This window comes from Sardina pilchardus, chromosome 21 (genome assembly GCF_963854185.1).
Source record: "Sardina pilchardus chromosome 21, fSarPil1.1, whole genome shotgun sequence".
NCBI lineage: Eukaryota > Metazoa > Chordata > Actinopteri > Clupeiformes > Clupeidae > Sardina > Sardina pilchardus.
The window spans coordinates 24,365,413-24,434,427 of record NC_085014.1 but is presented as its reverse complement, the minus strand read 5'-3'; the positions used below and the strand labels follow the sequence as shown (position 1 = coordinate 24,434,427).

Sequence of the window (69,015 nt, the reverse complement as noted above, 5' to 3'; positions counted from 1 at the left end):
GCCGTACAAGTGAACAATTAACTCATATCCCTACTTGCAGAAAACCGTGAAGACCGCACATATTGGTACTGGTTCTGAGATGGAGGTATCCAAAGAGGCACTGTGTTGCTGATTTCCTCAACAGGACAGGGTGCTATTCTCTGAGAAAGAGGCTGATGTTCAGCTCCAATCCAGAATCCTTGCTGGTTGGATGTTCTTGGGTAGTAGAGAGCCATTGAAAGAGTTTGAAATCGCTTTGAAATCGCAGAGGTTAATCACAAGTGACTTGCCTTCAGCTTGTTCATACAAGAAGTGGTTACATTTGCTAACATTCTACTTTGACCAACATTCTACCTACCAACATTCTATCGCTGAACATTCTAATGCAAATTTTGGTTGCTTAGCGACCTAGAATCCAGAAAACAGCTCATGTTTAATGGTAGTTCTATTTAAAAGTTCTAGACATTTTTTGTCCAGCACCAGCAATGACATTAATAAAAATTACAGTAACATTAAAATGTATAGCTAATTGTCAGATCAAATAGCTTAAAAATACCAATATTATTAAAAGACCAAATTGAATTGAATAGAAAAATAACAATCATTACAAAAATGTAGGCTATAAACCCATGGGCTATAAGTAGCCTAAAATATATTAGTTAATAATTAGTAAGTAATAAATAAACAAACGCATCTGATGCTGTTACATTCTCCAAACACATTCAGTTACTTTAATTGCAAAACAAATAACTTACAAAACATGTGGAAAAATTAAGTGTGAGGCCACAATGGCACTTTTCCATTCACTTTCACTTTTTTGAACTGAAGTTGAAATTGACATTGCAACAACTTTGGTAACAATGGTGGATATCTGGGTAATAGAGTACAGACAAAGGAGTTTTGACAGTGTGTTTGAAATTCACTCACTTTGTGAAAAGGCTATAATCACCAGTTATTCACTATATAGTGGACTATAGTGAGTGTTTCAAGCACCGGGGGAAATTGTGTAAGTGCAATGAGGAAGTTATACTTCTCTTTTCAAGTGCACTTGTGCTGGTGTGACCAATAAATCAACGGTCTCTCACTGCAACCACAGGCTTTGCGCTGCCACTGCAGGACTAGTGACATGCAGAACGTGGCAACAAGAGCAGTTCCCAACTTCTGAACCTTGTAACAAGACAGTAATAGTGAGCAAAAGGCTTACAAGACTAAGAGATAGGATAAACCCAAATTTACTTTAAGATTATGTATATCAAAACAACCACTTGCTAAACCTTAAGCATATTTCTGATATGATTGGTTGCCCCTTTATCATAATATCTAAAACATAAACATTACAAATAGTCAGGGGGCCTATGTGTCTAATTTGGGGGCGTGTGGGAATCACATGTTAATTTTTGGAGAGTATTATATCTTTGTTCTATGGGTTCTTAAGAGTAAAGCAACTAAAGGTTACAAGGAAGGCAAAACAGAGTATCAAACACTAGCCAATAAGAAATTAGAGGCCAATTTCCCATGTGTGGATTAAGCCTCGTCCAAAACCAACAGCAAACTTGGAAGCTCAGTTGAAAAAAGCTTTCAATCTAGGACAGGCTCAACCCATGTACAGGAAACTGCGTGTAGGAGCGGCAGACAGATGAGGTCAACCACCAAACTCTTCACCGTCGCAACATCAAAGGAATAATAACAGAGCTACACAGCAGTACAATGAGTTCAACAAACAAAATAAAATTCAGAGAGATTCAGATATCTCAAACTGCAGTGTAAAGTGTACATAGGTATTATTAATCAATAATATTGCTCATCAAAAGCCAATCCAGACCAGATCAGTCTTTCAGACAAGCACCAAATCGTGTTATGGCATGGGTCGTGAGACTATAGCCTACAACATAAAGAGGAAGGCCGACACAAGTTTAAATTTGAAATAGATAAAGGGATCTATCTATTATAGGCTACTCAAGAAAAACAAGGAAAACAAAGAAATAATATCTGGGAGTTTCTGTATCGGAAATGACGAGACAAGCCAAAATGGGTGTGTAAAGATGCGCGAATGTGTGAGGAAACGATTACAGTTTTTTCCAATCGTTTACACACAATTTTGAAAACGGGGCTCTTTTTGTGTAAACACATCACACAATTAACCAAACACAACACCCAATCAGCAGAACATAACAGATGGTTAGCAAAATGAGATATTTCTGTCAAAACAATAAACACATTGATAAAACCTTATACTGTTCTCATATCACTAACACATTCATTGAATGATTCCACACTGTCGCTATCTTATACACACCAACACAATAAATTCAAAACACATCTGTAAAAACCCTCTTCCAATATATGGATCTTATTCAGACATATTGTTTGAGAGCATTAGGATAATTTAGATGACAAAAATATTTGATGAACCCTCATCAAGCAATGCACAAAACTGATGCTGCAGGCAATATTTCTTTCTTTCACTGTACCATAGTCAGTTATAGTGACAAGTCAATCAACAGAAAATGGCAAAATTATAGTTCTTACTACTGTAAAGTGTAGAAAAATTAAAAAAAAATGTACACAAATAAAAAGTACTGTACACTTACAGTCACTGAAGAAAAACTAAAGCAACAATACAAACAAGTAACAACAATACGTAATGCTCTAATCATCTCTCCGTCTAGCTGGATCAAGCCATAAGAGTTCATCCACATCACAGGCTATGGGTGCCTCTCATTTGGGCTTTTATACATCCTCCCTCGCTCCTCAGGCCTCGATCCTCACTGATCGACATAAAGAATAATGGGGCGAAAACAATGGGATAGTCTATCCAGTGTTAGTTATAGATCAGTGGGAACACCCCTCGAGGATCGAGCATAACACACCTGAGTGCTGCGTTTTCAATTTTGCACATATGTGCTTACACACCTGGTGGATGTGATTATTCAATTTGTTCATTAGTGTGGTCATTGGCAAGCCAGGGCTTTGTAATGAGAAGGAAGTATCTAACAATCTTTATCTGTGTCTAAGGTGTTAAAACGTGTTTTACGTTTTGACATTCACTGTGTGTAATGTTTTGCAAAAAGTGTGAAGCTGAATTTGTGCTTAATGTTGTAGCCTACTGCTCTGCGCAGGTGTTTTGCTTCTTAAGTGTTAAGTATTGTTAACTGTCTGATAACCTTAATTTTAGTGTGTATACGATTGGAAAAAACTGTAAACATGTGAGAGTGAAGGAGGACAGCATGAGAGAGTGTGTTACTAACTGCAGACCAGGAGGAGGCGCAGGGGGTCAAAACACAGAGTAAGCCTGATATACGTCTCAGTGCCGCCGCTACCACCACGCGCATTACGCACTGTGCGTATAGGGCACCAAGAGGCGTCGGGGCACCGACATTTACTTCAAACTGCTTTTCATTCTTCCGAATTCCAAACGTTTATAATGTCAAAATACAGGAACATATTCCATGCAATGATGATATCTTCTCAATCTCCACTATGCAAATATCATTTCTACATTACGCTATTTAATTGGAACGCATCTTGAGTGCGCACGAGAGGCCTTTGGTATCATTTGCCCTCAATGGTGCCTTCCAGGCAGCGCTGCCTTCAAGGCACTACTCCCCTCAGTTTAGGGGTATGATGAGGGTTGAGGGTAGCCTGGGTGTTCCCACCCTGCCTTGCGCGGTGATTTCGGTAGGCGCTAGCCAGGCTATTGAGGGGGTTAGGGTTAGAAATAGGGTAAAGGTATAGTGCCTTTTAGGCTGTGCTGCTGTGCCGTTGGGGGCAAAAAAACACCATTGAGCCGCACGAGATAGAGGGGTAGAGAGAGACAGAGCTGCGGTCACTGTTGATAATTTCTCCTTTTGGATATAAGAAACTTTTCTAGGAGAGGAGATTTTGGAGTTATCCGGTGCAATATTGACCATTAACTGTGAGCGTGGTATCTACCATAGAGCGGCCATGTCCAGGTATCTCTTTCTTCAAGTTCCGTTCAATTTAGCCAACCAAGTAGCCTAGCCTAAAACTACCTGAGGAGACTATTACAATGCCTCCCTCAACAGCAACGCACCGTCAGGTCAGGTGTCACGTAGCCTAGATGCAGTCACGTAGCCGTATCTACCACAGAGGCCTCCAACGGTTTTTTCTTTCAGTTTCGTTTCATTAAGTGAAATATGCCGACGAGACTATCTTGCCAGAGCGCATCAGGTTACACGTGCTACCTTTGACATGTCAAAACGAATGAGACAGCTAATGGTTAAAGATGCAATAGGGCCAATACGGGCCAATACTGGTGCTTATCTGTACTGGAAATGTTGCTGAAATTAATTTCCATTAAACTAAGCACTAGAAGTAGGCATACAGGATGCCTACCCCTTTCCCAAGCACAAATTGGTGATAGTTTTCTATTTTTTTGTAAGACTTTTTGTGGCTTTGTGAGACATGTATATCTTTGTTGGGATTTTGACATTTGACCTTTGATATTTTGTACATCACTGACTTGATGAATAGCTTCAAGACTTTCACTGAAATGTCATACCTGTCCAGGTCTGTGACACCATACTTGTCCAGACATCCTAGACTTGAGCAAGCACCCTGAAATGCTAAAAACATTGTACATTTTTAAGTACATGACTACCAGCACATCAGCATTAGTCAGCAGAGCACAAATACATGTTTGATGCAATCATACAAAATAAACAAACACACATTATGAGAAAGGATTGGAAAATAAATAAACACAAAAGAAAAACTTATTTAGAAAGCAACTCTTTAATCATACCAATACCATGTAGCCAAGTAGTGGAAGCCTTTGCATGGTTAATTCTTGCTGAGGAAAGTTCTAAGTATAGGCCTACATCATGTCTAAGCATCAGTGTTTTGCAGAAAGATATGGTGAGCCATCTCCCACGGTCATACCTGCTAACCAAAGTTTCCATGTTTTCTGAGAATTTTTGAATCATCAAGGTGTAATTCAGAATCCATTGGAAGGGTGGTGTTTGTTGTTGGTGTACACTATTTCAGAAGGAAAAAAACTCCGGGCAGCTCCATGAAGAACACATGAAATTCCCTACATTACTATAGCCTCGCGAGCCATCCACGTACTTCCGGCCAAGGATTGCCTCCACTACGAGTCTGGCCGTGCTCCTCTGTGGAGCATTCTGCTCGGTAGAATTAGCCGTGTTCAAGTTCAACTCCAAATGACCTTTTGCAGCAACGAGAGCTGCCGGTGGCAGCAGGGGCGGGGATGCAAACGCTGCTATGAAGTTGTACACTCTCTACTTCCCGTGGTCTAGACTTGACCATGTGACGAATCACGAGGCACGGACCCGCACGGACTCTTGTGGATATGGGGAGGCATCTAAACACCTGCACACACATCAGGGATGTAAAAGCCAATTAGGGCAAAGACCTGACGTCATGAAGGCAGGGTCTAGGCTCCGCTGCTCTCCGCAGTACCTCCAGACCGGCTGCTCTTTTGCGGAGCAGCCGCCTGGCCACGCCTTGCTCCCGCGATAAGTTGAGGCCATGTGATACCGACTGCCGAGTCGAAAACACGCCCATCTAGACCATCGTGGACAGATTTTTAACCACGTGCATCTTGTGCTGCGCAGTTTTTGTGCTGCGCAGCCAACTTGAACGCGCCTAATGTAACAGAACGCCCCCCCTCCAGAAAGCAGCCAATAAACGAAGAGACGGGTTGGTGGGGGCGAAAGGGGGAGGGCGCTCGTGACGATGACGGTAAACGCCTGCGCTATGTTGTTATGAGTAACTATCGCCGATTGGGTGAGAGCTGTCCAATCAATTCAAACCAGAACTGGGCGTTACTTCCCGCTTCCTGCAAGCGCTTCAGAGCAAAGAAATTCCAGACCATAATACGAAATGAAATGGTAGTATTATGGGATGGTTAGGACCAGGCTAATGTAACGGGTGCTAGCTAGTTAGCTATGCTGTAGAACGTTAGTAAAACCTCACTCCCCGACGCTTCAAGAGCGCTGCTGGCATGAAAGCTAGTAGCCTGGGCTTTTAGCTGGATTGTTAGCGCGCTCGACTCCCGATCCGAGGTGCTGCTGTCTCGCGGGTTCGAGTCCGGGCGTGTGCAGGGCTGGACCGCGGTGGTTCCACACAACGCAGGTTACATTGGTGCCGTGACCCGGATCGGGAGTGAGGTTTAGGGGGGTGAGTGTAACGGGTGCTAGCTAGTTAGCTATGCTGTAGAACGTTAGTAAAACCTCACTCCCCGACGCTTCAAGAGCGCTGCTGGCATGAAAGCTAGTAGCCTGGGCTTTTAGCTGGATTGTTAGCGCGCTCGACTCCCGATCCGAGGTGCTGCTGTCTCGCGGGTTCTAGTCCGGGCGTGTGCAGGGCTGGACCGCGGTGGTTCCACACAACGCAGGTTACACTAACATTACTAGGCCTATGTGGGTAAAAGGTGTAATAGAAATGAGGAGTGAAGACCTGGTTTGACTGTTCTACACCATGTGTTGCTTATGGCTACGCCAAGAAAGTCACCATCATCCATAGACTTGAATTGACTTGTCTGTTATGCTTGTCTCTTGATGCCCGTGCCTTGATGTTGTGCAAGCACACCGCTCTGTCTTGCACCTGGCTATTTTGTGTTTGTAATTGTTTGTAATTTTAGTTTAATTTTAATGAAGCGACCTTGGGTGTCTTGAAAAGTGCTTTATGAATAAAATGTATGATTATTATTATTATTATTATCATTATTATTATCATATATTAAAATGAATAAATTGATTGTTCTTTTTTTTTTTGACGAACTGGTGACATTGTCCCATACAGTTTCCCAATCGATGTCTCCCTGTAGATCTTTTTTCCAGTCTTAAATAATGAAATAATACATTGTTATTGTATAGTTTAAAACTAATTGCACCGGCTGGTGAGACAGAGACCGCCTGCAGCCTCTACAATAGCTTGTCAACCACAATGTCTGGGTCTAACTTACAATGTGCATTTCTAAATTGCACTGTGTCTACACCAGAGGGCACTGTTCCCACCTAATTTGACCATGAAATGTTTGACCTCTTTCTTTGGAAATCTGAGAAACTGTAGATTCTTGGAAAGCATAATTGTGCAAAGTACTGGTACAGAGTCACAGAGAATAGAATGTTGTGTGAATAAAAGTACTTTAGACCATCATTTGCCAAGGTATGCTCATGCTTTTTGTAAAATGCCCTATGGAAACTCCCCAAAGGACTTTTGGTTACCTAAAATGCATACGGACAATAATAAGGCTCTCTTTGTGTAGAAGCATAATCTTGGTAGACTATGGATTATGTGGATTATAGGAATTTTGATGACTAAACAGAATATGGAATAATAACAGAAATGTTTACATTTCTTTGTTGGTTCAATGGGTGTGTATAAGATGGGCTATAGTACTATATTATTGCTAAGGACTGCAGCTAGAATGCAGGGAAACACCAAAGGCAGAGGAGAGGGAAGAAGGCATTTTTATTTAATTTAATTGAGACAGTAAGATTAATCTGACAATGAAAAAGGTCGTCATGTATGGATTCCCAAGAGACCAATCTCTCATAGTGTATACAATTGATCTAGAATGTTGGGTGGAGGTGGGGAGGTGGGTAGATGTGTTGTGGAGGGCTCACTGTTTCGTATCAGGCTAAGTGAAAATAAACTTTCACAGCACTCGTAGCATTCCCAAGATACTATTATATTCTCTCTTAGTATTTTGCTTGGGCCTGTGAACCACAATGTCTTTGTCCAAAAGAAAATAAGCGTTCACACTAATCTTAGCGATCCCAGGCTGCTATTGTATTCTCTGTTAGCATTTTTCTTGGATGGTGAGATGGCCAGAGCAAACAGCTGTTTTATTCCAGTCCCCTGCCTGTCTGGATCAAATATGAGGCATGTTGGTGTCTAGATATTTGCACACCATGAGGAGAACATCGGATGCGTTTAGTTCCTCCTTGGGTCAACAGTACCATATGGCCGAGAATACTCAGCTGGCACCACGGAGAGGCCTCAATTAGGTCTGGTAACAGAGAACAGATGTCACATTCTTGACGCTTCTGGACTTTTTTTCAGCCCTTATTTGACACCACAAGACATCACTGAGTGTCTCACCACTAGTAAAAGTGAAATGGCTGGTGTACCGTAGTTAAACAATGTATCTGACACAGCTACAAGACGGAGTGGGCTCTCCTTCTCTGAGCCAGAGGCCAGATGAGGTGTCCGCACACAGATACCTCTGTCCTCCTGTGACATATTTGTGTATATCAGAAGCCTTTACCTTTTCAGAGGGATGAGTGTCATTATTTCAGAAACCATAAAAAAACACGTTCCATTCACCACAATCAGGCAGTTAGACAGATAGAAATGATCCCCAAAAAGACATTTCAGTCTTGCTGCAACAATTCCATTTTTTCTTATTCAAATGATCAGCAGGCCTAGGGAAAGATATCAGATGGCTCACTCACTTTATTATCTCCTTCAGCTCTGCCTTCCATCTGTAAAACAGACAACTGCTTCTCTATCTGCTTTTTCACTGCTGCTATTGTTTCTTGTGAGCCACATGAAGCACACAATGGAGAACAATGGTCCTAAACTGCTTGGGTGCCATTGACTTCATATGTAAATGTGAAATGTTCATTGAGCGCAACTACAGTGGAATGTCTGAGCATGGTTCATGCCCAAGGTGGCAATAGAAGTTAGGCCTACACTGGATCTGGAACTGAATATTAATTGAATAGTTCCATGTTTGTGTTTGCTATGGATAACTTTATGATTTCAGTTTCCTAGTCTGAGCAAAATCACCCACTGAGTCTATAGTCCTTGATGGTCCATATGCTTACCTCTGCCAAGGAGGTTATTTCATCGGGTTTGATTGTTTGTTTGTTTGTTTGTTTGTTGTTTGTAATCAAAATAATTCAAAAGGTTATGGATGGATTTTGATTAATTTTCAGGAAAGGTGTGAAATGACCCAAGGAAGAAACCATTAAATTGGGACTGATCCAATCCAGGAGGTGGTTGTTTTCACTTGGCGGAGGTCTGCGCTGAGAGCTTTTCTAGTTTATCTTATTTTATTTCATCTAATAATTTGGCTGATGCTATCCAAAGCCAATGCCGTGTCAGTTACCACAGGGTCTACCAAGAGGCATTGCATGAACGGATGGCCGAAAGCTGATCAGCTCCCTTCTTCCCAGTAGAGGGCAGTTGAAGACACAAGTGCGGGCAATATCTTTGAGATAGGGTTATCCTGTTATCTGTTCAGATTAGATTTCCAGTGGTACTGTGGTGATAGCCTTTTAAACAGTGGAATGAAGTAGCTGAATTATGGCCGATTAGGTCCTAATTTAGCCCAATGGAAATAGGCCTGAAATTCATGGTGATTCCAGTTCAAAATGAGCTTAACACTTGCTTTGGCAGTAGGCCTACTCTTTTTTAGTAGCTAGCTGAAGGATGGAGTAGAATGCACATTTTAACAAGTTACCTAAACTAGATTAGTAGGCCAAACTATAGAATAGTAGCCTAACCAGTATAAGACAACTGGCCAGTGTAGGATAGGCTACACTTTCACACTAGGCTATTTCAGACAAAGGGCAATAGGTCTAGATTGAAAGACAAATTTCCAAATTCCTTTTTGCTGATCTATGGTGTTAGCAAACTTTAATAGTACACCACCAAACTTTGTCATGGCTAAGTGTGTGTGTGTGTGTGTGTGTGTGTGTGTGTGTGTGTGTGTGTGTGTGTGTGTGTGTGTGTGTGTGTGTGTGTGTGTGTGTCTGTGTGTGTGTGTGTGTGTGTGTGTGTGTGTGTGTGTGTGTGTGTGTGTGTGTCTTGATTGGAATACATGGGAGGGCCATATAGAACAGAGGGGTAACTGAACTACAAAAAGTCAACACAGAGCTCACTTTCATTCCAACAGCAGCACCCGGTCAGGTCCACACCAGTTAGGCTGAGCAGTGACGAGCTCTTCTCACCTAACGTGAAAGAGGTGTTTCTTTCATTCATTCAATTATTTAAAAGGAAGAAAATGAATAATTAATCGCGGAATTCGATCGGTAAAGTAGCCTATTGGTTTGTGAGATTCTATCACACATTTAGAGCGCGCGATTGTGGGAAACTCAGGAAGTGAAGCTGAACACGTGTAGTAGTAAAGACGTCTAAGAGAACAGAAGAATGAAGTAAGTATGATATCTAAATATATATTTTTAGAGGTGTGTTCATTACATTGCTTCGGTTAAAAGTTTGCCTAAGCCTACGCAATGGTTTAGTAGGCTATACTTTACACGTGGCACAGGATTTCATCATAAACCAGAGGCTAATTAATTTCCAGTTCTTTGTGTAACTTAGCCTGTATGCAAATATACACGTAGTCTGTTTCCGGAATCACGGTGTATTATTGATGGGCCCTTATTGATTCTTGTTTATTACTGTGTTTACAAAAGCGAGTGAGTTTCTACGATGATTTTTCTAGCGCACTTTGTTACAGTGGTGGGGGCCGGGTAATCAGTCTACAATCTACTTCTTGGCGCTTGTAACCCTATAACTTAAGAATGACGTTGGGATGCTAGCCTACTTGAGCTCCGCTCATGATGAAATGGATAAAATATGTGATGTGTGAATGAATCGACACGCGCCACTCCGTTAGAAAAGCAATACATGGTAGTATTAGGGGGAAATGATGATGAAATCTTGTGGTTTGACTAGGGGATTGCTCTTCGAAGAGACCCATGTAGGGAGGTGCCTATTTAAGGTCACTGGAGTTTCGGCCGCTGAAAGCCGGTAGTAGATACTACACCAGTTGTTCTGCGAAGGTGACATATTCTATGTTGACAGTATGGTTGTAAAGTGCGTTTAATACATGCGCTAGTTATTGTGTCGCCCTAACTTATCGCAAGCGATAAATGATGCAATACTGTCATGGCTGATGGAGGTGTTGGTGGAACTTACTGGTAACTTGATAGTGTTACCATGTTACTTCTCCACAACACAGCTCCACCTTGTCAGCACTGCACTGTATGGAAAGTGTCGGACGTTGCAGTTCAAACGCTGTCAAAATATGAAGCCTATCTTAAATGGGTTATGCCGCTATAGCCTAATTGAGGTAAGCCTGTAGACATGTCGCAAACCATATATGCCCATGGCACTGAAAGATGGCTCAGAATGTAGTATTGTCAGTTGGCCTAATAATGTGGAAATGTTTTTGAGTCTGTATTGCAGCTCAAGAACATTTAAAGAGTGAATTTGTAATCGGTAGTGTCAGTTACTGAAAAAATCCCCTTGTAATCTGCCCTATTGAACACGAAGGGACCCCCTGACCCATGTCTAATCACATTATACACACAAAGACAAACACAGGAATATTCTCTGTACTTATTTAGAATGAGAGGGCGGGCGAAAAGGGAAGGATCATTGCCACAGAATAGGCACATCCTCAAGAATCTGAACACAAAATCCTTGGAAAGCCTCAGTTGTTGACATCAACATCGACATGAGTGTGATCTCCCCACATAAATACATACACATGCGGCCCTTGTCCCCAACAGTAGTCACTGTGATCACTGTTTCACCCTCCTCTCTCCAGAATGTCCCTTTATTAGCTAATTGAGTTTGCCTGTTTCTGAGGCTTTAGTGTAACTCAATGTTCCAAGTGAAACTGCAAGCAAGTGCCTGACATATCTAAATTTGTTTATGTAGGGGTGTAACTTCACGCGCTTTGTCCGTGTTGACCATGCTGACTATGTCAATAGCGGGTCACCTCAATCTTTTAAGGCTATTGTGACCTGCTGTCGGTCTTTCTGGAGTACCGGTATGCAATCACAAGCAAACATACGGCAACAACCCTGTCACCACACACACACTCAGACACACACACACACACACACACACACACACACACACACACACACAGACATGTACAATGTCCCCCTGATACGGCAGACAACATTACCATTGAGCCCCAGAGGCTTGTGGGACATGTATTTGTCATCAGAGGCTCACAGGGCCAGACAGGAATTTGGCCAGTGTGGCCTGTCACTCCCTTTTATGGTAGATTTTGAATAAACAAAACTGTACTTTTCATCTGGGAATTTTATTCATGTTGTTCATCTGTAACCTTTGAGTGCACTGATATTCAGTGTCGTTATTGTTGTATATAAACATGATGCCTCAAGATTTGTGTAAATGTTTAATCACAGTAAGCCTACCTCACAGAAATAGAAGTGACTCACAGAGCCAGAAAAGTGATCCCGACATGTTCTGTTGCTTGGTGTCCAGAGATGTCCTTGTGCTCAGTGTCGACTTGTGGAATACAAAGCTTACCCCTCCACCTCCTCTGTGTCTGTCCTCTCTCTCTCTTTCTCTCTCTCTCTCTCTCTCTATGTATCTATCTCTCTCTCTCTCTCTCAGGTCAATGGCTCCATCTCTGGAGCAGGCGTACAAGCGCCGCTGGTGGATGGCGGTCACGGCGGTGCTGGAGAACCTGCTGTGCTCGGCTGTGCTGCTGGGCTGGGGCTCCCTGCTCATCATGCTCAAGAACGAGGGCTTCTACTCCCACCTCTGCGCAGGTAGGTCACAGCGGTGACGGTCAAATCAGCACAACTTACCCCCCACTTACACCCTTGCCCTACACTAATCATGCTATGCTCTGGGTGCACTTCAGCTGCACTGAGATGACCAAATCATGAGCCCCTTTCACACTGACTGAATTTAACGCTAAATCAGCCGAATTTAACGTTAAGGCTGTTCCTTTCACACTGACCGACACGGGGAGGGGAATCAACCCGCCTCGGCAATTGAACCCGTCTCAGGGGGTAGTGTTATTGCCGAGACGGGCTCAGTGTGAAAGGAACAGGTCAACCCCACTATTAGGGGTGTGTGACTGATGACGTATTTGGCTAGGCAGGAGGTTAAAATACAGGAAACACACAAGAGACGAGGACAACTTTAGCTGCTGTATCCATAGATATATATATATCTATGGCTGTGTCCACCAATCGCGGTTTTTACGCTGAGAGCGCCTTGAACCTCCTTTTCTCAGCGCTTCGGTCAAGTGTTTATTGTTGCTATGTTACCAAAATCGTGTGCTGCCAGCACGTCTTTTTGGAACATTTGCCTAATGCTAGAATCTAGCTTCAGGCAACCCGGGACCGAAACACGTCTACCTTTCACACAGCGAACTCCCCCTGAACACGCTATTTCTTAAACGCTAATGTATCGTTTCTCAGTCTGAAAAGGGCTATGGACATCATTCTCACCCCCCACCACCTTTCTCTCCAAAGGTGTTAACGAGACAGTAGTGGCGATCAACAGCACCACAGGGATGTGGCTGAGTTGCGTGGACCAGGAGGAGATGCTTAACCTGGGCTTCACCATTGGCTCCTTCCTGCTCAGTGCGACCACCCTGCCCCTCGGCATCCTCATGGACAAATTCGGGCCTAGACCCATTCGTCTCATGGGCAGGTAAGCCAGATACCTGTGGCTGCACGTGGTGTAGCGCGCCACACCCTCACTTTGAATACTATGAAATGTTAAGACAGCAGGATGAGTTTCATTCCAGGAGCTTAATGGGTGGGTGGGGTCCTATTGTGCAGTTCCTTCTCAAGTTCACACGTAAGACCAGTAGCACAAGAGGTGTGCATTCATGGGCTAGATTCAGGACTTTCTTTTTCAGAAGGAGATGTATTAATAATCCTACAAGCCAACAAGATCACAATATTTGTTGTCATTGCAAGTCACTCTTTTCTTCTTCTCTTCCAGTGCTTGTTTTGCCATTTCCTGCGCACTGATGTCTGTGTCAGCATACAACCCAGCAGGTACATAGTATCTCTGTATAAATATACATACATACATGTGTCATTATGCGCTGTCTATTTCCCAAAGTTATATCTTACCATAAGGATTTGTATATATTTTCAAATTCTGAGTTTAAAAAGAGCGTAGGTTGCTCAGGTTTGGCACCTAAGTCACAGTAAAAGAACCGGTGTTTGGTTTATAACATTCTTGGCTCTCAGGTATGGCATTCTGATTATTTGACTGCTTCTTACATAAATAAGAAGTATAGCTCAACCAAAACTTCAGCCATTTTAAGCCCTCAACACTTTGTTTCAACAACTCCAACCTTGCTTATTACCCCGTTTCACCCTTTTCTCCTGTGTTTTGTAAGCCTGGGCTAGCGTGCTTTTTGGGGTCACTAATACCCACGCAATTAGAATGTCTCCTGCTGTTAGCTGGCTAATTGCCATCAGCACATTCATTCCTTAACTCACAGAACATCAAAGAACATCTTGTCAGTTGTGTAACTCCACTTCATCTGCCCTTCCAAGTGAATAAATCATCTCAAGCATGTCATGGGATAATAGCAGCAAGGAAAACCAATATGCAAATGAGAGGCTGTTGCTCTGAGGTAACGGTGTCCTTCCGTCCCTTTTCTCTCTCCAGTCCTCTCGGCACTCATTTTCCTGGCTCTGTCCCTCAATGGCTTTGGAGGAATCTGCCTGACATTCACCTCTCTGACGGTAAGCAGCATGAGAGCCACAAGGCCAGTGGCGTGAGAGGGGGCCTGAGGGGGCAATGTGTGGCTATTTTTCCCTGACAGGTGTGATCGGGGGGTTGCACGCGCCCAGGGTGTGTGTGTGTGTGTGTGTGTGTGTGTGACTGCAGGCAGGAGAAGTGGTGGGCTTAGTGTTGGTGCGTGAGAATGGATCTGCACATGGCTTGTGTTGGAAATTCTGTCCCCCTCTCTGCCAGCCAATCAGAAATGCAGGATGCCCTCACGCCTTCCCCAGTACACACCCACCCTTCTTGATATTTCCCATACACAAGAGCGTGACTGCAATACACACCTACACACACACACCTACACATACACACACAAACACACACCACATTTTACTCTTGTGGTTTGGCTGTGAGGGGAGAAAATTGATAAGCAAACTTAGGTGAGATTGCATAGTATGTGTGTTATACACGTGTTTGTCTGAGCATGTTTGTGACTACATGTGGTGAGAAAGATCCAGAAAGGTGCAGGTGAGGGTGACCGGCCAGTACTGCTGTTTTCACTCGGTGTCTTAAGAAGAAAATACCGGGCTATATTTACCTACAGCGTACCCATTCTCCCTCTCGCGCGCACACACACAGCCCGCATTATCAGAATCACATGTCCACAGCCAGTGACCCAATGTTTCCCCCTGTCACATTGCCCACCGTGACAAACACTAGAATAAACATGACAACCCCCTATGCACACGCGCGCGCGCACACACACCCACACACACACACTTTGTCTGTTTCTGTCCTCTGTCCATCTCTCTCTCTCTCTCCTTCTCTTTCTCTCTCTCTTTCTCTTTGAGGCCCTGCCAAAGTCGACCCATAAATCAAGCTGGTACAAGTGTGAGCACCATGTCACAATGCTGTTGTTGTGAACTTTGAGGTCATTGTCTATAGGTGAAAATGTGTGACCATTCCATGGTAATAAACAAACACATTTCCCCCTCGGCACGCACATATTGCCACATATGTTGAATATCACAACACACATGCTCGGCCCTCTCCACTGCTACACACATCTGTGTGAGGCCATGAGGCAATATGATCTGTTCCAAACTTTACTAGAAGTTTGTACACACACAAATACACCCTAGTCATTCTGGGTTTGCAGACGGGCCTTTAATTATACTGTCACTTGGGCTACAGCCTAAAACTGGTCCAGTCCTAACGAGGTTGAGAGGGAAAGACAGTGCTGGTTCAGACATCCATGGGGCCCTACGCAAAATCCTGCTAAGGGGCCCTCCTACCTGATCTCTGACTGAAAACTTTTTTTTTTTAATGTAGCCAGTCGCCCGCATTCAAAAACAGAACATGCGATTATATTTCACAACTTTGCCGTGACTGGGAAAGGCGGGCAATCAAGCCGCAGACAGATCAGGGGATTCACTTCCATGTGTGGTCGGCCTAGGCTAGGGCAACAACACACGCTGGAGAGATGCGTGCAGACATCAAACCATGGAACGAACGCAAGTTTACCCGACTGCTGTTCCCACTTTTCGTTCTCGTTAAGTTTCTTCTGTTTTCGGATTCACGTTCATCTTCTTGATGTAGCATATGAAACACTGTCGCTGTGTCTGCATATGCCTACCGTCTGTCACTAACTTTGCTCAAGGGGAGACAGAGGAGGGGGCCTTCATTTACTTGCGGGGCCCTATGCAACTTGCGTAGTGTGCGTATAGGGAGAACCCTGGGGAAAGAAAATAACCTCCTGGGCTTGAACATGTGTTACTCACTGTCAGAGCCATCTTCTCAAAATTCTACAAAGGAAATCCCACAAACCTATTGCAGTTGCACTTCATTTCAAGTCTCTCAGTTGGAGTGGATCCGATTTCTGTTAGAACTTGACTTGAATGAAAGAACATGTGGAGGTCCAGCAGGAGGCCTAGCTGAGGTGAAAGGCTCCACACATGTGTGGATTTGTGGGTCATGTTAAGCCGTAGTTCCCTCCTACACTGTGTACATGTGTGGCGGGTCCATATCTGTGTGCAAAGGCGCATTCCTGGACTCGCCTGAAGCCATGGCGGTGAATCGCCATGTGTGTGTTTGTCCAGCGAGTGGGAGACAGGAAGACGTGAAAAACGTCCTGTTCTCAGAATCACTGAATGTGTCTCCTTTGTTTTTGTAACCCTTGCTGTCAAAAGCAGGATATTTCTCCTTCTGTCTCACACCCATCCACACCGCACAAGAGAGGAAAAACATGTTCGGAAAGAAGGATCTCGCACTGAGACGCTAGTTTGTTTGACCTACATGCTGCTGTCTTGTTAATGTCACTGCGACGTGACCCTGTACGACCTTAGCAAGCTGTTGACATTTCTGTGGAAAATGATCAATAGCCTCACACTGTACAAAAAAAAAAGTTGTGTGGTGGCTTAGTGCTTCCCACATCACTCAAAGAAGTCCCCCGCCACCCCCCAAGATCTGTTAGTTAGTGGAATCCTATCAGTGCCTAAGGGAGATGCACTGTGAGCGGCATCTGGTTTATGGGAGTATGTGGGAACTGTATTGTTTTGGTAGTAGTACTACTAGCACTACTAGCACTACTAAGCTTAACACAATCAGTTCCATTGGCTACACCTGTATAAGGCAGGAGCGTGCTTTACCAGTAGCCGTGATGTATGTTGAAGTCATTTTAATCACATTTGTTATTTGGTTTCTTATTACTCATCACCTGTTTTGTTGTTTTCATCTTTCAGTTGCCCAACATGTTTGACAGTGTCAGCTCCACCATCATGTCCCTGATGATTGGCTCCTATGCCTCCTCTGCTGTGACCTTCCCTGCAGTCATGGTACGTACCTGGACACACGTCTGTATCTCAGTCAGAGGCCACCTGTCTCTCAGTCAGAAGCTCTGTGATGACGATAGTAATGACTGGAGGATCTCTGTCTCTCTCTCTTGTGCAGCTGATCTATAAAGCAGAAGTAACATTCACCACGATCATGTGGGTCTGGTCAGGTGTGGCTGGCCTGGTCTTCGTGAACTGCTTCCTGAACTGGCCTGCCGAGGGTTTCCCTACCCCAGAAGAGCGGGCGTACAAGTGAGTAGGACCGCCATGTCCTGAGCTGCTCCGATGGCTGCGGACACGCCACCTTGGATTGAATGGGATTGAAGGCAGATGGTTTCATTCTCTTTTGTCTTTTGTTTCCCAGGAAAGCAATGGAGGAGAATGAGCGCTCACTGGACCACAAGCCAGATCAGATCACAGAGAAACCCACCGATCCAAGTGAGTCATGGACCCTAACCCAGAAAAAACTAGAGACTGAAGGATGCTGAGTGCATTTTCTGAGCCCAGCACAAAGGCACTTAAGGGACGTTTGATGGGTTGTAATACGTGAGAGCCAATCGTAGTATTGCAGTCAAATCAGTGAAAAGTGCAAAATGTTTTTGCTCCCTTGCACTGATGATAGTCAGAAGCCAAAAACATTTCTCGCTTTTCACCATTCACCATTATTAAACAAGTCTATTTAATCAAATGGTCAGTGTTTGGTGTGCCAAATTCATCCTGGTTTAATTAACTGATGTGCTGTAATAAGTATCCACCTGCTCCTCCAGTAAAGTGTTGTTTCCTTTCAGATTCTGTGCCGTTCCGTCGCTCCGTCTTCACCCCCATCTTTGCCTGGAGTCTGCTCACCATGGGGATGTCCCAGCTCCGCATCATCTTCTTCATGGGCGCCATGAACAAGATGCTGGAGTGGCTGGTGAAGCACGGAGAGGAACATCGTGAGTGCATACGCTTAGAACCCTCATCACGCACATCTCCAACACTCTTCACTCATCACCCACCCATTCGTCTGTCTAACATGGTCTGCTTTTTTTTGCTTTTCTTCCCTCCAGCTTCTGATCAGTTGGTGATAGAAACGGAGGAGAATGGTAAGAGATTGATCTTCTGTTCACTGTGTTGTGTGTTATAGTGTCATGTGTATATTGTTCGTAGTGAATTAGGTGCATCTTTTCATGTACATGTTTGATTGCTCTCCACAGTGGACTTCTATGCCACCATCTTCGGCACTCTGCAGCTGTTGTGTCTGTTGACTTGCCCCCTGATTGGCTACATCATGGACTGGAAGATGAAGGAGTGTGTGGATGCTGGAGATAACTGGTGAGTGAGTGAGTGAGGTGAGTGAGGTGAGTGAGGTGAGTGAGGTGAGTGAGGTGAGTGAGGTGAGTGACTGACTGACTGACTGACTGACTGACTGACTGACTGACTGACTGAGATATGAATATGGACAACAAAAACGCTGAAATATTCTGCAGTGTAATAATGCCAATTGCATTATATGGATGTGAGGTATGGAGTCCACTCAGCAAGCTAGACTACACTAGATGGGACAAACATTCCACTGAATGCCTACATGCATTATTAGAGTCCAAAGGAAAACACCCACAAATGCATGCAGGGCAGAATTAGGCATACTCCCATTAGCATTAAATATATGAAAGAATATTACACATTTTGGATCCACCTAAATTGAATTCTGCTGATGAGAATTTCAAGCATACAAAACCTAAGAAGTCAGCCCTAAAACCAGTCCCCTTTGCCAGTTGGTTCTGAAGTCTACTAATACTGTACATTAACCCACAATTCGCAGACCAACACTGCTTTCCAAAATCAAATCCAAATTTCTAAAATCATGAAACAACACAAGAAAACATATCTGGAACATTGGAGCAACCACAGCAAATCACAACCTAAATTAGAATGCCACCTCAACCTTAACAGAGATAACAAACTGGCAGAATATCTTTACACCGTCAAAGGTACGAAGCAAATGCAAATCCTAACCAAATACAGGCTCGGTGACCACAGCCTGTTCATTGAAACAGGCATATATAAGAAGTGATGGCTGCCAAGAGACCAAGGCATCTATGGTCACTGCATGACGGGTGAGGTTCAGACAGAGATGCACTTTCTCCTTTATTGTGATAAATTCACAAAAGAAAGAGCTGAATTCCCCGGAGAACTCTCAAAAAAAGTCTTATTTTGCCTCATTGGGCAGCACAGACGAAATTACTATAATACTGGGAGAGGGGCAAACAGCACCTCTGGAAGCCCAGTTTGTCGAAGCCTGCCATGACGCGAGGGGCAGAGTATAGTTCCATCTACTGAATCTCCACCCTATTTGTATACCAACACCATTGCCTATTATGGTCTTCTGGTTGTTATTGTTATTGTTTTTACTGTCATTATTATTACTACTATTAATGGAAAGGGAGAGAACTGGCTTGACATGGAGAGATCTATATGACTGTGAGAAGTGACTAACTTTTCTTGCTCTTGTGTTGATTGATAAACAGCGGGTCATCAGTCCCCAAACGAGACAGAAAGATCCAGAAAGTGACCAACGCCATGAGGGCTTTCACTCTCACCAACCTGCTGCTGCTGCTGTTTGGAATTCTGTGCCTCGTCGATAGCCTCCCCTTGCAGGTAGTAGACGCGCGTATGTTTGCGCTTGTCTGAAGTTCATGTACAGACTGACATGTCTGTGTTTGACGTCCTCTGACCCTGTTGCTCTGGTTCTCTGTAGATTCTGACGTTCATTCTTCACACGATGGTGAGGGGATTCATCCATTCCTGCTGTGGGGGCCTGTATGCGGCAGTGTAAGTGCTCCACAAATGCTCCCAGTCCTGCCCCTCCCTAGAGACAAGAACAATGGCACTAAAGATAGACTGGAAACATTCAAGAAGTGGCCTCTCAGTCATTCTTCAGTTGTTTTAAATGTGATGTGAAACAGCCCAAACAGGTCACTTTGAAAAACGTAATATGCCACATAATGCATCACAAGTGTACACAAACTATACCGACAAATGCAGTTGTCAATCTGGGGCCTGTACTACGAAGCGGGGTTATTGGCTTAGCTGGGTAACTTCGAGAGTAAGTTGATCACGTGTGGCGTAACTTCCCGGTTAACCCGTACTACGAAAGGTGGATAGGTTTTAACCGAGGTATGTTGCCATGGCAATTTACGCTGCATCTCAAACCTGCTCCTAGCAGATTATGATCTTGGTTAACCCGAGGTTTGCGGTTAACCACACCCCACAATGTCGACGTAGGCTACTTGGAAGATACATTATTGGAGCGCAAATTGTAAGCGCCTCTCTTCGCAAGGCGAGGGTTTTTAAAGACCGCCAGAATCTTTCTCCATATAATATTCTCTATGAAAGATAGCCATACATTCTCAGCCGAGGGAATTCGTTGCATTTGTCAGCTGATCGAGGCAAAGTGGAGGCTATAAGCATTGGCAATATAACATATTTTCATAATTAAGAAATATTAATGCAAGCTATAGGCCTATAAACCTTCTGAATGTTTTTGAGTTTCATTTTCACCTGCTGCCAGCGGCACTGCCGTTGCATCTAAAATGTTCACAGGATAGGCATACACTAAATCAGTCAATGGGGCTAAACATTCAATTATCCTTTATTAATATTTATTAATATACATGGCATGAATTGTGTTGCATCTGTAGGACTCTTATGAACTCAAAATGTATTTATTTCAACACATTTCAGACATTCCGCAAGCTATTAATCCTCCGTAACACATAGGCTATGAACATGAAATAAAACTTTACTTTCATATCCGATCTGCAATAGCCTACGTTGCCAACAGCCTTGTCTTGCTTTGTTTGCTGCCGACGTATTTGATGTCTCGTAAAGTGGGTTTTAATTCCTCGCAACTTCTTATAATCATCGCGCATTGCTTATCCGTAAAATAACGTGATCGCGTCATCATTAAAAGTGATGATTTGCGCTGCAACCCTCCCATTTTATGTGAACGCGCACCAACTCCGATGAGGTTAACCCCAGTTCAACAAATCAACTTCTTACTCAGCGTCGTAGTACCGATTAACACCAATGAAGATAACCAGGTTTTGTCAACCCCGGTTTAGCAAAGTAACCCTGGGTTACATCTGGGTAGGTTGAGCTCCCTTCGTAGTACAGACCCCTGTACTTTGCTTCTCTGAAAGACTATCTCACTGTAATACTTGCTTTTATGTACAGGTATCCATCTAATCACTTTGGCACTCTGACTGGCCTTCAGTCCATGATCAGTGCGGTGTTCGCCCTCCTGCAGCAGCCCCTGTTCATAGCCATGCTGGGGCCCCTGAAGGGAGATCCCTATTGGGTAAGTTTGTGTTTACTAGCATCAACATGCTCAACTTGACACACAACAAAGGTGCCTCGGCCAAGCTCAAGCCACCTTAGGCAGAATCTTTGTAAAGCAATGCGGTCACATCAGGACTCTTCTCACTTGTGGTATTTAATATTACGTTAGACAGAATCTTTGTAAAGCAAAGCGGTCACATCTGAGGTGCATTCAAATGCGCAAACATAGGCGAACGTTTGTAAACAGTATTCCGTTCCATCTTACACAAGTGGATAATTAGTTATGAATGGAGATGTTTCAATTGTATAGCTGAATACGTATTTTTACCGGGGTGTGGGGGAGGGCTGATGTGATGTAACTTTATAAAAATAATACAAAAAAAAGTGTTCCGTTAAGTTCCGCCTTGGGTTTTCGGCGAACGTCTGAGGAGGTAGTTCTCTGTGAACATACAGTGAAACTGGACGAAGGCAACAATGCAATTACCATTAGAATGGAATGTTGGCACCATGTTCACCACGAACATTTGCCACTCTTTGCCCAATTTTAATGCACCTCAAGACTTTAATCTAACATTAGACAAAATCTTTGTAAAGCATAGTGGGCACATCAGGACTCGTCTCACTAGTCTAATTTAATCTGTGACTTCGTAGAGCGTAAGTGATCAGACTTGCTGCTGTAAGCAGTTCTTCTGCCAGACTTAACCACCGCAGGAGTCCATCCCCTTCCCTCAGAGTGCTGTGTACAGTACATGAGGGAGTAATTACCAAGACAATCTCTTTGGACATTTTGTGGCTTGTTAACACATTGATTTTATATAGTTTTTTTTTTTTTACTTGCGTATTGTAAATACCCCAAATCATTTGTCTGTTGTAAGAAGTCTTTGATAGAATGTTGAGTGCATACTGTAGAATGTATCAGTACAGTGTGCATGGATTAAAGTGAAAAAAAATCATCTGACTGAAATTTTTTTGTACAAAAAAAAAAAAAATTTGACACACGCAAGTGATACAAATCAAAGGGCCTTAGCGTAGACCTATGTAAAATAGGGCCATACAGACTAATTGTACCCTCCGTTTACAAGTAACACATTTTAAAGTAGGCCTAGCTATTCAATTCTGCAGACTGTTGCTTATTAAGAGTGCCCCCAGGGCCGGCCATAGCCGAATTGGGGAGATTAGGGCCAGCATTATGCCTAAAATACATGTCTCCAAAACATTCCTCATCTGCTATCAGACATGCATGAAAACAATTAAAACTCATAGCCATAGGTTATTTACTGTCAGATAGGCCTCTGTTATTGAAGATTTGGAATAATTTATTTGAAATGTAATATGCTAAAAAAATTCTGATGTTTTCTGATGTCAGGATATAATTTGGTGTAACTTTACTTAGTGTGATTAGGCCCTAGGTGACATGTTGTTTAATTAGGTGCATGTCACTTTAAGAGGTTTTAGTTTTTGGGTAAGAACGTGATGCACGGCATGAATGTTAGGAGTTCCATGGTTTTTGGTCGTGTCAATTATAAGAGTATGAACTGTGCTGTTTGTTACAATAAACATTCAAGAACATTAACTGGAAGACAAGACGTTTTTATAAGAACACGCGTCAGTAATAAGACTCCTATTAGATACATTTCGTTAATTGGAAACCGACCTACGACTTTCTCTTTGAAGAAGACGAATTAGGCAAACTTTTGGCTATAGACATAGACTAAGCTACTGGATCCTTTTGAATTGTATAAGTAAACCTTGTTGGCTTATTATAATTATTTTTAGAGAAATTAGCAGTTAAACTTAAACAGTAGGATAGCCTAATAGCCTAGTGGCGTGGCGCAGACACACACTTTCCCAGTCTGTCTCTGCGTTTCGGGCGCACCCGACTCTATTAATATTAATAATGACCGAAAGTAGGCTATAGCCATGTTCTTTTTGACAATTCATCTTTAAGCTCCCCAACATTGCCGACGCCTAATTTGATGAGATCGGGGAACTACACAGCAAGTGCGGACAAGAAGTCATCGCAAACAACGCAGACCTTTGCGCAGCTAGTGCGTGGATGTCTGTCCTGATGATGCTATTCTATAGCCTACAATTACAACTGGCGAAACAACCGTTTATCTTAATTTTACTTTTATGAAGAACAATTAGCCCAAATCATAGACTAATTAAACTGAAAAAAACAACAGCTTTCCTGAACTTCTGCATAGCTTGTTTAACCTACAAAAGCCTAATAGGCTGCGGCTCCAATAGGCTATAAATCAAGACTGTTCTTTCATCTGTTTCAATAGGACTTTCTTTCGTTTATTATTGTATCATTATGATTATGATGATGATGATTATTATTATTAGTAGTAGTAGCAGCCTAATAGTGGTAGTAGTAGTAGCAGCCTAATGTTCATCAACGCAGGTGCACCAATAACGCACTTATTTATTTATTCATTTATTTATTTTGCGCATTGACATCTAGCGCCTCCGGTTGACGGAAATCCGTCGTAGCGACGGAAAACTTTAATCCATGAGTGTGTTCTGGAGGTGCAGTAATTCTGACCACAGGAGGTGGAGGAGCACAGTGGCTAACCTCATGCTTGTCTTCACCACTCAGATCAACGTGGGTCTGCTGATCTTCTCACTGTTCGGATTCCTGCTGCCCGCCTACCTGTACTACCATCGCAGGCACCTCATCCAGGAGAAGGAAGCAAGAGACAAGGAGGCAGCTGAGCACCAGCCACTCAACCAGACCAATGGGCACAAACCCCACACCAATGGACACCTACAGTCGGAGGCTTAGCTTTTCACCCCCAGCGGAATGAATGAACAACTGGAATGACGAAGAGGCTGTTCAAACTGTTCACACATACACTCAAACCCACACACATGTATACTATGCACAAATCTAAACTTTTTTCATTGCAGTGCTTTGCTGATATTCAGGTGTCTGAAGATGAATTGTTCAGATGGATGTCGTAGTTTTCACAGACTTGGCATATATGTGAAGTTGGGGCTTAATGTTATTTTAGTGACTTGAAACCAAAGACAAATCTGCTGTCCTGCACAGCTTGAGTAAAGACTGTAGGATGTAGGACCATGGCCCACTACACGCACAGATTCCCAGGACAGCTGTCACTGAAATGTCTACCTCTCCCTTTTCGCTGTAATGTGGCCAGTTCACAGAGTTTTGTGAATTTGATGGTCCTGTAATGTTTTTTTTTTTTTTTTAATGTGCATGCCTTAGTCTGTGTTCATGTGTCTTCATCCATTCAGAATGTGAGTGTGAATTCTAGTGTAAGTGTCCAGCTGATTTCAGAGTGCCATTATGGGTTGAGGATTGGGGGTGGGGGATTAGTTAGATCCATTCATGAGCTTGAACCAAAGTGTTTTGTATGATAGTGTCATTTGTTTAAAAAAAAAAAAAAGTACACGTCAGAAAAAGTACACATGTCAAATGTCACCTCAAAACATTTCTGTCCATGAATTCAAAAGGTTACAACAGTGAATTAATGTATCATGAACAGAACACTATTTTGTATTTACAACAGCTGTATTTTTGTGTAAGGGAATGAATTTGTTCATATTTTAATTGTAAGTGTATTCAGAAATATCGAGGTACTTAGTTTGCTCATGTTTTCAAGTTTGTGCATTATGGTTTTGAAGTGTGTATTTTTTTAAAAGTTAGCGTAATATCTGGAATTGTATGAAAAAAAAAAAAGATTCTTTAAATGGATCTGGTGGTCAGAAAAGCTTTGTTGTGAAAACAAAAGGATGGTTTTCTAGCACTTTGCTTGTAAGCTTTATTCTTGCCTTGTGTGAAGCCAATGCCTTATATCTGTATGCAAATCAAGCTGGGCGAGATTTACTCTAGGATAAATTATGTTGTAAATGCTTGTGCTTGCTTCCTCTTTGGTGAGAGTAGCTCACCATGTCATATTAGGTCATTTATTATCCACAAGTGCCACAACACGTTTGCCTTTTGTAAATCGAGCCATGAATGTAAAAAAAAGTACTGTACCCTGTTCACACCTGGATAAACCAAAGTCCACTGAGCAGCTATGTTCAGGTAGCATTCTCAGGGCTAAGTACTATGCAATCATTTCTTTGCGGTCATGCAATGCAAAAGAAATTGTCTCATGTGCTCTCTTGTGCATTATCAAAAGCGTCACATTCTTTATCAATAAAATAGCTGAAATGAATCTATTTTGAGTGTCTCAATCTCTGCTTTAACTTGATGTTCAAAGTAAACGGTGGAATAAAAGGGTAGATTGACGTTCATTTGAATTATAGCACTTGAATAACTTTTTTAGTGTAGTCATTAACTGGCAATGAGCCATTGACTGCATAAGTTCAACTCTGAAAATGTCTTTTGTTCCAACAAATTGTAGTTTAGCCCCTCCCCCCAATTGTCCAGGTGCTGCTAAATCTATTCATTATTAATATATATATATATTTTAACATAACTTGGCCTACATATTTTGAGACTCACAAGCGCTTACCTAGCCTGACAAGCCAGCCCAAACTAGGCCTCATCCACAAATGTTGAGGCCAGGAAGTTCAGTCTGGGCTTGTTCCATTGACAGGCCTCTATGCAAACTTGAGAATTGTGCGGACCAATCCAATAGTCCGGGCAGGTTTTATACAGGGATGTACAGATGAGCAGTTATGTTTATGAGATTTCTCTTACCCTACCCTACCCAAATAGCAATTCACTACACTGCACATACAAAGCCTACCTGAAGCTAAAGAGGATTTATAAATATCCAAACATTTTTTTTATCAAAAGTTTATTAAATTGAGTTGACTGTAAATACAGTGATCTGTACAATGATCTATAATGATTCTCTTCATCCATGTCACAAAACAGTCTCATATAATACACACGCATCCTCGCAAACACACACACTGGTCATCCCCCTCTGGTTTCTGCCTATCTCAGGCTGTTGCTGCCTGGCTGGCAGCTGGTGAGGCCGGGGTGATCAGGACTATGGCGGTTCTGAGGTGGAAACACAGCAAGAGATTAGGCTCAAAACAACCTGAAGGACATAACAGGATTTCAGGACAGCAGGGTCTTATAATGCCTAAAATTCAATAATATGAAAAAAAGTCTAATATTATGTACTATATCTTAAATTATTTTATTGCTACCTCTAGAGGTAAATTAAATGATTGAGTGGCATCTGTTGTGTATTGTAGTTGTTTTTCACAACAATACAGATATATAACAATGTAACCAACTACATATGAGCTCAACATGCAGCGTTCCCACCCATTTCCACTGACAATTTCAAAACCTTTCCAATGACCTTTCAATGGAATTCACATGACCTTTCTAAGAGCCTACAAGTACAAAATCATTTCCTCTTCACCACAGGCTATGACTAATTATGAAACATGACTTAAACAACGAGATTGGATAAATTGTGTTCTCTCCCCTACCATTCTATATATATGAAGGAAGCAATTGAATCCTGCGACATGATGTACACTGGCTCCTCATACGTCCCTATACTAGTATCAATACTGATTTTCCAAAACGTTCAATGGATTTACTGGATTCCATGATTTCTCCATGCCTGAGAAATTGGGATTCCACAATTCCATGACTTTTCCAAGTTTTCCATGATGACCATGGGAACCCTGAACATGGAACTGACAACTGATGCAAACTTTGTAGCCTGTATAAAATTCATCAAAGTGCAAAATATTCTATTTTGTTCGTAATTTGGAAACTGTTTTTCCTTGTTTTTTTTTTGCTGGCATTGGCCTGAATCGGTCTGAGATGTCATCCCTAAAAAAGTCCTGCATTTAACTTGTTGAAACCCTTGATTTAAGGAAGAAAAGATTTGACATTAGCTCACCTTCTTCTTTTTCTTGTCCTTCTTTTTCTTCTTACGGTCAGGATCATCATCCCTCTTTTTCTTCTTCTTCTTCGGATCAGAATCTGAGGGGGTCTCTACAGAACGGCCAACAAAATGTTGATTAGGCTTCTCTACTTCGCACAAGCTTGAGGCCACTGATCTCTGGTGGTTGCCTGGCAGTACTGCAATTGGTGAGTTAATACAATGTCAATACAAAATTGAAAGCACAGCTGTAAAATCTGTCATATTTCTTGTCTTGCATTACATTTTTGCTAGGGCATAAAATGATGAAAACCCTTTGAAGGCAATGTGACCTAAGTTTCATTATTATCTTATGAATGAGGTTTGCGTTGTACAGACTTTTTTTGTAGGAAATAAAAATGTACATTTCAGTTTAATGGCCTCAAGAAATAACACCATCTAACCTACACTATCCTCTGAACATAAATGACCAGTCATCAATTCCTACTGCAGAATACCTTGGACAAGCATGCTGTCTGTGGTCAATTTTAAGTAATAATAATAACCTGGTGGTATAGGATCCTGTGGCCGATGGTGTCTGTGCTTGTGCTTGCTCTTTTTCTTTGGAGGTTGGATATGCATCAGTCTGTACTGTTCAGGAAGCTGGGAAACACACCAACACAAACACAAACAGTGAGCAAAGAGCCTTTGAACAAAAACGACAAATGAAAAAAGGGTTGTGAAATGTTCCTGCCTGAGGGTATACAAGTGTGAAAGAATGTATTGTAGAGTGTGTGTGTGTGTGTGTGTGTGTGTGTGTGTGTGTGTGTGTGTGTGTGTTGTATGGTGTATGTTTTTACCGGGCCAGTGTGAAGTCGGAAGCCAGTTAGTAGATTTCCAGTCAGCGGACTAAAGGAGTTACCACACACTGGTGGCTTCTCTATTAGAGACCGTAGTGAGCTTCCATCCTGTACGCCAGGGACATCTATCATACCTGCAAGACATCAAGTATTAAGTATGACTTCATATGCCTGAACTGCACATTGCATTCTGTGACAGATGTGTCTACACACAAAGCAATGTACATGGGTATGCCAAAAATACATTTCATTAAACACAACCATGCAATCAGTCCCACAAATTTGACATGCTTGCTCTTAGAGATGACCATAGACTGTGTGGGGATGACACGTACCTGGCAGCTCCGGTAAAAAGTTGCTGAGTTTTTCTTTGACTTTCTTTCCACAGAATTTATTATATGCATGCTCCAAGTTATAATGTGTTATAAGGTTTGTGTTTCCCGTCAGATCGTTTCCGACTAAAAATAAAACACAAGCAAATATGTCACAATTAACTGTATGTTTTGATTAGGCTACATTGTAGCTGTGTGCACTGGATACTTCCCACGGTTAGCATTTCACATCACAATAGCTGCTAATAGTAGCCAAATGTTGTCACAAAAGCTAACAATCCCTTCTACTACTTCATCATGCTCAAGTTTGCTCACGATAAAACAACGTTTACTTTTTAAATACCGACAGGATAAGGGAAAAGATTGCTTCTAGCTGAAGTAGTAAATATATACCTGGCAGTTCCCGAAGCAAATAAAAGGGTTCATTCATGACACCAGGTTTCCGCAGAGCAGGCCCTTCATCCCCGTGCTGTGGTGGTATCTGAGCCGGCATTGACACTTGGTTTTGCGGAAGCGGCGGCGGAGGTTTCCCTGGACCAAAACCTATTGCCGAGGAGCCCGGAGGTACTTGAGTGTCGCTTTGGCCAAATAAATTGGTATATATTTCGGTCATAGCTGAAATAATAATACCATTTAACCTGACATAACAAGCAATTACAACCAACACTTCCAGACGATGTCCACAGGCTGCGTTCTCTTGAGCTACGATCTACGGTCTACCAAAGATGCCTAATATTCCTCGACGATTCCTACTTTACCGTAATACAACGACTATAAACCATGTTGACCTAATGCTGTGACAAATGTATCATTTTCCACCTTACATGTGTGCTAACTTCATAGTAACATATTTCACCTGATCACAGGTTCAATAAATGTAAAATAGTCAAATACAATTCTACATAATTTGAACATACATTTTTCTGGTCAGAAAAAAGTAAACATTTCTAAAAACCCTGAAGGAAAGACTCAAAATTCACTATAGCAGTCAGTCAGTTTTGTCCAAAGTCAAATAAAAATAGTTGAAAAGATGTAGGAAAAATAACATAGAGGATACATGTTGATTAGTTCACTACTACATCTTGTTTTCATGGACGGATGAGAGCCACTGCATGGGCACAGATGCAGAACACACTTAAAGAGTGGTTAACACCAAGTTTACTAAGGGGCCCATTCAAATATCAGGGGTAAACAACATAGACATAGCGACTTCATTGACTGATGGGTCCTTTTAAAACATATCACGAAACAGAACTTTTGTTATTTGACTTAGAAGCCCCATTAGGGGTGGACAACATGCTGGTGACTTCACACACCTGAAGCCCAGTAGGCCTCTTCAGTAATTCATCCCTGCTTGTTCTGATCAGTGAGAATTTTGTGCAGGAATAGACAGATGTGAAAATATTTAGTGATGCCATTTAACCAAACCATTAAATCAAGCAATGACAAAACACGTTTTGATCAGTGGCTTTAGATTGAGTTTTGTAGCTCAGACAGAATTTTTTTTTTTTTTTTTTACAGAACAAAACAAAGATGTAACTCAAGCTATTGCATAAGGGTTCAATCTAAGTTTATTAAACATAAATACAAAAACACACAATATACAACAAAGCAAAAGATTTTCCTGCTTCTTTTTAGAAAATATTTCAGATTTACAGTCCCTCAAAGGTCTCCTCTGGACAAAGAGAAGAAATACAGGTCCCCAGATCTTCAACAGAAGCCTGTAAGGAGATGGGAGGGATAACAGTCATCAGATATAATATGATAACATGATGATGTCATTATTTTGGCCATCTGGTTGGAGGTTGCAAGCTCTCATTTCAGTGCTCACCTTCCAGTCTTCCACAGCGGCTGCAATGCGCTGCTCTGTGTTTGTGATGGCGCTGCGGCCCTCTCTCACCTTCCCGGCCAGCACGGCATTCTCTTTACGCAGCTTCTCCAGCTGTCGCTTCATGTAGAGCTCCTGCTTTCTATAATAAGGAGTCAGGAAACTACTGATGTCCTGTTCTGGCACACCACTGGGACGCCTGAAACACAGAGCCCAAACAGAGTCAGCCAACTGGAGCAACAGTTCACCCAAAGAGATAGGGCCATCCCCGAGCTACGCTTGGTCCCTTCAGTAAAAAGGAACTCTGAATGCTTCAGCATTAACCAAGAGATTTTGGACAATTCCATTGGACAATTCCAACTTTGTGGGAACAGTTTGGGAATGTACCCTTCCTGCTCCAATATGACTGTGCACCAGTGCACAAAGCAAGGTCCATAAAGACATGGATGACAGTTTGGTGTGGATAAACTTGGCCTATATTGGCCTGCACAGAGTCCAATAGAACATCTCTGGGATAAATTAGAGCGGAGACTGAGTCAGTCTCCTCGTCCAACATCAGTGTGTGACCTCACAAATCCGTGTCTGAAAGAATGATCAAAAATTCCCAAAGACACACTCCCAAACCTTGTGGAAAGCCTTCCCAGAAGAGCTGAAGCTCTTATAGCTGCAAAGGGTGGATCGACATCATATTAAACCCTAAGGATTAAGAATGGGATGTGACTGAAATTCATGTCAGTCAAGGCAGGTGAGCGAATACTTTTGGCAATATAGTGTATATTTATATTACTCTAAACCACCTTCTGTACACCAATTGTATACGATCTACACTGCACTTGTACATCACATTGCAATTTCTGCTGTTTTGCACTTCTAGTTAGACGCAAACTGCATTTTGTAGTCTTTGCACTTGTACTCCACACAATGACAATAAAGTGTCACTGCCTTTAAAGTACGTAACTTAAACCAAACACTTAGGGTAGGTAGCCTTCTTCATTATGTCAACAATATTATGAGGTACCCCAGTCCCCACTTGGAACTCTATTTTATTGTCATCTGACAGGAAAATATTTCAGATCTGTCACAGTGCTCATCCACAAACTTAATTGTGTGTGTAAATATCTGACAGCATCTGTATCTAAAAATGATAACTTCCATCATAATCATACATAAAATGTTTAACATATGGTGCTCATAATCATATTATTATCTTATTATTACATTAATCAAACTTACACTTACAACTTTTTATGACATTATGAACTGTATACATCCCTAGAGTTTACTATAGTTTATAAGCAGCTAGACTAACCAGGCAGCTTGAGTGTTCTCTTTCGCCGAGTCACACAGTGTGTCCAACTCGTCCAGTTTACACTGCAGCTCACCTTCCTCAATCACCCTGTTGATGTCATCCTATTCACACACACACACACACACACACACACACACACACACACACACACACACACACACACACACACACACACACACAAAGACTACGTAAATAAACAGGAATTCTGTATATGATATACGATAACATTAAAATTGAGCATGCAGGGAGATCAGTTTATGAAAGAAGTGGCATGGATGGGTCGTTCTTCACGTACACTTTAGTCGAATCTAACCTCTGCAATTGCAGCGCTTAGAACAGTTTTCTGAACTAGTTGAGTAATAGTGCAATGACAACGAGTAAGCAAGGCGCAGGCAGTCCACACAAACCTGTATGTTCTTTTGCAGACTAGCGACAAACTCTTGATGAATCGTTTTAGTCACCTGGGGATTCTCCTTGTAGAATGGGTGGAATGAGTGCGCAAATCTGTGGAAACTTCAAAGACAAAAGAAATCAAACATGCTCGCCTATCTTCGCATGTCAGCTCCATTTTAACGTTAGAAATGCATACACTTTTATTTACAGGCCACACATAGGTAAAGTATTTCACTAAATACGCTGATACTTACCTAGCGTCAGCTACAAGCCTTTGTAAGCTTTTTTCCATGACTTTGTTGAAAAGTTTCAGTCTCTTCGCCCGCGGCGCTGAACTGGCGCATTTATATATGGTGTTCGCCGAAACGTCGTCGTTGACAGCAGCCTGATTAGAAGTGTTTTCTGTCGATCGCCCTTGTACTACATCCTCGTCCATGTTTACAGTGTTAAATACAGATTGAAGGAAACAATGAATGAAACTGATCACTGGCTAAACTAAACTCCTGCAGTCCCGCGCCAAAACAAAAACACCACATCTACGGAAAGCCTTGATGGTCAAAACGCGAACTGGAGAAATGGGAGGCGTGCGCACAGCTGACAGATTGACAACTGCGCCCAAGTGTGCCCCTCAACACTCCACATATGTGCCACTCATTCAAACTTGGCGACGCAACAGCTGTGTCATGGCAGCCAGCTATATTACCACTTGAGTCGATCATTCCAGTTCCTTTCGGCTAGTCTCTCACGCTTCACGGTTCTCAATGGGGTTAATCACTGGAGCGTTTGCTTTCTTCTATCACTTACCAAGGATTTATACATGGCTTCTAAAACCCTATTATATAGTATCATTCGTCATATCAGTTGCTTTTCTCCTGATACGCAAATGTCCTGGCATTTGCGAAAACCTGCCCTCACAGCGAGAAGACGGCGACTCGTGCAACTTTGACTGGGTCAGTAAACTTATAGGCCTACCAAAATGGACGGCCAATTTAGGCTATTGTACATTCCCATAAACCTAACATGCTTCATTTCACCGAGCACTGTGGCTTGTAAGACAAAAAAATCTTTAGGATGTAGCCTAAATTAAAGGTACCATGGAGGCTTGCACTAACTTGCATTATTCTCGCAGAGGGAGGTGGAGATCTTGATGTTTCTCAGTGCCATCGTCATGATGAAGAATCGCAGAGCATGTAAGTGCCAACACCGATACACTATTAAACTTTTATCATCTTTTCTCTAGGCAACATGGGCTTATTATGGAGTAGGGCCATACATTACTGTAGCTGCTGTATTGTGTGCGTCTTTTTATTTTGTGGCTCTTGAATGCCCTGTGATCATATTTGTATATTTATTTATACCCTGTAATACATATTTAATATTACAGCCTAGGAATTTAAAGTTCCTGTTGAGCCTCACACTCGCTTTATGTTGCAGTTACTGTGGAACATCATATTGGTAACCTCTTACTCTTCAGTAAAGTGGCCAGCACCATCCTTTTCTTCAGGGTGGACATTCGGTTGGGCCTGTTTTATCTCGCTCTCTGTCTTGGTAAAGACTTTTATTGATTATTCTCCACAACACCAACACCACATTCGTTTTATCAGAGTTATAATTATTATACAGTTGACTAACTACACCTGAATGGTGATACATTGTCTATGGCACATACTTTCAATGAGCTGGCCCAAATGGTGTGTTAGCATGCAACACACTAGATTATTTGAAAGGTTGTAACCTGAGATCTCTCTCATATTTCTATCTCATATCATATTTTAAACTCAAGTCAATTTACGTAATGTTCTGTGATAAATATGCCCATTTGAAACTGCCTTTCCAACAACTGGTCTTGCTTGACCTTACAGATATCCTGATCATCTCTTCAACAATAGTCACTTACAAAGAAGGCATTTTATTGTGACATATGAAATCATTGTGGACATTTAGTTTCTGCCCAATTCATAACAATGTATCTGCCCTCTTAACAGTTTTTGTGATGACCTGCAAACCTCCAATATACATGGGGCCAGAGTACATCACATACTTCAGTGACAAGACCATTGAGGTACGTCAGTGCATCAAAAACTGTTCTGATTAGTATGTTCAAATTATGCACCATCAGGTGAAGTGAAATCTCAAAATTAATCTACTGTAGGAGGAGCTCAAGCGAGACAGTCGTGTAACATGGATTGTTGAGTTCTACGCAAACTGGTCCCCGGAGTGTCAATCTTTCGCTCCCGTTTTTGCAGAACTCTCACTCAAGTAAGGCAATCACACAACACACAAATAACAATTTGAGTTCAACCGTTTAGGCTTAGAGAGTAAATTAGGGACGCTCCAGAGACTTTAACAGAGAGACTTTGACTTTAACACTGCTTTTAGTGGTTGGATGATTGCTGTTGAGAAATTTTCACAAAGGAATGCATACAAGCTCTATTGTCTTATTTCACACAGATATCACTGTACTTTTCTGAGATTTGGAAAGTTAGACGTTGGTCGTTATGGAGAAATGGCTGAGAGGTAAGTTACATTGCCACAAACTCTCTTTGGATGAAAAGGATGTGCTAGTGTGCTGTGTATAATGTACTGACATTCTGTATTCGTTCATGTTCACAGCTATAAGGTAAAGCCATCCCCACTCTCCAAACAGATGCCCTCCCTGATTATTTTTCAAAATGGCCGTGAGATCATGCGGCGTCCTATGGTGGACAAGAAGGAGCGAGCCGTCTCCTGGAGCTTCACTGAGGTAAGATCCTGTTTCCCTGTGCCAGCTCCTCCATACTCTTAAAGGGACATTTCACCGATTGGCATTAAGCTTTGTATCTTTAGAAAACCAGTCATGTTTTTGAATGGTCGTGGATCATTCCCTCAGTTTGCCTTGAGATGGGAGAAATACGGATTTCAATGAAACCCATAGGACTTCCTGCTTTCAATGATGTAAAATGATGATTTTTACATCATTGAAAGCAGGAAGTCCAACATTGAAATCCGTATTTCTCCCATCTCAAGGCAAACTGAGGGAATGATGCAAGACCATTTAAAAACATGACTGGTTCTCTAAAGATACAAAGCTTAATGCTAATCGGTGAAGCGTCCCTTTCAGTCATCCATATTAGATTATATATATATATTTAAACATATTTAACAGGACAATTAACACATCATGTCGCAATGGTAGAATTAAAAATGTCTTGTTTTGATTTTGAATAAATTTAATTTCAATGTTAGTTGTATGATACTAGTTAGTATTGAACTACTTATTTACGTTCATGTTTTCAATACTATACAATATATTTATTAAAACTGACATGAGCCTAAGCAATGAGTCTACACTCTTAGGAAAAATGTGCTATATAGAACCAAAAATAACATTACATGCTACATATATGGTACCTCTAAATGGTTCCTTAAGAAACCCATAGGGGTTCTTTAAAGCCAGCATGGTTCTATATAGCACCCCAAAAAACCCTTTTTAAAGAGTGTATTCTTCAGGATTTTAACATAAGTGGCATAAATTCAATGGAAATCTTCATTTAGTTAAACACTGTTAGTCTTGGACTAGGCTCAAACTGTCTGGGAAACCGGCCCGTCGGCCTTTACAACTGCTATTTAGTTGACTGTTAATGGTGACCTTCTCTTGAAGGATTATCACCCACACAAAGTCTTCCAAACATGTTAAATCTCTCCTGATAGAGCTACACTAGCTCCCTGTCTCTTAATGGATCAACTTTAAAATCCTGTGGATGACATTCAAAGCTCCTACAGATTTATACACCCTCCTGTTCACAAATTCCTCTACAGCTGGATTATTGTCAGTACCAAACATCAGGCTCACCACAATAGGAGCAAAGGCCTTTTCCAATGCTGCAGTCAAACTGTGGAACTCACACATCCGCACACTTGATTCCATCTCACAATATAAAACGGCTCTTAAAACCCACCTCGCTAAGGTAGCGGACTTAAATGTGCCTTTTACTATGTTTTTATTATTATTCTCTGTATACTGATTATTATTTTCCACTGTGTTTACTCTGTAAAGCATGTAAAATATTATTACAAACCCAAGAAACACCTGAAAATTTTCAATGGAAACGCCAAGACACTAAAAACTAGTCATGATTTGATCATTCATCGTCAAAGAGCAGAATGCACAAGTGTGGGCCTAGGAATTAAAGTTGGAGCATACAAAGGAAAGGAAGGGATGGGATTTAAGACGATTCACCTTTACAAAATCTCCCCAGATGATCATGGTCTTGGGAGATTTTGTAAAGGTGAATGCTCTTAAATTCCTTCCTTAGAATGCGCCAACTTTACGGGGAGTCATAGGAGAATATTATGAGCTATTTTATTGGCAAAGGGAGGCATAAGAAGAAGGTATTACAAGCAGGGGTGCTAGTCATTGCAAGTGACCGTTTTTTGTAAAAAAATGTTTTATTGATTTCTTTGTGAGGTATACATTTGCTTCCCTCCCAGGTTGGATTTTTTTCTTACTGTTGTCATTATGAGATTACAATAAATCACCAACAGATTATTTTTCATACTTGTTTTAGTCAACTTTAGTGGAGGTGCCAATAATTATTAAGGATACTGTATGGCCAGATTTACTGTCAGCTTGTGAAACCTGCCAGTTGTCCTCTCCTGTCTTAATGTTAACCTACAACACATTTGTTTTCTTGTTCATGTATATTGTGCAGGACAACATCATCCGAGAGTTCAATTTGAATGAACTTTACCAGAAATCAACGAAGCTCAGCAAGGGAAAAGATGAGCACGCTCCTGAAGCAGACCAACCCTCAACTCCCGAGGACGGGCCTGACGAGCCAGAGCCAATCAGTGAACAGTTAGAGGACTTGGAATCTAAGAAGGACAAGTAAGAGGATGAACACAATATATCTCAAGCAATGCAAGTGGACAAAGTAAGATTAGCTGAATGATACTTGACTAAGTCACTGGAAATGCAGTATTATTGTGTAATCGATACGCTGGACGACGACGACGACCTATCTGCCTTCATAGCCTCTCAGTAACAATCAATGCACCGGTATGTCAGCACTCTTCTGTTGAATATTAATATGAGGGGTGTACAGCAAGATTACTGTTTTACAGTATCTAGGTAACTTCAGAAATGACTTTTGATCTCAAAACAATGTTGCTTTTGGAATAGATACTCAATCCAGTGTTCCTTTAGAGTTCAGTGAGTACTCTTTAAGTTACCTGGATAAACATGTTGTCTAGTGATTCATACTCAAAAAATATTGTTATGTAGGTAGGCTATGTGTATCTAGATATTAACACACATATTTCTAGCTGATATGTACTTATATTTGATAACTTGAAATCGTTCAAAAAGCAAGCTACCAATTGATGCGCATATCCTGTTTGAGGAAACATGACCTTTGAGTCATCCCTGATGTTCTGATCTGCCTTTGACCACTGATGATAAAATCTGCTGCTTGTGAAAACAGCTTAAGTCTTAATACAGAAACCATACATGTTTTTATATTTACATGCTCCATGTACTAAGATAAAGAGACAGCATTTCCCAAGTGGTTCAATAAATGAACAAATGGAAGTTATTTTAAAAAAAGAGACAACATCTCATCAAGAATATCTTCTCGTCTTTATTTGTCTGCCTCTGCCTTGTCTTTATTTGTCTCTGACTCATGAAAGAAAAACCTTCAGCTCCAGTAAAGGGACAGAAAAGGGTGAAACAATCCTTTTCCTTTTTCAAAATGCCTCCAGTCCATGCTGTCTACCCCCATAAGCTTTGAGTTTGAACCAGAGCAGTGAACACTAACACATACAAAGCTTCACATTTGCCAGTCTCAAATGGAAGAGTGCATCTAACATAAAAAACATTTTAAAACACAAAACGTTTCAGTGGTCTCAGCTGTCTTGATCATTGAATGGAATTGGTTTTCCATTTTTGTTCACAACTGTAAAAAGGGATTGCATTTGTGTGTGACCACCACTTGCCAATGATAATGCAACCTCTCATCTTAGTTTGCAGCCCTAAGAACACTTATAAGGCGTCATAAGGCCAGGGTGGAGAGGTTATTAAGCTACCATGGTAACAGCGAACAGTCGTACGATATCTTAACCATCTTAAGCTTGACTATGTCTTCTGAGGTTTGAGGACCTGAATCACATGATTCTCCTAATGGCCTGAGTCAAACTACATTGATGAAACTCTTCCACCAAGCTCGAATAACACCATTGACTTCAAAGAAGACTTAAAAAGGTGAGAGTTAAAGCAATAGTTCGGAATTTTGGACATAGGACCTCATTTCCAACTCAGTCTGGGTGATATAGGTCGGTGAAGACCATTTTCAGTGAATTTCTGCCCTTCCTATGACTTGCAGCGTTCATCTCGCGCTAATCTGGTGCCAAGATAACGCAAGTCAACGGTAACATCCAGCCTGCCACTGAAAACACTCCACAGAACACCCGAAACAAATACATTTTAACGTCAGACTATCGATGCACATGCCTAGTGTTGATAGAACCATGTTAGAAATAAAACGAACCTTGCATCACATTGCAATAGCCTACTTTGTTCCCTGTATGGCAGTGGCGGATTGATATTGAGAAACTAGTCCCTCAAAATGTAATAAATCATTGAGTTGCAAGGTTAGTTTTATTTCTAAAATTATTCTATCAACACGGACATGTATATCGATAGTCCGACGATTTAATTGACTTGTCTCGGGTGTGCGGTGAAGTGAGTAAGACTGTTGTTGATGTCAGACTGATGTTACCGTAGAAATGTGTTAGCTCAAAACCAGCGTTAGCGAATGGGGACGCTGGAACTGAAGGAAGGGGCTAAACGCGATAAAAACGGTCTCCACCGACCTATATCACCTCGGTAAAGTTGGAAATGAGGTCCTATGTCCAAAATTCCGAACTATTCCTTTAAGGTTGAGGCGTCTTTTTGTCTTTACTTTTAAAGCTAATATTAGGTCAGGGGGCCATTTGTGATTGGCGCAGAGTATGTCTTCTCAGAAATGACAGTCTATCAACATTTACCATCCTCACACACAATGCTGAACATTCCACAGGAAAATGTTTGCACAGACTGGACAAACATTCTGATCGTATCAACAAAGTCAAACCATAGACTGTATATATAGACCTGGACAGTGTGTCGTCCGTTGGAATTGAAGCAACCGCTAGTCCAGAGCCCCCTGGTGGCTGGCTGCAGTACAATTCGTAGCTCCGCCCATCCCCATGTATTTCAATGGCCAAGTAGCCAACTTTCCGTGTCACTTTTCTCACCTAAAACTAATTTTATATTTACAACATGTTATTCGAAAAAATAGTTTTCAATGTGCTTCAATACACACAATTTTTCTTTTCTCTGTGAAATAATTTTTTTTTAAGTTATTTTAACAAATCTAAAAAGGGCGTTGATTGACAGTGCGTGACCGCAGCGTCAGCCGCTTGCAGCCGTTCAGTCCGTGGAGTAGCTGTAGGCTCGGCTGTGGTGGTGTCCGTTCGTCAGGCAACTTATCATATTTGTTTTATTTGCTGTTATTACACTTTATACATTGACAGTCATGCCGTGTTGTGCTGTTGGTTGTACTAACGGCCCATCCCAGAGAAGCTCTGTGCAGTTTTTTTTCGGTAAGTGAATATTAACTTAATATTAGCTTGCTAACTTACAGTCTGTAGGCTATGAAGGCTTCTAGGGATCGCTTAGCCGTTTACTTTAGCAAGGTAATTTAATTGTACAGTCATCTGTGTCAGACATCCTTAAAATGATTAGGTACACGAATGGTTGTAGTTATTAGTATATCAATGTGTCTGATTGTGCCAGGAATAGCGGTCCAGTTAGCTGACGTTAGGTTACCGGGTACATTACGTTACCAGGTATTTATCTTAGCCTTGTTGCCAGTTTAGCTAGCTGCTCGTTTATTTAACAATGTTGTGATAGTTCTTAGACGAAGCTGTGTACGTGGTGTATTGCTAACTTTAACATTAATAGTTCTTGGTTATATTTAATGAGATTAAATATGTTAACACTATGTAATGATCCTATGGTTATGACAGCCGTTTTTCCGATGAAGGCTGTCTAACTTAGCTAACTTTATGCTACCGAGTTGATGTAGTGCTAGCTGTGCTACCTCGGCATTCAGCGATTCCGTAGCTACGTTTCTTGAACGTATAGCCTAGTAGTAGTCAAATGAATGTCATACAACGACTGACTGAAATAATAAATGTGAACGGATTAACCAGCAGCCTCGCCAGACATCAAAGCATGGCATTACAGCCCCAGTCATCAGCAGCCCGGAGGCATTATGAGTTAAATGTTTTTGGCCTTTGTATACAGAATGGCAGGCATATGAAATGGTTGTAATAAATACACTATGCCCCTTCACAACCGCTTGACATATGAATGGTTTTTTTTTATTTTTTTTTACAGTTTTCCTTTAGGTGTGCAGCATGCAGACAGACTGAGACGATGGCTGGTGAACATAAGACGACAAGACTGGGAGCCCAGCAAGTCATCTCATCTCTGTAGTCTTCATTTTGAAGACCATGAATTCACCATTGATACCTATGTAAGCCAATCATTTTCCTGACCAACTGTGTGGTGATGTAAATTCCAACTCAACCCATTTCATGAATACCCAATGCATTATGTTAAGGGGAATCGTCTGACTTGCACTGCAGTACCAACTGTGTTCTCCCTTCCTGACCACCTGGCGAAGAGACCTGCTAGTAGAAAGGCAAGTGGTTATTTTCTTATCCTTTCTTTGTCAAGTGCTGCAAATGAGAAGGAATGTGAAATGGTGGCTGCTAATACATCAGATCAAAATGTGGCTTGTCAGTAGTGAGCAGTTACATTTTTGTGTCACCCAAGACATTAAAACGAAAGAATGATGTCATGGTTGAGATTGTGGAGAAATATTAAAAGAGGATGAGAAAGTAAGACGTGTAAAGTAAGTTTCATGGCATAACACAAACTTAGAACTTTTTTTATGTGTTGTCTGTAATGCTATACAACTGTAATACCTCCTGGAAGTTTTGATTTTATTTATGTTTTTTCACATGGCGGTGGTGGTGCAGGAAGGGGGTATTTTGTCTTCCGCCTCCCTCCTGCACCACCACCACCATCACCAGAGCTGAAGGTCCACGCCACCATCGCCAGAGCTGAAGGTCTACACCACCACCATCACCAGAGCTGAAGGTCTACGCCACCATCGCCAGAGCTGAAGGTCTACAATACCATCGCCAGAGCTGAAGGTCTACACCACCATCGCCAGAGCTGAAGGTCTACAACGCTGCTGCCACCAGAGCTGAAATCTCTCTAAGTTAATGACTAACCCCCCTCACCCCTTGGCAAACACAATAAAACATGGTCATTTGTGGATATTTTGTATCATCATTATTTTTGCTTAATGTAGGCTTACCAACCATTTAAAACTGTTTACTGGTAATTTGAACTTGTTCATGTTATATCATGTTACATTCTATAACCATGACCCATATATAATGTGAACATGTCAACGTTTGAATAACAATGGTTTTGATAGCAAGTAAACATTAAGTTTTTCATTTTTATTGTCAGTTTCCAATGCACACAGAGTCCAGCAACCTTTACAATGAGGGCAAATGAGAATAGTTTAAGTTTGAGTTCAGGGATATACTGCAAGTTTAAAATATGATACAATATGTTCATGATCATGAACATAGCAAGTGTCCTACACTGTTCAGGCAATCTACACCTTTCAATATCACGCTCGACATTCATCTGAGGTTGTTCGTGTCAAAGTGGATGAGATGGACGTCCGGGGACTGGAGAAAGGACATGGGAAATGCCACCTACAAGAAAAGGCAAAGTTTTATAGCTGATCCTTTACTGTTAACACATACTGGTAAGCATACTAAGCATGCAAAACTAGCAGTAACGTTATTAGTTTGTTTTTCAATGCGGACATTTCATTACTCTGCCAATGGGCACGACAACAGGCAGGCTGTGTTTAAAATTAACTAGCAGCTACGCCAAACACATAGATTCACTCTCCATGTTGAGGTGGCATATTAAAACAGCCTTTTGATAACGGCAAAACAAAATAGGCCGAGCCAAACATAACATTGTCAGCGTCTGTGTGCTAACGTTAGTCTTAACTTAACCAACTACTAACGTTAGCTTCTATGCTAACGTAAACGGTAGCAGCTAGCTGCTAATGTCTGATGTGCTTGGCAAGGCTTTTGAGCTGACAACGTTAATATAGCCTAACATAGCCTACGTTATTTAAATGAAGTTATTAGCTAGTAAACTGGTGGCTACAATATAAAATATAAGCTGTGTATTTCACTAACAGACAAGAGGTTTGTGTTACATACGTTACACTTACCAGAGAAAGTTCACCAACGTAAACCTAGACACACGAACGAACTGTCAACGATACCGTAGCTTCTCAGCCAGCGCGTCGACGCGGTGCGGTGAGGGGCGTGTTTCACTCGTTGTGTGGGCGTGTCTGCTCCGACCTCCTCATCACTGCGCATGCGTCCAATCCTACTGCGCAAGCGTACTTCAAACTGGCTGCAAGATGGCGTCGCTGCGGTTGCTTCAATTCCATAGAACACTGCTGAGTGCAGCCACACTGTCCAGTTCTATATATACAGTCTATGAGTCAAACAAACACACACTGTGCAAAACACACCTTTTACCGCCAATGGTACCACACAAAATGAGCATTACTCCCACAATGTGTAATGTGCATCAACACTATACACTGTAACAGGGTACCTCAGGAAAAGCAAACCCAGGTGAGCACTCATGCACCTCGCCACCCTGTCTGGCCTTGGTTTGTTCAAGCTCACAGACATGCACAGTCTCAGATCATACCCCTATACAGTAAAAAATAACCTCTTAAGTCAGCTGGCAATGTTCCAACATCATACGAAGCACTAGCCCTGCAATGATACAACAGTAAAAAAATACATCTAAAAAGTGCACAGCAACATTATATTCTACCGTCACCTTCACATTAATATTATTTAATTCACTCTCCAATCAGCAAAGGACCGCACAGCATAGCTCACACCTCTTATTCTGGCTGTTCAGTCTTGTAAAGCAATAGGAAATAATGGCTTAGATTGGGAAACGGCATCGGCCAACCACAATGACAAAGAGGGGATGAGGACAGCATGTTTTTGACACTTACGAAACCGTTATTCCTTGTCACACAGAATTCATGAAGAATTGTACCAAAAACTCTCAAAGCCATATTCTGAGGGGTGTGCTCTGACATTTACCACCCAAGTGTTGCAAATGCTCCCAAAACACATGCTCAAATTAAGCTCCATTGATTTTTGGGATTCTCCGAAATGAATGAGAATGCTACAGCTGGTAAAATCTGATTCAGAGCACTAGCATGTTTACATCCTCTGAATATGGCCATTACAGTAGGGACAGAGCCAGCTAAGTAGGGTCGGCGAGTCTCCTTTTCCGAAAGCAGAGGAGAAACAAATTAACTGATGTAATTGACCTAGTAATGTTAGCAGGATAGGACAACGAGTATTCACCTTAAAGCATCTCACTTGGGACAATACACAGGCTAAAACTGTGAAATGGTGACCATGCATCCGATATCGCACACATTTTCTTCTCAAAATCAATTAGACCAAATTAGACCAAATTAGACGCGCGCCGTGTACAGTTCTAGTCCTTTAAAAGAGCACAGGAGGTAAATTGGGACACCAACCATGCAAATATAAATCCTGAAATTCAAATAATTCCACTGTTTAGATTGAGAGAGTATGCCAATATAAAAAACAAACCATTTAACCCAAAATCTAGTGTTATATACAGGCATTATGAATATGAATAAGACATGTTAGAACGTTTAACTTCAGGGCAAACATAACTGTGAACAGTGTACAATTTCACCTCACCCATATAGTGCCGAGTTCTTTGAGAGCAACACAATTGTTCTTAATCTTGCAGTTAAGACAAAGGCGCAAATGTTTTTACACATTCTTCCGGACAGACATTTTGCATAAAATCTCCATGACAAACATTCAGATACATTCCATTAAATCCTTTTTTTGTGCTGTTGAGCCATGGATAATATCAGCCCCATTGGCTGCATGTGCTGTCCGTCAAAATCAAGATCCCTGATCACACCTATCTCTTTGGCTGAGATCTCAAACAGGGTGTACGACAGGCTGATACAGCCATCAATCAAATTATGAAAAGACGACCTATCCTACAACAATTGCACTCTTTTTAACCATTTCTTATCTTCTTTCCTGATTCAGTTGCCACACACAGTAATAACTCTTTTAGATAGATATTTGTATAAAATAACATTTGAAGACAAAAAAACATACAATAAAACATGAAAATCTAAGGAAAGAAAAAAATAAGCAAAAACAGAATTCAAATGAGTAGACCTCCATCAATCAAGGGTCCTGTGAGCCTGGTCCTCAGCTGATCACTGGCCACAAATCCATGTGCTCATCCCCAGAGCGTCATGCTTCACTTTGGTCGACATCGTACTCCTCATCCCATATATGGACCCAATGATCTTTACATAGATATAGATTTCATTTCATATGTATGCATATACCCCACTGAAATTGAATCATTCACTGGCTGTGTAAAAAAAAAGTCCTTTCTCTTTTTGAATGAGTGTTGAGTTCGCCTCCAACGCCAGTAGGGCAGGAGTCTTTGATCAACTGTGCCAGTGCAAGTTTGCCAGCCTTCCTTCTTCAACAGAAGGACGTCAGGGGCAGGGTGGGAGTTCAATCATGTGATGTGACATGGCCCTTGGCGCTACACTGATATCTCATAGGTTGTGCCCCCAATGCCAGTCACCTTCTTCACTTCATCCCCTGTTTTAGGGGCGGGGTTAAACGATGAGAGAGTGCTGGGATTGGCCAGGCTGGGTCGAGTGGTGGAGCTGGTTGGGTGGGTGAGAGACAGACGGGTTTGAGGGTTACCACAAACAAAGACATTGCACCTCCCGTAGTCACAGCGACAACACTGATGCCCCTAATGGTACACACAGACACGCCTCTATGCACATCCATTCCCTCCCTGCGAGGGCACTCACTCCAGCGACAAACACACTCACACACACATTCACTGACATACAAGGACACACACACAAGCACAGCCAATGCATGCTGTGGAAATAAAGAATGGTAAAAAAAAATAGGAGGAGGAAGTCAAATAACAGAAGCCCCACAAAACTGAAGCGCTAGTGCAGATGGTTTGACCACCACTGGCCGTACCTGACCAGACTGGAGATGGAGGAGGAGGGGGTGCTCTGGCTCAAACGGCACGTCACGGCCAGATGGGAAAAAATACAAAACTATGGCTGTGGGTCTGTGTTTTATTGCCACGATCCAAATTAAGTAATGAAAGTTAATGATGGAGTTATTAGAAAAAAGAGTCATAGAAGAAGGCAGACACTGTGAGTGACAGAGCTAGAGAGAGGGGAGAGAGGAAGAGTTGGAGTGGAAGAGAAAGGCTGAGCTTGTTGGCCGCTACTCACTTTGCCACCTGGGTCCCTCCCCCAGCTTTAGGAGGGCGGCGCTGGACCGTGGCTCCGCCCGTGTAGGACAGTGATTTGCCCAGCACGGACGGGAGGGCGGAGCCTGGCGGAGGAGAGCCCAGGGAGCGAGCACGAGGAGAGTGGGGCAGGGCGAGGGCTTGGACCGGGGGCGGGCTGGTGGGGCGGAACAAAGCGCGGTGGGAGGAGTAGCTGAGGCGGGCGGGGCAGGCCTGGAGAGAGCCTTCCCGCTGCTGAGCGGACAGGAAGGGGGAGGAGTATCCCAGTATGGGCGGGGGCTCCTCGCCGGCCGGGCCGGGGCTCAGCGGGCCGCCGGGCGGCGGGTGCGGCCTGGGAGGGGAGAGCTCGGGGGCGGCCGACTCGAACTCGGGGCTCTCGGACGGCGTGAGCAGGCTGTCGTAGGACAGGCTGCCGTTGCGCGTCTGATTGGCCAGGCTCTTGTAGCTGGTGGAGGTGGTGGTGCCCTCCGAGAGCAGCGGGCCCAGGGCGTTGTGCGCCGTGTACGCCGAGCGCAGGCTCGACGAGCGGGAGCCCGCCGCCGAATGGAGCAGCGTGTCGGTGAAGGAGGGGTAGGAGCGCCCGCCCAGAGTGGAAGCCCCGCCCAGCCCCCCCGGGCCTGCGCCGCCTCCCCCAACTCCCCCACGCCCACCCGCCCCCACCCGGCCAGAGAGACTGGGGTCGGAGACACAGCTGTCTCCGCGAGTCATCTACGAGAGACACACATAGACAGACAGAAGAGACAAAGGCAGGCTGAGTAGACAGACTAGGCAGGCAGCTGGAGGCCCACAGTAGGGGGGAGGAAAACAAAAACAGGAAGGAAGACACGGGGAAGGGCCACATCATCCCGGCACGGTAGGAAACAACAGTTAAAGGACAGAAGAGCAAACGGGGGAGAATGGAGGAAAAAACACAAGTCTACCAGATCAGAGTACCCAAACACAAGCACTGGCGCTTTTACAGGTAACAACACGCTGACGCATCCCACGCACAACAAACACTTATCACAAACAAACACACGGGCAACCACACACACAGACATTGCTCGAATCTAGCACTTACTGATCAACAGACTGGCGGTAAAATAATCAAAAGAAACACAAGAAGACAATAAAAGAATTTAACGATGGGTCTGTGGAGCAATGCAGACATGTCTCTGAGTGTACCTGCCTTCAATAATAACAACAACGTTTACATGTGTGAGTGTGTGTCTCTGTTTACCTTGGTCGAGTGCGCTATGGCAGTGTGGTTCCTTCCAGGGCTGCTCCTCGCCGGCCTGTACTTGTTCAAAGAAGGGGTGGGTGGGGCTTCGTGAAGCAAGCTGCTCTCTGATAGATAGAAGGAGGAAAACAACTTACCACAGACTGCCTGTACGACCTACTGTGTGCGTTTGAATGCTGGCGCACGTCACGTGCCTAACGTGTGTGCGCCTCCACCTACCCTCGGTGTGTGTTTGTGAGAGCCCTGCGTAGCGCAGGTCAGGGGGTGGGGGAGGCGGGGGCTCTGCGTCCGTGGACTGGCTCTCCATCAGCTCCAGACTGCTTTTAGACTGAGCAGCACACACACACACACACACACACACACACACACTCAGGTTAGAGAGGGTGCAGAGTAACAACGACAGCAACAACAACAACAACAACACGTTACATGGAAGTGTTGTGCATGTGCACATGTATGTATAGGTTCCCAAGAGACATAGTGAGCGCATACCTGTTGAATGCCATTGTCAAGCGCCTTATCCGTCTCATCTTGAGGAGGTGGTCGCAAAAATGGCGGCTGTATTTCGAGAGAAACAGACTTCCGCAAGCGACCCAGATACCTACACACATACACAAACATAGTAACACAATCCGTGATTTTGAGGAACACTCAAATATTACCATAATATCTGAAAGATTGAATAAACTTAAAACCAAATGATAACTTGACACATTACATTACGACACTACGTGACATATCCTCAACTTAAAGACAAGGCAGCACGTATCTGAGGAAAGGAAAGTATTTCACAAGACTGATCCAATCAAGCGAGTAAGTAAAGCGCCTAACGAGAATAATGACACGCAGCATTAGCAGCGTTACAAATGGGAGATGTAAAGTTGGTCACTGGAGCGGAGATGTTAATTGACCTGGGAGCTTGGGAGCTGCACAGCACGTGGGATATATTCCTCATGCAGCCCTTGGTGAATGGGTTCACTCCACCCTTAAACTTCCCCGTCACCTACAAACACATGAACAAAGATGGGAGGAGAAAAAAAAACATATATATATACATAGTCCATTCAGGGATGCAATTCCAGTCATGGAACTCTACAGTTTACATTACATTACATTTACTCTACATACGCTAACTATACGCTGTTCAGAGGTACTCATAACTTACTATGTACAGTATTCTATAGCTGATATGACAACATGCCATTTCAGTTGTTTTCAGCAACACTGGTTCATGCAATGATTGCCTCGTGTTTTTTTTTAAAGGCAAACATCTCACCCAGCTCTCTTTTGAAAAAGAGGAACAATCCAAATGGAAATCAACATCAAATATGAACTAAAACATTAAATAAACCCCGTTTTCCATTCTGATCACAGTTGTTTCATCACTTCAGGTCTAAAGTTATGAGGATTCTGTGGTGTAATAAACGTAATAAAGTAAACATCATACACCTTCAAACAACAACATATTCACAGACCTGCTCGTTGGTGGTTCGTCCTCTTGCCACCAGGACAATATGGAAGCCAGTCAGCCCAGCAACTGGGATGAAGAATAGGCCGGCCACACACATGCATCCTATACTGAGCCACACAGTTAAGCAACATTTTCAAATACAAAAGTCAAGTATGCGAGCTTGACACATCCCTTTCTCAAACGCTCACAAAGAAAAACAAGCCTAATGGTGGTCTGATGACCTACATATGAAAAAGAAGATTGCAGGCTGAAAATAAACCATAAAGTTCCCAAATCAACCCAATATTGCATGAAAGAAGAGCCTGGATTGAATTTGGAGGTGATTCATAGAAGAAAGTGAACTGGACATAGACTGGGTTTAAGAAGGGACGCATACTTAATTTGCCACAGATGACAATGAGCCAATTTCACAGTGTCCAGGTGCCTGGCCTAGTTGATGTTAATGATGCCTTAATTGGCAGGGTAAAACATCTTCCTGTTTCTGTCTTTCCTATAGACTGAGCTGTTCCAGAGGAAGTTAGTTTACACAGTGGCGACATCTTGTGAAATAGGCTCATGGAGTTCACAATCAACCTGTTCCCCTGACAAGTGAGATTTAGGTCACCTCTGTCCAAAAAAAATGATGACAAGTAAACATTTATAACAAACTCATGGAATCTTCAAATTACTAGCCAAATTGCTTTCAAACTACTGAACTACATTTCAGGAGCCAACTCAAAAACTAGGTCGCTTGTTATTTACTTTTTTTTAGTATATTACACCTGAATATGGAGCGGAAAGTGTGAGAGTTAGAGGCTTATAACATGCTAATATGCAAGTCGAGTGGGAAAAGGATACGTGACAGCAGCCTGTGGCGTGTCCAGCTTATCCGTGTGGTGGAGGATGTACACGAGGCTGAAGCCAAACACGCCCATGATGTGGACCGTGAGTGACAGCAGGAACAGGAAGAAGTGGCGGTAGTTCCGCCTCCCGATGCAGTTGTTGACCCAGGGGCAGTGGTGGTCAAAATCCTACACACACACACACACACACACACACACACACACACACACACACACACATGAATGCCTGCTCTCAATAGTCTTTGGGGATGTTAACCAGAATGTGGTGGGAGAGAGTTGTGAGACTGTGGGTTGTTGTGAGTTGTGGGTGTGAAACTGAGTTTGTGCTTGCGCGTGCTCTAACCTCGACGCAGTTGTCACAGACGGAGCAGTGTGAGCAGCGAGGGGGCCTGTAGAAGCGGCAGGTGGAGCACCACTTCATGCGCACCTGAATCCCCCGCACCTCCACCGTCTTGTACAGTGGTGCCCGGAAGTCATCCTCCTTATCCTCATCCTCCTCCGCTAAATGCGCACACACACGAACACACATACACACACAGAGACATTACATTCCAAGCAGGGCAAACCAGCTCAGCCTGCAGGAAGAATTAGGAGTTATCTTCTCTTTCCATCAAGACAGACACATGCCAAACACAAACAAGCACCACACGCATATGGACACACAATGACGCATGCTGTACCTCTGGGGAAGATGCCAGGGTCCATGAATGTGGCCATGCAGAAGTTGGACAAGGTGAAGAGGAAAAGAAGTGCATTGTAGAGAGGGATGATCGAGGAGTACACCTCGGACAACCAAGGACACCTTGAGAGAAAGAGACAGGAGAGTGCACATGAGTGGGACTGAGCCAAGTGTTTAGTCCGGCGATGTGACAAGAGTATGTGTTTTTACGGTCCCGCGGCTGAGAACTCACGTGAAACACAGGAAGAGTGTCGTCGAGCCCACCAAGAAGACGGTCGCCGCGGACACAGGGACATAGCGACTAGGGCGAAATGGGCGGGAAGGGGAGGAGGGGGCTCCTAAAGCCCCACCCATGCTCAGACCAGCCGGCATGGAGAGAGAGTGAGAGGTAGAGAGAGAGAGAGAGAGAGAGAGAGAGAGAGAAAAGGGATAAAGGGGAAGGATATGTATGTGTGGACGAGAGGGTCAACAAGACAAGAAACTATGCCCTTCTGGTATGAGAGTAGGGAGTGTTGCCATGGTGAAAATCAAGGTAACACAGAGGACAAAGGAGGGGTGAAGGAAACACTTTGGAGAGGACAGACAGAAGGATTAAGTGTTTGGGGTAAACAAGGGGAGAGACTTCAAATCCGTGTGGTATGTGTCCAGGAAAGTGAGGGTGTGGCACTATTAGAGTAGGTCAGAATGTGTGCATCTGCAAGTTAGCAGGAGATATACAATGTTAGACAACTATTCAAAGATAAAAAAATATGCACAAATGATGTGGCAATAAAAAAATAGCTGCCACTTCATTCAAATAGATTTCCGCATGGCTTCAATTGATACTTAGTTTGATGTGAGTACAAAAATTAAATATTAGTCTCTCAAATGATATTCACCAAAGACATCACAAAGGTATGCTGACTTGAGTTTTGCTGTTAGTCAATGCTTGGATTGATGTGGTGCATTCATGTATAGATGCATGTGTATACACCAACAAAAAAAAGTTTGGCAAAATGACCAAAAAATATATCTTCTTTAAAAAAAATTACTATAAAACAATAAAATGAAAAATAAAATAAAAAATAAAAAAACAAACGTAAGTTATTCTGCGTCCTTGCTCCAGTGCAATTGCGTCAACAAAAAAGACTGTAGTGCGATGCTAGTCATTCCAGCCTGGGACCCCCTTGTCCTCTTCAGAGCTCCATGACGTGTCTGTGTCCGAGTTTCTCTGGGTCCTCCCTGTCGACCCAGCCAGGCTCCACACACATCACCAACCCATGGGCACACTCCTGGGGCCCAAACCATTTTACATCTGCATTGTATCCCATTGGGGCCTTTCTCTGGCTGGTAAACTATCAGGTCAATGACTCCAGGGGAACACTGAGGCTACTGGAGATCTATATTCCTCCTTGCATTGGCCAAGGACTTAGTCCTGTAACACAGTAAGTAGATGAGAGAGTACATTAATACCAACCTGCCTACAAGGCAATGTGCCCCCAAATCTTGAGCGTTCATATTTCTCAAGTGTTTGGTTGTATGCAAGACCATATAGGGACAATGTATGGATGGGAACAATTTAGCTCCCCACACAGGTTTTCCAAGTATCAGTGGCAGTAGAGGGGAGGTGTATCTTTTACACCACGTTCTCAAATAACATACAACTTGCAAAGTAAAACTCCCTTTCCAAATCCTGACAGGACAAAACATGTAAGCTGTGACTCTTGTCACACCTAAGTCTCTGCATAATGACATTCAAATACGCGTGTTAGGAATCTATGTTGAAACCTGTCCACATGCTGACACGCTTTCCACTACAGTGACAGTGACTCACCGAGGAAAAGGGTGTGCCTGTGCTTCTCAACATCTCACACTTACTCACACAAACCATTATCAGACTTTCGATCACGTTAACTCTTCGTGTAACCTCGGAGTAGGGAAGCTTTGCCTTCGCTCAAAACATAGCATTATCACGCATAATCTAGATTGACATGTAATTTAATTGGACCAGTCGATTCGACCACCTAGTTCTAGTTTGAGTAAGGAAAAGCGAATTACTCCTTGGGCAAACATGTCGCCTGTCGCCACTGGAGATTAGCCCAGTACCAGTGGTGGGAGTCAGGTTATCGCCGACACTAATCATTTAGATGGACGAAATCCTGTTCTCCATGGACGCTAATCCTGGCGTGCCTCTTGCAGGTGCTCATCTGAATGACACGGGGGCCAAGGGCAAATCCCACCTCTCACATTTCCTATCTGTTCCTATTAAATCATACAATGAAACATACAGATATGTTGTATGGACAGTACTTCTATTATTATATCCAGCAAGCTACTCGGCGGGTATAAGGTTAAGGTTAAGATGTGCGGCAGTGGGAGCACATCAATCTATCCTAGCTGGCTAGCTAACGTCAAATTCAGCAGTAACTTCGCTAACATTAGCTAGCAATATCCCCATCGTTAGCAACTAGCTAAACTTCACCTGATTTTCTCGCTAATCGTTGAAGAACCCGAGTAGACGTTTCGTCCCGTGGTCACTGATCTAGATCCTCAACTCATTTCAGTGAACTAGTTTATCAGTTAAACAGTAAATCCTCACTAATAACCATGCTACTGCTAAGACAACACTGCTAATCAACCTTACATTAGCTTCCATTACCGAGGTTTGGATGTTACCCATCTGATGCCTTGCTCTACATTATCCTAGCCGACAGAGACGTCAGTTGTAATGTACTAAATAATGGCCATATGAAAGTAATAATGTTGACTCCAAGACCAAGATTTCATGATGGCAACACATCAGTAAGTTAAGTACGTAAATGATATGTTGATCAAAAACAAAGGCGATGAAACAGCTGTTACATTAATAAGAAAAACATTACCTGACACGAACCGCAGGTGAGTGAGACAGTCTGTGTTATCCTGGTTGTCTTCTGCAGTTCCGCTAAAGTTAGCTTGCTAGCAGCTAGATATGCTAGCTAACTAGTTCAAGACAATCCTGCTCTCCCGATTTCAGTTTTCGCCAAGAACTCCCGAACCATAACCGTCAGTCCACAGCAGCATCTGATGTATGGCTCGCAGCGGGTTACATCCCGAGGGAAACTAGTTTTCCAGAGAAACGTCTGAATCTAGAGATGCCCGAATTACTCTTCTCTTGTTGGTGGCCCCACGAACTCAACAACTGACAAGAGATGGATGGTAGACCACAGTTCTCAAGTTCAGCGTTACTTCACTGATTAGCATCACGGGCGGTATTGCCTCTTCAGATGAAGAAATACATCTAACCCGTTTTTCCTAGGGTAGACCCTAGCACTGGCCTTTTCCGGACTGTGCAGTGGTACTTTCGCTCGCAAAATAATCACCACACAACAGGATAATCTACCCCTTCCGGTGGTAATTTAGGAAATTGTTCCTAAATTGTGAAGTTTCGCTGCGTAGCGTAGACCGAGGTCTATGGCTGGAGCGAACATGTGCCCTCATGTGGCAGTGAGAGGCAATGTTTCCATCGACTCCTGACGCTCAAACCACAACAGGGGAACGTCATTCAAAAACTAGGTGCACATATTTTATTCCTTGTGGCACCATTTCTTCTGAGAAAAACAAACAAACAAACACATACACTTAAAGAGACACCATCAAATACCAAAATATTTTAATAAAATCAGCTATTAGTAAAAGACACAGAAAAATAACTGTACAAATGCTTTATGCAAATCAAAGAGCATGACAACCCATCACAAATGGCATGAAGCATTTATCACAAATTAAGAGTTGCTTGACTAAAGCATTTTAAATTAATATCCCAATGTGGGCATTAATCTTTTCCACCTGCTCCATAGTGGACATCCATTTTCTGTTTGTTTCTACTTCAGGTCGATGAAGCGAATGTCCATTATCAGTAGTGTGTGTCTAGGCAGGGGTCTAGGTGCAGGTGAAAGAACAGTCATCACTTGTGCCTGTGTGTCTACTGCAGTCACCACAATGAAGCCACACACAGGGCTCTCCAGCACCCCACGGCCCCTTGCTGAGGTCCCGTCTCCGGTGTCGTCCTCCGCGCAGCTCACGCTCAGAACATGGTGTGTCAGGTCACGGCCTGGACTCACTGGGACCAGCTTGAGCTGTGTGTCATCCTGAGACATCCCCAATGGCAGGCACGAGTCTGGGATGGACGGTGCACCGATCTTGTAGATGCGCACGTCCGAGAAGCGCACGTCGAAAGCGTGCGGGTAGAACGAGGTACCGCGGAAGCCGTAGAAATACTCGCGGATCTTCTCGTCGCGTGACTCTCGTCGGCAGTCCTTGGAGCGTTCCACCACTCCACCAGACTTGGGGAGCAACACCACACGCACAAAGTGGGGCAAGTCACGCTTCAGTTCGTTGTACAACCGCTCCTGGTCTAGCACCAGCACCACGTCCACCTGAAAGGCCGAAGCACAATGCACCAGTGCCTGGTAGCCTGAGCCCTTCACCCAGCCACAGGTGTTAATGATGCAGCCACCCACACTAGCCTTCCGGTTGACTTCACAGCGCTGGGAGAACACCTCAGCCAGGGTGGATGTCAGCTGCAGGAAAACAGGGAATAATTAGAGATCATAACAACCATGACTGCACAACCCCCACCCTCCCAAAACATGACTTCTTTAGGAGTTCTTGAGCTCCAAGATCAGATTTACTCTACAGTTATGTCTATTTCATGATGCCATGAAATGACAAAGTTCTTAAAGGAGAAATCTGGGGAATTATTCACATACACATCTATTTCTCAAAGTCATCTAGTACTGTCAGTATTAAAAAACAAAACCAACCTGTTTACCTAGCTCAAGTTTCGTACCGACAGTACTCTGACATGGAGATACAGAGATCTATGTGAACAATCTCCAGATTTCTCCTTTAACTCTCTCTTTAACATCAAGCTGTTCAAGTTGGCTAATGCCACTTCAGAAAGCCTCATTGTAATACATTGCTTTCCAATCTAGCAGTAGTTGAAAGCATATCTTACAAAATTGTACAACAGATGGGCATCTTAAGGAACACAAACTAATGACCCATGGCTGGGAAACTACAGATAGTAATATGTAGTTTGAGTCCAACTGCACATTTCTACAGTCAATGCATGACCCAAGCACATAATGATCAATGTAGGAGTAACACAATTTCACTCCCACCATCACCCAAGTAGGTAAACAACAGGGATATAAGAAAGGCGTTTACTTGCAGAGAATTAACTGAATAGTGTATAAATTAAAAAAGTTAGACACACATTCAGGTAATTTGAGATAGAACAATTCAACAATATGGAACCTACCTTATTATACAGCTTAATGTTAGTTCCAGGGGTTGTGGAACCAAAGTGATAGACCAGAGGAGCCTGGACTGAGAAGCCTTCTTCCACATCAGCTGGGCGTTCAATGCACAGGGCTGACATCGTTCCTGGCACAGACACCTTTGAAGATAAACAGTTTTCATTACACTTGTGCACCATTCAGTCAATTTGACAGCCTTGTGCTTTTAATAAGGATGTTTACTATAAATGTTGTGAAGGGCTCACTTTATTGATCGTAGGAATTAGGAATAGGTCAAAGTATTCTAGTTCAAACTTCAAGCGATAAAAGAATGATTCTATCCAACCAAAAGCATTTTACACAGTAATGAACTGTGCCAACGCAAAATACTTACACCACTTTGGCCCACATCCAGCTCTACTAAGGTTGGTCTTCTGCCAAGCCTTACAGCATAGTTCAGCAACAGACGACATACTGTTGATTTCCCTACATCTGTGGGACCAACCACCATAACCTAGACAATAACAGACACAAGTTAGACAGACACAAATAGACAAATCTGACATGTGTGTGGTTATGGTGAGAAAAATTGTGATTGCATTGATCCCAAGACCCACATACTAACAATGGAAATCTGAATTCTGGTCATCACCACAAATGTGATAAAAACAGACAAGTGTAACTGGCTAATGTATGACTGGAAACATCTAGTCAAATGTGAAGTTTATATGCATGTTTTTAAACACACACACGCACACTTTCAGTGGCTTGGAAAGTTGATATATCTCCATGTCTTTGGTTATTAACACCATAAACCCAAAAAGATGGAAGGATTGGGTTTTAAATTAAATTTGATGATCCAGTTAGCCTGTATGTGGTACCCAACAACACAGCAGGGGAAGGTTCCAGTTCAGGTTATCAACTTGAGCCTATTATGGATGGATATTTGAGCAGGACTCACTCTTGGGCCTCGCTCATTGTCACGCTCTGCTTGTTGCCTCATCTGTTCCAGTGCAGCATGGGTGTTAAGATACAGAAGCATCGGGGTGTCTCTGGAAATGTATGCAACCTGTGGCAACATTAACCCACAGTATTAGAATAGGCACTTCTCAAAGACAAACAAAACAAATAACTGAATCATTAATTTCGTACAGCACAGCACGCACTCTTATCTTACCTCAGTCTTCCCCGAGAGGGATACACTACAGCCCTGCCAAGTGAACACCGCGATTTTCGAGCCTGGACCAAACATGTATTTCTTGTTCCTATTGAGTTCAGAGCCAAATATCTCGGCTAGTCCAGAAAGAAGCTCCAGCTGTACTCGTTCACCTGCCTCAACCTCGAACCGAAGTTCTGTCTCTTTCTCTAGGTCGAAGCGGGTACCCGAGGTAGCGCTGCCTGCTGCTCCACTCGCGGCTCCGGCGCCCTCCTCGCCAGATTTCTCAGGACCTTCAGTGGTCATGGCTGCAGAGTGAGAGCAATGAAAGTAGGTTACAACTCATTTACGATTAATTTGTAAAACCAAACACTTGAAACAACAGAAACAACACCAAATCGCAATTGCGGTTCATTGAACTTGTAGAAAGACAGAAAACACGTTATACTCTCAAGCAAAGAGTTCCATGCTGCCATCGCAACTGCAGTGCTAAAAGTGCTAAGTGTCCCTGGAACCTGAGAAGCGACGCTTCATGAACCCAGGCGACTAGGCCTAGTTGTATGCAAACTAGTGTCAAAATTTAAATTGAGTAAGTATTCTAACAATCTGAACACGTCCGTATTGTTTTAAATTCAATGAAGTGAAACACTTACTTGGTTTCTTTCACAGCTAACAAACGAACAAACCACCTGCCACAAACACAGAGGGCGCTTCCGGCCAACGTTGATGACATCATCACAATGCGAGAAACACCTCTCGATGTGGATAGCCTACATTTTTGCTACATTGTATTGACTTGGGTGTTACATGTTTTATATTTTTGAGTCACATTGTTACACAGAACAAACCTTTTCTAACAACGCAATGATACATTGTAACATGGTAGTTATATTTCGGAAAGTAAAACAGATTGAAGACGGGAAGTTTGCTCATCAAAATCAATACACTGACCGAAGTAGAAACCAAGTAAAGGCAGTTGATCTATGAATGCAATTTTCATGCGGAAAGAGTCAACAGTTTTTTTTTCCCATAGTTTATTTTGCCTTCTTTGTTTTATTGTGTACCTCTTAGCCAATATTCCGGCTTTGCTCTGAAAACAAACACACAATTACAAACAATTAAAGTTGTGTGATACCAACACCTTGTAGATAAACATTCATGTGTGCCCATATGATACACAAAATTTGATATTTTATGGTAAAATACATTTGTCTTTATAATATGAACGCAGCATGACATGTAAACACTTACCTTATATTATTTGATTTCATAACATGTGTCCCATGACAATACAGTTGCTTATTATCGCCCTTTATTGACTTGTTCTATTTGCTCATCTGGTTTTGTCAACTTGCACTACACTGTAGACTGATGCAAAAATGTTACACCACCACATTAAAGGGGACATATCATGCAAAACTCACTTTTTGCGGGCCTTTGTGTTCATATTTAGGCTTCTACTGTTCTTATAAACACTCCAAGCGCGAAAAAAACCCATCCATCCGTTTTCTGTAGATCAGTAGAAAGACTTTGGTGTCAAGAAAGTATGCTGCTGTGAGCCATTTGGATGACCCCCTTATTCTGATGTCATACTAAGGGAATTTGCATAGACCAACCCTAGCACCAGGGTCTAACATATGTGGTTGGATGCCGGCTCTGTTTTAGTCATTTTCACCTGTGAAACGAGCAGCGTAATCAATACATGCAGCCGGAGGCGTGGCCAGCCCAGAAACGGCTCAATTTGGGAGAGACCAATTCTAACCTTGTTTAAAAAGAGGTATGATATGTCCCCTTTAATACCAGTGTTTTTGACCTGAATTCAACCTGGGAAAACACATTTTTGGATCATTTGAGATTAAGTGAAGTTTTTTTATAGGCTATTTTGATTCAAGTACATGCAACACACACACACACACACACACACACACACAATTTCATCACACCACACACCGCTACCCCCAGCCCCCTGCCCACACACACCCACACACACACAAACATCTCATATGGATGCTATGTTACTACATAATTTCACTTCTTACACTGTAAAAGTTGAATAATGTGTGCTACAGATTTTGTGTTAGACCCTGGTGCTAGGTACAGCCGACACGTAAGGACCTGAATACTGACACATTTAAAGTGAACATTTTATTTATTAAAGTTCAAACACTTTCACTCATATGTTATACACAGGAGGAATTCAGTACTTACAAACGTAATACAAAAGTTTAAAGAACTTAATAATAAGGAGTGTTCAACCCACTCATTATCAAGAAAAACAGTGGAGTCTCTTCTCTTACAGAACAAAACTAAGCCAGAAATGAGTAAGCAAGCACAGACAGCAGCAGTACAAACCAGCAAGAAAAAATTCAGCCTGACGACCAATAGTCATCAGTTCCAAACACTGCATCAGGTTATCAAGGGACAGACTTGGAAGGTAGCCCATCAAAGATCCTTCATCCGCTTTAACCCTCTCTGATCCCATGCCCATGCAGGCGCTAATTATCTGATTAGTTGGGCTGTAACAATATTTATTTATTCTCTCTCTTGTCAAACCAATATATTATGATCAGCTAGCCAACTAGGTTACTTTGTTTACAATATTTCCAGGCTTCAGCCAGAGCTGCTTACAGCTGCAGCAGCAAGGGACAGAAAGAGGCAGAGCTGTAATAGAAACAGTGCCTATGAAACCCAGAAATCGGTCATGAATATCAGAAATTCAGTATTTTATATCAGTAGTTTACAGACAGACAGACAGACAGACAAATAGATAGATAGATAGATAGATAGATAGTTAGATAGGCTACATATATGTGTATGTATATTCAGCGTCCAAATCAGTCCAGTTTATACAGGTTTTCAAATATTCTAATCCCCCCCACCCAAAAAAATTTAGGTGTATATCGAACCGTGGGTAAAATGTTTTTTTTTATTATTATTATTTTAAAAAAATCAAACCTAATCGTGAGTTTGGTGTATTGTTACAGCCCTACTGATTAGCAACTGCAAAGGATAGAAATTTGGTTCATAGAAAAACCTTCTTTTGGTTTTTGGTTTAACATGGTATACTGAACAGACACCAACGTTGGAATTTCTGACCCAAACTGATCCTCTGTATGTCTGAGAATCTCAAGTAAATTCAGTATGCATGAACTGAAAGCTCCCAATACCACCAAGAGTGACTCACTCGGACTATGACTATGTTACCCTTAAACATCAAACATTCATATAACCTGAATGATGTCTGGCTATAGAATAATAACAATGTTGTAATCAAGCACAGTTCCCTTTTAAAAGTTAACAGTGAAAGCCTAGACACACCTCATTGGTCTCTATTTAGTGCCTCTGTCTAGTGCCTCCTTCAAGATAGATAGGAGTTCTTCATGGTCAGGGAATTTCAGTCTAGCAGGAGGACCCATCTTAATGCCATTCCACAGACAGGTTTCTGAGAACAGAGTGTGTGCAAAGTTGAGAGATACTGAGAGGAGACATACCGGTATGTATATTTATATTTATATTTCCTCATTGAAATAATACAGAGGGCATAATAAATCACTGATGTGCAGCACATTTCATCACAGCTGATTGACTCATTTCAAGTCCTCCACTACACTTACCCTTGCCAGCATCCAGCAGGCTGATGTCAAAACTGTAGCGACGAGGTTTCTGGGGGTTCAGTTCCACACACATATCTGGATGTGCAGCCTGAATTGCTGACTTCACTGCTTCAGCATGCTGACGGTACACTCGGCAGCTTTTACTAGAAGAACCCAATATTCTGTGAGTCATCCAAAACAACATGGGCATGGGGAAAGCTATAAGCAATTGTTTAACACATGCATCAGATTCCCAGTTTACCTGTGTTCAATGACAATTTTTTGCCCTTCGTCTTTAATCTCCGCATCTTCAGGTTTTTCTTTTTTGTTGTCCAAAGAGGGTGCATCTTCTTTTAGATCATGATTCTCTGCCTTTCGCTTAGAACCGCGACCTAAATATCAACATGGTAAACACAGGGATAACACAACATAAATTAGGCCTGAAGGAAACCAATTGCTGTCTGTGAAATCCCTGATTGGGGAGGTGGTAGTGTAGTGGTTAAGGTTGTAGGTTAAATTTCCAGCTTCCACCACTATGCCCTTGAGCAAGGCACTTTGGATTGGGTAACGTAACGCAATGTAACGTAACGTAACGTAACGTAACGTAACGTAACGTAACGTAACGTAACGTAACAATGAAATCAACGTTTACAAATTTGCTTCACTCATGGGGTTTGACCTCACGTCTGTCCATTATATTACGTTACTGGAGTGACTTAATGAAGTTTCTGATCAGGATTAAACATTTCTCTAATACTGGTTCATTATGGAAGCCCGAAGATAATATTTGTTTCCATCCATTGTTGCACCGTCCCCCTCCTCCCCTTTCTTGAGTCTTCTTATTCTCATCTTACTTTCACCATTGTCTTGACACTTTGTTTTCCAACCCTAACGACATATTTGATGCCTCAAGAAAATAATGCATTGATAAGAAGACAGCTAGTAAGCTCTACTGGTGGTGGAGCAGTTGGGAGCTTAAATGTTGTGGTGGAATGTGTTGACCATCTTGGCACAGGAGCCTCTACTGGGAACTGCCCAAGCAATGATTTTGACAAAATGACTACTGACATGCTGTACAACTAATTGGGCTGTTGTAGGCAAATGAAGTGTTCTTAGGGCTAAATTTCATCTCGAGATAATAACATATAGCCTATAACAAGAGATCATGAGAAAATGGGGTTGAATTCTAAACATGTTTTACATGATAGCAGTTACAGGTTTCCATGACTCGGGTCGACTTTACAAGATTAGCACTACAGATTAGAGATGCACCAACTGCAATTAGAGTTGCACTAAAACTAAATAGAGTTTGACCTGCTGTTACTGATTGCTGATTCTATCTTTAATAGCATATTTTAACAAATGGATATGAGTGTTGCAGTACATGTGAAGATAGCAAGTCAGAGCTTGCCAGATTCATAACAGAAGAGTTTGCTGCTATTTGGCTTCAGGCAGAATAGATTGCCTAAAAGATTGAGGTAGAATTTGATCCCAAACGAACACAGAAAGTATCTAGGAGACTAGATGAGAGATGGGAAACAGAGAGTCAGCTATGCCCAAAAAAATCATTGAAGGTCAATTAATATTATACTTCCTTGGAAGCCCTTTGCAGCATAAAGATGCTAGGCCTAAACCTGGCGAGGCACTGCTACAAAGCTTACAGTCCGTCTGTCTCTGGTCTGTCTACAACTTTGTGATTGAGCAACAGGTTGTACTACAGATTGCTTACCCAGAGATCAATAGGGAGTCTAATATTAAAACCAGTCTAAATTCATTTAGGAAAACTCACTACATGAGACACTGAAATTTGAGAAAAACAGTCTCCAGAGTAGAATGAGTCAAGACCGCTTCATTGCCATGGAGGCTGAGAGCTTTCAGGATGGATCTTGTAATGCTTTTTGGGCATCTGACAATATGAGTGGTTTGTAGAGAAGTAGTTATCATGTGCACAGTTGAATTAAGTATCAGGAACATTATCTCATTTTAACATTTATCTCCATGATCTCCTTTTAATTATGTTTCAGGTGTGTGTTTTGAACTTTAAAAGGGTTTTTAAAATGAGGTTACACAATGTAGATCTTGAGAGGGTTGGTTGTCTTTGTCCAATAGATAAGTGATTGTAACTGGTTGTCATAGAATTGTACATAGGTCCATAAAGAATGAAGAACAATATCTTATGTTCAAGGTTTTGATCTTGAAAAGGTTTTTTTTAAAAAAAATCGAGCTCCGCTCAGTGCCCACACTAAAAGTTTTGTAGCCTACTACGTCCCTGGTGATTTTTACTGTATCTTTGTAAATTCCACGCGATGTGGCAAAGCACCGCGCTCGCTCTCTGCGCATAACATCTCTGTCAGCGCTTTCTGGAGTGTGTACGTCCAGTCCCGACTTTACAAACTCAGTGACGGAGAGGGTTAAAGCGTAATGAAGGATCTTTGTCAGTGATGTATGTTGTTTCAAGTGCGGCGCGCGAGAGCATTTGACCAGCATGAAAACGGCATCTCCTGACTGAACGGCCGGTCGCGTAAAAGCTGGCCAATTAATTCCGGTCACCAGCCAATCAATCGGTGCAAAAAGACTTTGAACATAGAGTGAAATATTTAAGAAAACGTACCTGTTTTAGAATTAGGTCTCGCCGACATGGCTGCAAGGCAACAGATTATTTTGTGTAGTACAACTGGCAACGCAGAGACACAATAAAAGTTCCAACTCCAAGCGTAGTTTACGGTGTGTGTGACTGATGTACCTGAAGAGATTTCTAGCGTGCGCAACACAAAAACGCATAGAATATCTATGGTCCTCATAATTGCTTGCATAATTGAAAAACGCAGGAAAGTGCCATCTACCAATCTGGAGTGTAACTGTTTTCGAGTAAACCCAAAGCCGTCGACAAAAGCCCGGCAAACTCTGATTCTTCCTCAAGTGCGGACTCAGGAGTATTCCACGTACAGTAGGTATACCTATAGGGTCTAGAAACAAACTTGTGTAAATCAACTCTGCGTAAGATTCACATGACTTTATAACTTAACACAGGAACTTTCAGTCACATACAAAGCCCTGAAGACCAATTAAGTCCTAGAAATATGGCTTTATTTAGGCTACACATTTATTTAGATAAACCGAAAAACATCACACTCCAAAAATGATTTCCATCAATTCTACAACTTTCACACAAATGCTCTATCCTCACATTAATAATAATACTGCTATGTTCTCCATCACACTGTACAAAACATTTAAAGATGCCTATAAAGACCTCAGCCAGTTCAGATGCACAAGCCTTGAGAACACGACCCTGGAATGTTGTCTGGTCCAGGTCCTTTATGCGTTTTCATCCTCCTAAATGATTTTCACTCAATCGCTTTCAGAAATGGGTTGCAATCTTGCTCTAACAAAGACCCTGACCCTGTGTCATTCTCAAAGAGAGCATAGAAGGAGTTCAGCTCCTCTGCAAGTGAAGCAGACACCTCTGCTCTAACACTCTTTCCTCTGTAATTGTCCTTAGCCCACTCCACATGTCCATGGTGTTAGAGCCACTGTGGTGACTCAACCTTTCACTTTACTGTCTCTTCACCCTTTTAATTGATTTTTTTCAGTTCATATTTACTATTCACTTGAGTTGGAAGAGGGCAGCTGTCCGACTCCGAGCCCATGCTTCTGATTAAGGAAAGTTTGTCCCTCTCATACAGTGAGTGAAGTCACTCTCATACAGTGTCATCAAAGCATTTGCATGTAGCCCGTTACATACGGTGTAATTGTTCATGTAGTTCATGTTATCAGCAGCAGTCCAAAAACTCCCCTGTCTGTTGTGTGGAGACAGTCACGCAAGGCAGCATCTAATTGATCCGTGTGTCCAGTGCTGTGCTGAGCGAATCACAGGCTGCTCACATTTCAGCTTCTGTCCATTGGCAGCGAGAATGAAGTTATCAAATATGAAGCATGGCTGTATGGAGTGCATGCGTGGTCCAGGGTGTTATCACATAAAGGGATGATGTGTTAAACTTGTTGTACACTCATAACTGTATGGCAGCTTACACCTCAAACACCATCAAGTTTGTTGATGACACTTAGTCTGGCTATCACCATACTAAACTCAATATTTTAATATTGAACATTAGTCTGGGGAGTCTGCACTTTATTTCTACTGCACAAGTGGCGTGATCAATGGGCATCAATGGGCTAGGTTGTGGACAGGAAGCAGGGGAGATACACTATATTGCCAAAAGTATTGGGTCACCTGTCTTGACCCCCATATGAACTTCAGTCACATCCTATTCTTCATCCATAGGGTTTAATATGTTTGTCCACTCTTTGTAGCTATAACAGCTCTGGTAAGGCCTTCCACAAGGTTTAGGAGTGTATTTATGGGCATTTTTGACCAGTCTTCCAGAAGCACATTTGTAGGGTCACACACTGATGTTGGAGGAGGAGACTGGCTCTCAGTTTGCGCCCTAATTCATCTCAAAGGTGTTCTGTTGGGTTGAGGTCAGGACTGTGTGCAGGCCTGTCAAGTTTATCCACACCAAACTCTGTCATCCATGTCTTTATGGACCTTGCTTTGTGCACTGGCGCACAGTCATGTTGGAACAGGAAGGCGCCATCCCTGAGCTGGGCTTGGCCCCATAGTTCCAGCGAAGGGAACTCTGAATTGCTACATCATTAACCAATAGATTTCGGACACTTACATGCTCCCAACTTTGTGGGAACAGTTTGGATAGCCACTTCCTGTTTCAACATGACAAACAGTGCACAAAGGAAGGTCCATAAAGACATGGATCTCAGAGTTTGGTGTGGATGAACTTGACTGGCCTGCACAGAGTGCTGACCTCAACCCGATAGAACACCTTTGGGATGAATTAGAGTGGAAACTGAGAGCCAGTTTTCTCAGTGTGTGACCTCACAAATGCACTCCTAGAAGAATTACCAAAAATTCCCATAAACACACTCCTAAACCTTAACGAAAGCCTTCCCAGAAAGGTCGAAGCTGTTATAACTGCAAAGGATGGACCAATGTCATCTTACGCCCTATGGATTAAGAATGGGATGTCACTTAAATCATTATGGGGGTCAAGGAAAGTGATCCAATACTTTTGGCAATATAGTGTAGATGTGCAGGTTTCCAGCCTGAGCTGCAAAATCCAGATTCGCCGGCAGGTCAGGCAGGGTTCACCCTGCCTAGAGGACACCACCATAATCAGCTGGTTCATGAGTGATGAATCTGCTTACAGAGCAGAGGTGGCAACCCTGACATCTTGGTACCAGGACAACAGCCTGCTGCTTAACGTCAGCAAAACCAAGGAGCTGATACAGTGGACAAATGGAGAGCACACACCCATCTACATTGGGGACACAGCTTTGGAGAGTCAGCTGCTTCAGATTCCTTGGAACTAACATTAGCGAGGATCTGAGCTGGTCACACCATATACTGTAGGTATGGCCACAAAGTCAGCAAGACAGTGGCCCTTCTTTCTTTTGTATGTTTGGTATGGATGGTGAAATACTGGCCAACTTCTACCGCTGTATCATTCAGAGTATCCTGACTGGCAACATCACAGCATGGTATTGTAAAGCAAAGCTCCTGTCAGCGCAGTGCAGAGCACCACAAGGACTGAGTCACCTATTCAGGACCTTTACAGCTACTGTAGCTCTGCTGAAGAAAGACCAAGCGGATCCTCGCTGACCCCAGTCATCCCAGCCACAGTCTCTTCATCACTCTCCTACCATCTGGTAGAAGGCATAAGAGTAAGCGGATCATCATTATCTTTCTAACTAATTAACCTCAAACCTCAGGGCTTTTTTTTAATTATCTATTTATTTTATATTTATATATATTTTTTCTCTCTCTCTCTGTCTCTTGCCATGTGTCTCCCACCCCGACATACAGGTTGCACCCCGCCCCCCTCCCTCACACCATAACATAACCCCCATCACACACACTTTACCTCCCGAACACCCACACATACACACAAGTGAATGAGATAAGGACCTGTATACGGACACATTTAATGTGAACATTTGATTTATTAAATGTAAAACACTTTCAGTCACATGTTATACGGGAGAAATTCAGCACTGTTACAAACTTACTACGGAGGTTAAAAGAACTTAATGAGGAGTTTTAACCCCACTCATTATCAAGGAGAACAGTCAAGTCTATTACAGAACTAAGCCGGAAACGATTTAGCAGACAGCAGCAGTACAAACCAGTGAAGAGAAAATCAGTTTGACGACCAAATGTGAAATGCTCATCGGTTCCAAACACTGCAGCAGGGTTATCAAGGGAGAGACTCGGAAGGCATCCTTTTGGTCATTCCCCATCATTACGCATGCAGGTGCTCAGAACCAGATTAGTAACTGCAAAGGACAGAAGTCATTTGACAATTTGGTTAATAGAAACACTGAATAGACTACATTCAAAAAGTCCAGTAGTTAACAGTGAAAGTCAAGACAAACCTCATTGGTCTCTATTCACTGTCTAGTGCCTCCTTCAGGGCAGACATGACTTCTTCAGGGTCAGGAAACTTCAGTTTGCGAGGAGGACCCTTCTTAATGCCAGTCCACAGACAGGTTTCTGAGAATAGAGTGTGTGCAAAGTTGAGAGATACTGAGAGAAGAGGCACATTTATGCCGCACTCATTGAAATAATACAGAGGGCATAATACATCACTGATGTGCAGCACATTTCATCACAGCTGATTGATTCATTTCAAGTCCTCCACTGTACACTTACCCTTGCCAGCATCCACCAGGTTGATCTCAAAACTGTTACGACGAGGTTTCTGGGGGTTCAGTTCCACACACATATCGGGATGTGCAGCCTGAATTGCCGACTTCACCGCGTCAGCATTCCGACCGTACACTCGTCAGCTTTTACTGGAAGAAAAAAATCTCAATCTCACCCAATATTCAATGCATATATTAACTCATTGAATGCCGCATTGTTTTTGGAAGCTGTGTCCCAGAGTGCCGGCAAGCTAGATCGTTTTTGACTATTTTTGTAGAGCCACAGCGTATTCTATGTTATAGTTATGGACATATACTATGGCTCATTTGAAAGGTAAGACTCTGAGCTCTCAGTGGGTGAAAACCGTTTATCTCTACGTGTCTCCGTTCCTGAGAAATCTCAAGCTAAACAGTGGCTAGTTTTCATCAAAATCCCTGTTGTTCCTCTAGAAACGGAGATATAAGCCACTTAAGACAGACGTACATTTCCGGATTGTAGGATTTCATGAGTTTTTAATCGTCATCTACTTCAGTTCTCTTCATGATAGACTTCCAAAAATCAAACATAAGGTGAGTTAGAGTGTCTAGTTTCGTAATTTAAAAAAAAAAGCGAAAAACGCAATATTGCGTTGTTGGCACTGTACGCATGGGAGCTAAAAACGCAATATTACGTTGTTGGCACTCAATGAGTTAACATAAAATTCAAAACAAACATGTATTTAGAGACAGTTGTGGGCAGAGGAAACAGTTGATGACAACTGACAGTTGGAATAGACCTCTGAAGTTCGCCTACAAAAAGGATCCAAAGCTGCCATCTCTGCCCATATAAGGAGATCCGGGAGTTAATTGAAGCTAACTGCCTATGACAAGTTGCATTGTAAGTTAGCTCTGGGGTAGCAAAGATCAAAGTGTGCCATCTTCACCTACCGAAGATCACAGTATGCACTTGAAGGCAGAGGACAAAACTTTGTAGCGCAGAACGTCTGCATTTCCAATTTCTTCGTCCTCGTGAGAGTTTAACAGGTGCGATAATTCAAAATCCCCATGTTATTTTCCCATAGAAAAAATCTTCAGATACCGGATCTCCTTATTTGGGCAAAGATGGTGGCTTTTTTGTAGGCGAACTTCAGAGGTCTATTGTTGAACAGTTAAATAGTTGAGTATTTCAATACTTTTGACCATTTTCTATCACTTTCAACAGCACAAAAAAGATAACTTAACATTTTTTAAACTGTCAGATTGTCATATTGGAATCCTGCAATCAGATTGAAGGATTCTGGGAGCCAATCAGATTGCAGGATTCCAACAGCCAATCAGATTACAAGATTCTGGGAGCCAATCAGATTGCAGGATTCCCACAGCCAATCAAATTGCAGGATTCTGGGAGCCAATCAGATTGCTGGATTCTGGGAGCCGTTCATCCAGCCATTCTGTTAATCTTTCTAGAAAAACGCCAGGTTTCATTTTCAGTTGGTCTTATTGCACTTTCTAACTTGAGAAGAGAGACGTTTAAAATGGGAAAATTACTGGAAATCTTTTAAGTATGATGCTAGCATACTTGATGGTGGGTCAACCAGAGAGGTTGTGGTGGTGGCGCATGCTCGGTGCGGCGACACGGTCAAGTGTGTTTGTCTTGTCTTGCTTTCTCTGTTTTCTTGTTTGTTTGCCATTTAACTTAGGTTAAAAGTTCAGCAGTAGCGCTACATAGAACGTTTATAGAATGAGGACAGACTTAGACGTTTTACTTTTGGTTTTAATCGCCAGTTTAGTCGACTATGTAGTAGGCCTATCTGAAAATGGGATCTTAGCTAGGCCGCCGCAACCCATGAGGCATTGCTCAGCATCAAACAAACTTCCCTACGCGTCCCAAATGAACTTTTACCATCAATCGATGTCTGCCGAAAACATCCCACTGCTAAGAATGAGGAAACGCGGTAGGAGAGGAGGTGTGCGGATGTGTTTCAGGAGGAAGCCCTTCCGACAGCCACTACCATCAATCATGCTTGGAAACGTGCAGAGTGTACGGAACAAAGTTGACGAACTCCGGGCAAGTGTGCAATATCTGTCGGATTATCGTCAGTTGGAAACCTGGCTTAACGAGATAGACCCTGAATATGTCATCGACTTGGAGGGGTTCTCTGTGGTCCGGGCAGACCGAAATGCGAGCTCCGGGAAAAGCAAGGGAGGGGGCGTGTGCTTGTACTCAAAGTACTGCAACCCATCACAGGTGACCGTCAGACACAGACTTTGTACTAAGGATATTGAACTTTTAGCAGTGAATCTCAGACCTTACTACCTTCCTCGTGAGATAAACCAGCTCTGCATCTTTATTGTTTACATTTCTCCCTATGCTGACACAGAGGAGGCAGGCAAAATTATTCATGACCTGGTAGCACAGGCAGAGGCAAAATCCCC

General features: G+C 42.6%; 8 protein-coding genes and 1 long non-coding RNA gene across 12 annotated transcripts in view; 3 read left to right on the top strand and 6 right to left on the bottom strand.

Annotated features, from left to right (window-relative positions):
- The first annotated feature begins 9,856 nt into the window (after positions 1–9,856).
- Positions 9,857–25,789, top strand: slc43a1a (solute carrier family 43 member 1a). The gene is made up of 15 exons (XM_062524836.1): positions 9,857–10,130; positions 12,358–12,515; positions 13,230–13,410; positions 13,708–13,763; positions 14,389–14,465; positions 17,190–17,282; positions 17,398–17,531; positions 17,644–17,717; positions 18,068–18,214; positions 18,329–18,364; positions 18,476–18,593; positions 19,790–19,919; positions 20,020–20,093; positions 21,498–21,621; positions 24,205–25,789. The coding sequence occupies exons 1-15, from the start codon at positions 10,126–10,128 to the stop codon at positions 24,388–24,390; spliced, it is 1,593 nt and encodes a 530-aa protein (XP_062380820.1). The 5' UTR covers positions 9,857–10,125; the 3' UTR covers positions 24,391–25,789.
- Positions 25,790–26,360: 571 nt separating this feature from the next.
- Positions 26,361–29,337, bottom strand: med19a (mediator complex subunit 19a). 2 transcript variants are annotated; one of them, XM_062524409.1, is made up of 6 exons: positions 28,998–29,337; positions 28,608–28,730; positions 28,273–28,406; positions 27,979–28,075; positions 27,452–27,633; positions 26,361–26,586 (listed from the first exon to the last, which is right to left on the bottom strand). In XM_062524409.1, exons 1-6 carry the CDS (start codon positions 29,215–29,217, stop codon positions 26,521–26,523), a joined length of 822 nt encoding a protein of 273 aa, XP_062380393.1. In that variant the 5' UTR covers positions 29,218–29,337; the 3' UTR covers positions 26,361–26,520. The 2 variants fall into 2 exon arrangements, with proteins under 2 accessions (XP_062380393.1, XP_062380394.1); XM_062524410.1 differs by having other exon boundaries at positions 26,362–26,586; positions 27,452–27,546.
- Positions 29,338–30,157: 820 nt separating this feature from the next.
- On the bottom strand, positions 30,158–32,851 carry si:dkey-6i22.5 (polyamine-modulated factor 1). Its single transcript, XM_062525318.1, has 5 exons — positions 32,389–32,851; positions 32,149–32,254; positions 31,742–31,842; positions 30,436–30,631; positions 30,158–30,325 (listed from the first exon to the last, which is right to left on the bottom strand). The coding sequence occupies exons 1-5, from the start codon at positions 32,568–32,570 to the stop codon at positions 30,257–30,259; spliced, it is 654 nt and encodes a 217-aa protein (XP_062381302.1). The 5' UTR covers positions 32,571–32,851; the 3' UTR covers positions 30,158–30,256.
- Positions 32,806–37,718, top strand: tmx2a (thioredoxin-related transmembrane protein 2a). The gene is made up of 8 exons (XM_062525317.1): positions 32,806–33,084; positions 33,264–33,324; positions 33,569–33,682; positions 34,120–34,196; positions 34,287–34,393; positions 34,586–34,651; positions 34,748–34,877; positions 36,826–37,718. The coding sequence occupies exons 1-8, from the start codon at positions 32,896–32,898 to the stop codon at positions 37,003–37,005; spliced, it is 924 nt and encodes a 307-aa protein (XP_062381301.1). The 5' UTR covers positions 32,806–32,895; the 3' UTR covers positions 37,006–37,718.
- Positions 37,719–40,412: 2,694 nt separating this feature from the next.
- Positions 40,413–41,500, top strand: LOC134069361 (uncharacterized). The gene is made up of 3 exons (XR_009936812.1): positions 40,413–40,692; positions 40,780–41,349; positions 41,406–41,500. It is a non-coding gene; the product is annotated as an uncharacterized LOC134069361 (long non-coding RNA).
- Positions 41,501–43,909: 2,409 nt separating this feature from the next.
- On the bottom strand, positions 43,910–53,293 carry zdhhc5b (zinc finger DHHC-type palmitoyltransferase 5b). The gene is made up of 12 exons (XM_062525319.1): positions 52,732–53,293; positions 50,103–51,284; positions 49,872–49,993; positions 49,535–49,692; positions 49,187–49,359; positions 48,354–48,456; positions 47,790–47,881; positions 47,371–47,479; positions 47,098–47,206; positions 46,879–46,985; positions 46,325–46,367; positions 43,910–46,285 (listed from the first exon to the last, which is right to left on the bottom strand). The coding sequence occupies exons 2-12, from the start codon at positions 50,240–50,242 to the stop codon at positions 45,639–45,641; spliced, it is 1,803 nt and encodes a 600-aa protein (XP_062381303.1). The 5' UTR covers positions 50,243–51,284; positions 52,732–53,293; the 3' UTR covers positions 43,910–45,638.
- A 191-nt stretch (positions 53,294–53,484) lies between these two features.
- Positions 53,485–57,071, bottom strand: clp1 (cleavage factor polyribonucleotide kinase subunit 1). Of its 2 annotated transcripts, none has more exons than XM_062525064.1 (6): positions 56,941–57,071; positions 56,309–56,595; positions 56,093–56,200; positions 55,526–55,645; positions 55,155–55,292; positions 53,485–54,411 (listed from the first exon to the last, which is right to left on the bottom strand). In XM_062525064.1, exons 2-6 carry the CDS (start codon positions 56,591–56,593, stop codon positions 53,713–53,715), a joined length of 1,350 nt encoding a protein of 449 aa, XP_062381048.1. In that variant the 5' UTR covers positions 56,594–56,595; positions 56,941–57,071; the 3' UTR covers positions 53,485–53,712. The 2 variants fall into 2 exon arrangements, with proteins under 2 accessions (XP_062381048.1, XP_062381047.1); XM_062525063.1 differs by lacking the exon at positions 56,941–57,071 and adding an exon at positions 56,736–56,909.
- Positions 57,072–58,417: 1,346 nt separating this feature from the next.
- LOC134068918 (selenoprotein H-like) lies at positions 58,418–62,598 on the bottom strand. Of its 2 annotated transcripts, XM_062524732.1 has the most exons (5): positions 62,492–62,598; positions 60,143–60,272; positions 59,902–60,044; positions 59,606–59,729; positions 58,418–58,966 (listed from the first exon to the last, which is right to left on the bottom strand). In XM_062524732.1, the coding sequence occupies exons 1-4, from the start codon at positions 62,517–62,519 to the stop codon at positions 59,617–59,619; spliced, it is 414 nt and encodes a 137-aa protein (XP_062380716.1). In that variant the 5' UTR covers positions 62,520–62,598; the 3' UTR covers positions 58,418–58,966; positions 59,606–59,616. The 2 variants fall into 2 exon arrangements, with proteins under 2 accessions (XP_062380716.1, XP_062380715.1); XM_062524731.1 differs by having other exon boundaries at positions 58,418–59,729.
- A 3,286-nt stretch (positions 62,599–65,884) lies between these two features.
- selenoh (selenoprotein H) overlaps positions 65,885–69,015 on the bottom strand; it is a 7,970-nt gene continuing 4,839 nt past the window's right edge. Inside the window, exons 3-5 of the mRNA XM_062524730.1 lie at positions 66,608–66,750; positions 66,331–66,448; positions 65,885–66,231 (exon numbers count right to left, since the gene is read on the bottom strand). Of these exons, the coding sequence (XP_062380714.1) occupies positions 66,342–66,448; positions 66,608–66,750 (250 nt within the window). The 3' untranslated portion in view covers positions 65,885–66,231; positions 66,331–66,341. The remainder of the gene's footprint in view (positions 66,232–66,330; positions 66,449–66,607; positions 66,751–69,015) is intronic.

What these genes read in the sequence shown, in the direction of transcription:
- slc43a1a (XM_062524836.1), top strand. An exon ending in TGACATTCACCTCTCTGACG is followed by an intron (nt 14,466 to 17,189) that starts GTAAGCAGCATG and finishes TTCATCTTTCAG; the next exon opens with TTGCCCAACATGTTTGACAG. An exon ending in AGAGAAACCCACCGATCCAA is followed by an intron (nt 17,718 to 18,067) that starts GTGAGTCATGGA and finishes GTTTCCTTTCAG; the next exon opens with ATTCTGTGCCGTTCCGTCGC.
- med19a (XM_062524409.1), bottom strand. Translation starts at nt 29,217, where the DNA reads ATGACCGAAATATATACCAATTTATTTGGCCAAAGCGACACTCAAGTA. An exon ending in ACAGGATCCTATACCACCAG is followed by an intron (nt 27,634 to 27,978) that starts GTTATTATTATT and finishes CACCAATTGCAG; the next exon opens with TACTGCCAGGCAACCACCAG. An exon ending in AGGACAAGAAAAAGAAGAAG is followed by an intron (nt 26,587 to 27,451) that starts GTGAGCTAATGT and finishes TTTCCACCTCAG; the next exon opens with AACCGCCATAGTCCTGATCA.
- si:dkey-6i22.5 (XM_062525318.1), bottom strand. Translation starts at nt 32,570, where the DNA reads ATGGACGAGGATGTAGTACAAGGGCGATCGACAGAAAACACTTCTAAT. An exon ending in GTCTGCAAAAGAACATACAG is followed by an intron (nt 31,843 to 32,148) that starts GTTTGTGTGGAC and finishes GTGTGTGAATAG; the next exon opens with GATGACATCAACAGGGTGAT. An exon ending in CCGCTGTGGAAGACTGGAAG is followed by an intron (nt 30,326 to 30,435) that starts GTGAGCACTGAA and finishes ATCTCCTTACAG; the next exon opens with GCTTCTGTTGAAGATCTGGG.
- tmx2a (XM_062525317.1), top strand. Translation starts at nt 32,896, where the DNA reads ATGGGGTTAATCACTGGAGCGTTTGCTTTCTTCTATCACTTACCAAGG. An exon ending in ACTCGTGCAACTTTGACTGG is followed by an intron (nt 33,085 to 33,263) that starts GTCAGTAAACTT and finishes TTATTCTCGCAG; the next exon opens with AGGGAGGTGGAGATCTTGAT. An exon ending in TATGGAGAAATGGCTGAGAG is followed by an intron (nt 34,652 to 34,747) that starts GTAAGTTACATT and finishes TCATGTTCACAG; the next exon opens with CTATAAGGTAAAGCCATCCC.
- zdhhc5b (XM_062525319.1), bottom strand. Translation starts at nt 50,242, where the DNA reads ATGCCGGCTGGTCTGAGCATGGGTGGGGCTTTAGGAGCCCCCTCCTCC. An exon ending in ACGCCACAGGCTGCTGTCAC is followed by an intron (nt 48,457 to 49,186) that starts GTATCCTTTTCC and finishes TGTGTGGCTCAG; the next exon opens with TATAGGATGCATGTGTGTGG. An exon ending in TGCAGCTCCCAAGCTCCCAG is followed by an intron (nt 47,480 to 47,789) that starts GTCAATTAACAT and finishes GTATGTGTGTAG; the next exon opens with GTATCTGGGTCGCTTGCGGA.
- clp1 (XM_062525063.1), bottom strand. Translation starts at nt 56,763, where the DNA reads ATGGCAGCATGGAACTCTTTGCTTGAGA. An exon ending in ATGGAACTCTTTGCTTGAGA is followed by an intron (nt 56,596 to 56,735) that starts GTATAACGTGTT and finishes CTCACTCTGCAG; the next exon opens with CCATGACCACTGAAGGTCCT. An exon ending in ACAATGAGCGAGGCCCAAGA is followed by an intron (nt 55,646 to 56,092) that starts GTGAGTCCTGCT and finishes GTTATTGTCTAG; the next exon opens with GTTATGGTGGTTGGTCCCAC.
- LOC134068918 (XM_062524731.1), bottom strand. Translation starts at nt 62,519, where the DNA reads ATGTCGGCGAGACCTAATTCTAAAACAG. An exon ending in GAGACCTAATTCTAAAACAG is followed by an intron (nt 60,273 to 62,491) that starts GTACGTTTTCTT and finishes GTTGATATTTAG; the next exon opens with GTCGCGGTTCTAAGCGAAAG. An exon ending in AAAATTGTCATTGAACACAG is followed by an intron (nt 60,045 to 60,142) that starts GTAAACTGGGAA and finishes GGGTTCTTCTAG; the next exon opens with TAAAAGCTGCCGAGTGTACC.